General features: G+C 36.6%; 14 protein-coding genes and 1 pseudogene across 14 annotated transcripts; 11 read left to right on the top strand and 4 right to left on the bottom strand.

Annotated features, from left to right (window-relative positions):
- The first annotated feature begins 17694 nt into the window (after positions 1–17694).
- On the top strand, positions 17695–18039 carry LOC130472202 (auxin-responsive protein SAUR68-like). Its single transcript, XM_056842702.1, has one exon. It carries the CDS (start codon positions 17695–17697, stop codon positions 18037–18039), a length of 345 nt encoding a protein of 114 aa, XP_056698680.1.
- A 910-nt stretch (positions 18040–18949) lies between these two features.
- Positions 18950–19675, top strand: LOC110788193 (auxin-responsive protein SAUR66-like). Its single transcript, XM_021992825.2, has one exon. It carries the CDS (start codon positions 19085–19087, stop codon positions 19490–19492), a length of 408 nt encoding a protein of 135 aa, XP_021848517.1. The 5' UTR covers positions 18950–19084; the 3' UTR covers positions 19493–19675.
- Positions 19676–21088: 1413 nt separating this feature from the next.
- LOC110788192 (auxin-responsive protein SAUR64-like) lies at positions 21089–22260 on the bottom strand. The gene has a single exon (XM_021992824.2). It carries the CDS (start codon positions 21804–21806, stop codon positions 21225–21227), a length of 582 nt encoding a protein of 193 aa, XP_021848516.1. The 5' UTR covers positions 21807–22260; the 3' UTR covers positions 21089–21224.
- A 25-nt stretch (positions 22261–22285) lies between these two features.
- On the top strand, positions 22286–23420 carry LOC130472201 (auxin-responsive protein SAUR66). Its single transcript, XM_056842701.1, has 2 exons — positions 22286–22651; positions 23286–23420. Exons 1-2 carry the CDS (start codon positions 22286–22288, stop codon positions 23418–23420), a joined length of 501 nt encoding a protein of 166 aa, XP_056698679.1.
- A 376-nt stretch (positions 23421–23796) lies between these two features.
- On the top strand, positions 23797–24517 carry LOC130472346 (auxin-responsive protein SAUR64-like). The gene has a single exon (XM_056843043.1). It carries the CDS (start codon positions 24002–24004, stop codon positions 24407–24409), a length of 408 nt encoding a protein of 135 aa, XP_056699021.1. The 5' UTR covers positions 23797–24001; the 3' UTR covers positions 24410–24517.
- A 1042-nt stretch (positions 24518–25559) lies between these two features.
- Positions 25560–30356, bottom strand: LOC110788195 (auxin-responsive protein SAUR66-like; annotated as a pseudogene).
- Positions 28293–29047, top strand: LOC130472348 (auxin-responsive protein SAUR66-like). Its single transcript, XM_056843045.1, has one exon. It carries the CDS (start codon positions 28517–28519, stop codon positions 28922–28924), a length of 408 nt encoding a protein of 135 aa, XP_056699023.1. The 5' UTR covers positions 28293–28516; the 3' UTR covers positions 28925–29047.
- Positions 30357–30431: 75 nt separating the features above from the next.
- On the top strand, positions 30432–31344 carry LOC110788194 (auxin-responsive protein SAUR66-like). The gene has a single exon (XM_021992826.2). It carries the CDS (start codon positions 30432–30434, stop codon positions 30840–30842), a length of 411 nt encoding a protein of 136 aa, XP_021848518.1. The 3' UTR covers positions 30843–31344.
- A 1406-nt stretch (positions 31345–32750) lies between these two features.
- On the top strand, positions 32751–33523 carry LOC110788173 (auxin-responsive protein SAUR64-like). The gene has a single exon (XM_021992808.2). The coding sequence runs from the start codon at positions 33027–33029 to the stop codon at positions 33432–33434; it is 408 nt and encodes a 135-aa protein (XP_021848500.2). The 5' UTR covers positions 32751–33026; the 3' UTR covers positions 33435–33523.
- A 4115-nt stretch (positions 33524–37638) lies between these two features.
- LOC110788172 (auxin-responsive protein SAUR64-like) lies at positions 37639–38046 on the bottom strand. Its single transcript, XM_021992807.1, has one exon. It carries the CDS (start codon positions 38044–38046, stop codon positions 37639–37641), a length of 408 nt encoding a protein of 135 aa, XP_021848499.1.
- LOC110788188 (auxin-responsive protein SAUR64-like) lies at positions 38042–41185 on the bottom strand. Its single transcript, XM_056843042.1, has one exon. It carries the CDS (start codon positions 40683–40685, stop codon positions 40278–40280), a length of 408 nt encoding a protein of 135 aa, XP_056699020.1. The 5' UTR covers positions 40686–41185; the 3' UTR covers positions 38042–40277.
- On the top strand, positions 38822–39202 carry LOC110788171 (auxin-responsive protein SAUR64). Its single transcript, XM_021992806.2, has one exon. The coding sequence runs from the start codon at positions 38822–38824 to the stop codon at positions 39200–39202; it is 381 nt and encodes a 126-aa protein (XP_021848498.1).
- A 302-nt stretch (positions 41186–41487) lies between the features above and the next one.
- LOC110788170 (auxin-responsive protein SAUR64-like) lies at positions 41488–42007 on the top strand. Its single transcript, XM_021992804.2, has one exon. The coding sequence runs from the start codon at positions 41504–41506 to the stop codon at positions 41909–41911; it is 408 nt and encodes a 135-aa protein (XP_021848496.2). The 5' UTR covers positions 41488–41503; the 3' UTR covers positions 41912–42007.
- A 1055-nt stretch (positions 42008–43062) lies between these two features.
- On the top strand, positions 43063–43703 carry LOC130472347 (auxin-responsive protein SAUR64-like). The gene has a single exon (XM_056843044.1). The coding sequence runs from the start codon at positions 43176–43178 to the stop codon at positions 43581–43583; it is 408 nt and encodes a 135-aa protein (XP_056699022.1). The 5' UTR covers positions 43063–43175; the 3' UTR covers positions 43584–43703.
- Positions 43704–63914: 20211 nt separating this feature from the next.
- LOC110788186 (lysine histidine transporter-like 8) lies at positions 63915–68131 on the top strand. The gene is made up of 5 exons (XM_021992819.2): positions 63915–64476; positions 65202–65338; positions 65481–65908; positions 67152–67283; positions 67407–68131. The coding sequence occupies exons 1-5, from the start codon at positions 63971–63973 to the stop codon at positions 67893–67895; spliced, it is 1692 nt and encodes a 563-aa protein (XP_021848511.1). The 5' UTR covers positions 63915–63970; the 3' UTR covers positions 67896–68131.
- The last annotated feature ends 1910 nt before the right edge of the window (positions 68132–70041 follow it).

Genomic DNA, 70041 nt, shown 5'->3' with positions numbered 1-70041 from the left:
ATTATGGAAATCTTGTTACTGAGGTTGTTATAGGAATATTTATTTATATTTATTTTTTTTTGGGGAAAATTGTATTATTTAAAGGAATGTTATTAAGGATTATTTATTTGTGGGCCCATATCCACGGGTCCCATGATTAATTAAGACTAATTTCGCTGCCAATGATGAGCTAAGTACGGTTTATTACCGATAATTAAGGTACCGAAAAGTCGGAGCGTTACACCACCTTACCTTTTGCGTTTGGAGGATTGGGTGTGTATTCCACAGGTGATGTTCGCCATGATTGTAATACCTTGTATTTTTTCTGAATTTATAAATATATTTAATGTATTTATAAAGTAATTTTTTACGAATTTTAGAATTTAAATTGCATTTAATATGCATTTAAGTGTGGTTTTTAATTAAATAAAATATTTATTATTTTTAATCAATTCCGAAATAATATTAAATGAATTTTATTATTTTATTATTCAAGTCGAGAATTTTATTAATTGGGTCGTATTTCAAAACTATTTAAATTAAATTCCGAGCCCAATCCAATTCAGTTGGTGAACCCAACAAAGCTTTTAAGTATTTAATTCTAACTTAAACCCAATTGCAAATCCCAATGCAAAACCCTGACCTAAGCCCACTAGGGACTAGAAACCTATAAACAAGACCCCTCTCATTAATGATCCCCTCACAATTTCATAACCCTCTCTCTCTCCTCTTTGCTCTCTCCTTCGGCCGACTCTCCTTGCCGCAGCCCTTGCCCGCACAACACGAGCTCGCTGCTCATTGTGCGCTGCTCACCCTCGTCCTCGTGTCGTGCCTTCGAGCACCGCACCTCACATCCCCTCTCTTCGTGCACACAGCTGCCCCGCAGCCCCACACACTCGCCCTCACTCTTTCTTTTTCTCTCACCTCTCGCACACTCCTTTCGGCTCTCTCTTTGCTCGCGCACAGCACGCGAGTGTTGTTGTTGCGTGTTGTTGTTGTTGTCGAGTGTTGCGCCCAGCCCTTACCCGCACACTCACATCTCTTTCTCTCTTCCTCGTGCCTGCTACGTCGAGCCGAAGCCCGCCCCTGCTGTTGCTTCCCTTGCTGTTGCGCACAACACACGCACTCATGTGTTATGTGTGTTGTTGTTGTGTTCCAAATGATTCTTTTGCGCCCAATCACATCAAATCTGTGATTGTACCGTGCTATAGGCCGATTTGGTATAATTCTCTTCTTCCTTGCCTATTCTAATTCAATTCCATATTTTAAAATTATATTATTTTTATTGGTTAGGAGGATAGAAGGGTGGCAAAGTGATAGAACTGCATGGGGTAGGGGAAGACCTAAGAAAACTTGGATGAAGGTGATTGAGCACGATATGAGCTTTCTTGGGATTGAGGAAAATATGGCGTTGGATAGGACAGTGTGGAGGGAGAGAATATACATTGATGACTTCAGTTGATTTATACAGCTTTCATGTTTTTGTTTCTTTCTATTTTTTTTTATTTTTTTTTTAAATTTTTATTCTTATTCTTATTTTATTTTTATTTATTTTTAGAATTCTTTTAATTTTTTTTAATTTACATGCTATTTTGAAATATACTTATTTTACTTATTCATTTATTTTAAACTTTACTTATTTTTTATTATCTCTTACATTATTTCTTCTATAATATATATACATTTTTTCCCTTTCTTACTTTCATTAAATCCACTTTCTCTTCCTTGTTTTTCTTATTACTTCTTGCTCCTTTTTTGTTTGATTGGTGACAATGACGATATTCTACCACGATTCATGTTAGCCGACCCCAAATCATTTTGGGACTAAGTCTTTGTTGTTGTTGTTGTTGTATTATTTTTATTGGTTTTGATTAATTAAACTGCTGGGAACGGTTATGAACATCGTATTGTGATGTTTTATGTGTTAGGATTCATGAGGATGATTTTAATTAAAAGAGTTATTATTTTCAGATTTAATAAATTAATAAAGTGTTGATTTTTTATGTCCTAAAGTGATTTTTATGATTATTCAATACTAGGGTTTTAATCCTACTTTAATAAATGACTGATTTACGTAATTTAATGGTGATTTAAATTAAAGGAATCAAACTTAATTTTCAGATTTAATCCAAAGCTTTAAAGTGTTGATTTTAATGATTTTAAAAGCCAAAAATAATGTTTTTATAGTAGGACCTTAATCGGCCAATTGAGACTATTATTTTAATTATGAGCAACTAATTTCTAATTAATTCAAAGGTTTTAAAACTCTTAAAAGTTGCTGGAAATTTAGTAAGCATGGATAATAACTAAGTTTTATTATTTTAATTATAGGAGGAGATTTCTTGCCTTGATTGTGATTCACAAAGTGGCCCCCGTACTTAGATATTCGAGGTACGTACATGTCTAGGGTGACCACCAATTACATGAGAACTATGTGATGATTATTACATGTGAATCATGTGACTTGAAGTATTATTTAATTCATGTTTGATGTTGTGAACAAGCATGTTATGGTTAATTTATTGATGAATTATGAAGCCTATGTGAACAGTCATGTTGTGACTATTTATAATCGCTGAATTATGTCAAGCATGTTGTTCCAATTTATATGCATGTATGAGTGTTTCACATGCAAGGATTATGTTTATGCTATTGTACGGGTTGTCTAGCATACTTTAAGCCAAGTAGTTGTGCCGCAGTGCATTATTTATTCTACCGCCGTGTAGAATATGTTTGAGAAGTTTATGTGAATTGAACTAAGGACTATTCGTGCCTTGTGCACACCCCGCTTGTTAACTGGCAATGTCAGGTTATCTCAATAGCATATTGAGAAGGAACAATAGGAGTAATATCACTTGACTCTTGAGTCCTATGTTTGATCATAGTCCTAAAGGATTAAAATGAAGTGTCATTGTTTGGTTGCTTATATTTTATGTCTTGTTGTTGTGTCTTGAGTTCACCTTGTGCATAAAATATTAATTAACGTAAAGTGCAACCCGAATGAGCTTCAAAACTCTTGGAACGTATATACCTTGAGTATGAACAATGGGGGGAGTCATGCCGGAAAACTTGTACTCCTTGAATGATACAAGTTGACATTGTTTCATTCTTTCTTTTATGCACGGGAATTCTGTCGGTATGGCCCGACTGTCGGTAGGAGCCCGACCTATACTTATTTTGGTGTGTGGTTGGCTTCCACCACCTTTTCTTTCCTTTTGGATATTTTCTTTTACCCGTTCGAAGCTAATTCTTATTAACCTGTGAGTCAAGAGTCGTGTCAAGTGTCGAGTCTTGTCTCCATGATTACTTGTTATTAAATGGCTTTTGCATGTGGATTGTTATATTGTTGAGCAAAGCATGTTAGACTAGGATTTCATTCTAGCTTGTTCTTACTCAGCTTTCGCTGACTTCGTGCTTCATGTCTTTCGGTCATGGCCTTTGCCTTAATGACCCTATGATGGTCCATCATTGCATTTGCGTTGTTGGGGAGTAGATTTTTAATAAACAGGTTTGTAGAGATAACTTGCGGGAGAAGTTATCATGGGGTTGTGTTTGAGAGATTGTTTTTTCTTCCGTATTTATAAACTCTACATTTATTTTCTAGTTATGACTATAGTGTTTATTTAAACTTTAGTTAATGGATTTCTTAACTATTTAATGTTTGGTTTTGGGCCTTAATGGTTCCAAGTTGTAAAGCGACCATTAACTATTTATTACATTTGAAAGTTAGTTAAATTCCGCTGCGTAATTCTGGTAAATAGCCTTAGCCGTTATCACGGTGGCAGTAATATGTTGGTAATTCCTGTATTTTAAGTTGGAAAATGGTTTTATAAAATAAGGAATTATTAGGGTGTTACCATGATGATTTTCTTGCTTCTCGGTTACAGTCTACTGGTTTGCAGACAAAGCTTCTACGACATGCTGGCATTGTTGTCTTGGTCGAGCCTTTGAGAATGCATTAAGTCTATTTAATAGAGTTGTGGAGACTGTCATTTTGAGTAATTCTAGTGAGGTCATTGCCCCTAAACTTATGAAGAAATTGGCAGATATATATTTCACAAAGGTTGTGGAAGAAATTGGCATAATCTACCTTCTCTTTATTTACTCGACAATCGGCATTGTGGAAGTCGCAGTAGGGAGATCACACATCTGCTTGGCTTCGGATGGTTCCCATTTTGGGTTTGGGACATACGATTAATTCTAAGACTTACCGATGTGTTAGGTTATGATACATATGACATTTACATAAATCATGCGGAAACAACCATTAACCCAGGAAACATATTATTTACACATAATCATATAGCATAATTAGATGCATACTCTTTGTTGCGTGCCTTCCCTAGCTGCGCCCGAACCGAACAAGAACAAGTCTTTAGGACTCCAAGTGTCGTCCCTCCGTAGATAGTCCACAGCACGTCCGGATCCGCCTTAAGATTGACCAACTAGAATCGCCCTTAAGGTACTCAGAAAATTCGGCACTTTTGGGGCAAGATGGGTGTTTGAATTTTCTCTCAAAAAACTCACTTTTGAATACTTTGAAACTTGTGTATAAATTATGACCCCTAGGCCTTTATTTATAGAGTTATGGAAAAGGAATCGTAATCCTAGTAGGATGCGAATTAATTGGAATTAGAATTCTACATGAATTCTACTTAATCAATTTATCCAATAGGAATAGACATTTAATCATACACTGACTCTTGCAGATTCAGGAATCTCGCATGAGCTCAAACTCACACACACACGGCAGCCACAAGGGCTGCCCACGCATGCGAGCAGCAGCCCACGCAGCGCGGCCCACGCATGCGTGGCCTTGTGCGCGCTGGGCTGTGGCGTGCGTGCTTGCTGGGCGATGGCCTGGCTTCGTGCTGGGCCTTCGTCCGGCAGGCCTCGTCCGATGCTAATTCGTAAGATACGCTTCCGATTAAAATTCCATTTCCGGAATCTATTTCCGATACGAACAATATTCAATATTTCCGATTCCGGAATTAATTTCCGTTTCGAACAAATATTTAATATTTCCGTTTCCGGAATTATTTTCCGATTCCGGTAATATTTCCGATTCTGACAATATTTCCGTTTCCGGCAATATTTCCGATTCTGGTAATATTTCCATTTCCAACAATATTTTCCGATACGTACCATGTTTCCGTTTCCGGCAACATCTACGACTTGGATAATATTCATATTTCCGATACGATCCATATTTCCGTTTCCGGCAATATCATCGTTTCCGGAGTATTCATTTCTTGCCTGTGACGATCTTAGCTCCCACTGAAACCAAGATCCGTCGGTTCCGAATATTCATAGATGGAGTATTTAATGCCATTAAATACTTGATCCGTTTACGTACTATTTGTGTGACCCTACGGGTTCAGTCAAGAGTAAGCTGTGGATTAATATCATTAATTCCACTTGAACTGAAGCGGCCTCTAGCTAGGCATTCAGCTCACTTGATCTCACTGAATTATTAACTTGTTAATTAATACTGAACCGCATTTATTAGACTTAACATAGAATGCATACTTGGACCAAGGGCATTATTTCCTTCAGTCTCCCACTTGTCCTTAGGGACAAGTGTGCATTTCCTAATTCCTTTGTCGCTCGATGCTTGCTCTTGAACATAAGGTAAGAGTTGTCATCCTTATTATGTCCAGAGGTGTTCCTCGGTTTCAGAGTTCAACTGATCAAATAAACAGATAATCATAGCCTATGATTCATCCGAGCACGGCCATGCATTTCACAGTTTCTAGCTCTCCGAGTGGCCTTGTACAACTTTTAAGCATCTCATCCCGATTTATGGGAGGACAATCCCAATCTTGCGATCTTGAGATTAGACTTCGTTTGATAGGTGATTACCTGAGCGTTGCCTTTATAGCCTCCTTTTACGGTGCGACGGTTGGTCAACGTCAAAGCAACCAGTTCTCAAACAAGTAATCTCAAATCACTCAGGTATTGAGGATTTAGTGTCTAATAATTTAATGAAATTTACTTATGACAGACTTTCATCTCTTACAGTAAAGTTTCATAGGTCTTGTCCGATACTAGTCTTCCCAAAGTAAGTATCTATGCAAATGATTATGACATTGCCATGTCCACATAGTTCAAGAAACAGAACTACTAGTCATCTTGCATTCTAATCGTCTAACGTTTTCTATGCGTCCAATTTTATAGAAAACTCCGACTAGGGACCATTTTCAACCTTTGACATTCAAGTTCACTTGATAGACATTTCTTAGTCACAGGACTGGTCCTGACAGTCTATCTTGAATATATCGTCAAGTTGAAGGGACTCATCATTTAATAAACCACAAATTAAATGGAAAAATGAATTCCTTTCATTTATTGTGAATGATTAACCAATAATGTTTTACAAAGATTTAAACTCTAAAACTTTAAAACATTAAACAGAGACATCAAAGCCATTCTCCAATATGCTTGATTCCCATAGCTGCAGTGTGCGAGTTGTGCTTCGCTTGCGGCAGAGGTTTAGTTAATGGATCTGATATGTTGTCATCAGTTCCAATTTTGCTTATCTCGACTTCTTTTCTTTCAACGAACTCTCGTAGAAGGTGAAATCTACGAAGTACATGCTTGACTCTCTGGTGGTGTCTAGGCTCTTTTGCCTGTGCAATAGCTCCGTTATTATCACAATACAGGGCTATTGGTCCTTTAATGGAGGGGACTACACCAAGTTCTCCTATGAACTTCCTTAGCCATATAGCTTCCTTTGCTGCTTCATGTGCAGCAATGTACTCCGCTTCAGTTGTAGAATCCGCAATGGTGCTTTGCTTAGCACTTTTCCAGCTTACTGCTCCTCCGTTGAGGCAGAAGACAAACCCAGACTGTGATCTGAAATCATCTTTGTCGGTTTGGAAACTTGCGTCCGTATAGCCTTTAACAATTAATTCATCATCTCCACCATAGACCAGGAAGTCATCTTTGTGCCTTTTCAGGTACTTCAGAATATTCTTGGCAGCAGTCCAATGCGCCTCTCCTGGGTCTGACTGGTATCTGCTCGTAGCACTGAGTGCGTACGCAACATCCGGGCGTGTACATATCATAGCATACATTATTGAACCAATCAATGATGCATATGGAATCCCATTCATTCGTCTACGCTCATCAAGTGTTTTTGGGCACTGAGTCTTGCTTAGAGTCATTCCATGAGACATGGGTAGGTAGCCTCGCTTGGAGTCCGCCATCTTGAACCTATCAAGCACTTTATTGATATAAGTGCTTTGACTAAGTCCAATCATCCTTTTAGATCTATCTCTGTAAATCTTGATGCCCAATATGTACTGTGCTTCTCCTAGATCCTTCATCGAAAAACATTTCCCAAGCCAAATCTTGACAGAGTTCAACATAGGAATGTCATTTCCGATAAGCAATATGTCGTCGACATATAATACTAGGAAAGCAATTTTGCTCCCACTGACCTTCTTGTATACACAAGATTCGTCCGCGTTCTTGATGAAACCAAAGTCACTGACTGCTTCATCAAAACGTATATTCCAGCTCCTGGATGCCTGCTTCAATCCGTAGATTGACTTCTTTAGCTTGCATACCTTTTTAGCATTCTTTGGATCCTCAAAACCTTCAGGCTGTGTCATAAACACAGTTTCTGTTAAAACGCCGTTTAAGAAAGCAGTTTTGACATCCATCTGCCATATTTCGTAATCGTAATATGCAGCGATTGCTAACATTATTCGAATAGACTTTAGCATTGCAACTGGTGAAAAGGTTTCATCGTAATCCACACCGTGGACTTGCCTGTAACCTTTCGCAACCAATCTAGCTTTGAAAACTTCAAGTTTCCCATCCTTGTCCTTTTTCAGTTTGAAAACCCATTTGCTTCCAATGGCTTGGTAGCCATCTGGCAAATCGACCAAATCCCATACTTGGTTTTCAGACATGGAGTCTAATTCAGATTGCATGGCTTCTTGCCATTGCTTGGAGCTAGGGCTCGTCATAGCTTGCTTGTAAGTCGCAGGTTCATCACTTTCAAGTAATAGAACGTCATAGCTCTCGTTCGTCAAAATACCTAAGTACCTTTCCGGTTGAGATCTATATCTTTGCGATCTACGCGGGGTAACATTTCTAGATTGACCATGATTCTCACCAGATTCTTCTAAAGGTCTCTGAGTTTCATCCTGAATGTCATCTTGAGCATTCTCTAGAGTTTGTTGTTCGACTCGAATTTCTTCGAGGTCTACTTTTCTCCCACTTGTCATTTTGGAAATATGATCCTTCTCCAAAAAGACACCATCTCGAGCAACAAACACTTTGTTCTCAGATGTATTGTAGAAGTAATACCCCTTTGTTTCCTTTGGATAGCCCACAAGGATACATTTGTCAGATTTTGGATGAAGTTTGTCTGAAATTAATCGTTTGACGTATACTTCACATCCCCAAATCTTAAGAAAAGACACATTTGGAGGCTTTCCAAACCATAATTCGTATGGAGTCTTTTCGACAGCTTTAGACGGAGCTCTATTTATAGTGAGTGTAGCTGTATTTAGTGCATGTCCCCAAAATTCTAATGGAAGTTCGGCCTGACCCATCATTGACCTGACCATGTCTAGCAAGGTTCTGTTCCTCCGTTCTGACACACCGTTCCATTGTGGTGTTCCAGGAGGAGTCAATTCTGATAGAATTCCACATTCTTTCAGATGGTCATCAAATTCATAGCTCAGATATTCACCGCCTCTATCAGACCGCAGTGCCTTGATCTTCTTGCCTAATTGATTCTCTACTTCACTCTGAAATTCCTTGAATTTGTCAAAGGATTCAGACTTATGCTTCATTAGGTAGACATAACCATACCTACTGAAGTCATCAGTGAAAGTGATAAAGTAGCTGAAACCACCTCTAGCATTTGTACTCATTGGTCCACATACATCTGCATGGATTAAACCCAATAGTTCATTTGCTCTTTCTCCAACTTTAGAGAAAGGTTGCTTTGTCATTTTGCCAAGTAAACATGATTCGCATTTACCATAATCCTCTAAGTCAAATGGTTCTAGAATTCCTTCCCTTTGAAGTCTTTCTAAGCGTTTCAAGTTTATATGGCCTAATCGACAATGCCACAGATAGGTGAGATCTGAATCATCCTTTTTGGCCTTTTTGGTATTTATGTTATATACTTGTTTGTCGTGATCTAATAAATAAAGTCCATTGACTAATCTAGCAGATCCATAAAACATCTCTTTAAAATAAAACGAACAACTATTGTCTTTTATTATAAAGGAAAATCCCTTAGCATCTAAGCAAGAAACTGAAATGATGTTTTTAGTAAGACTTGGAACATGGAAACATTCTTCCAGTTCCAAAACTAGCCCGGAGGGCAACGACAAATAGTAAGTTCCTACAGCTAATGCAGCAATCCGTGCTCCATTTCCCACTCGTAGGTCGACTTCACCCTTGCTTAACTTTCTACTTCTTCTTAGTCCCTGTGGATTGGAACATAAGTGTGAGCCACAACCTGTATCTAATACCCAAGAAGTTGAATTAGCAAGTATACAGTCTATAACGAAAATACCTGAAGATGGAACGACTGTTCCGTTCTTCTGATCTTCCTTTAGCTTCAAGCAATCTCTCTTCCAATGCCCCTTCTTCTTGCAGTAGAAGCATTCGGATTCAGAAGTGGGTTGACTGACCTTCCTCTTTGCAGATTTGGCGCCAGTTTGCTTAGTTGGGCTGGCCTTGTTGCCACCTTTCTTAGCATTCCTCTTCTTTCCAGATTTCTTGAACTTGCCCCCACGCACCATAAGCACATCCTGCTTATCACTTTTGAGCGTCTTTTCAGCGGTCTTCAGCATACCGTGAAGCTCAGTGAGCGTTTTGTCCAGACTATTCATACTGTAGTTCAGTTTGAACTGATCATACCCGCTATGAAGAGAATGGAGGATGGTGTCTATAGCCATTTCCTGAGAAAATTGCTGATCCAGCCGACTCATATTCTCAATGAGTCCAATCATTTTGAGAACATGTGGACTTACGGGCTCGCCTTTCTTAAGCTTGGTCTCAAGAATTTGCCTATGAGTCTCGAATCTTTCGACTCGAGCCAGATCTTGGAACATGTTCTTCAACTCACTGATGATTGTGAAAGCATCTGAGTTGATGAACGTTTTCTGCAGATCCGCACTCATGGTGGCGAGCATTAGACATTTCACATCCTTGTTGGCATCAATCCAACGATTGAGGGCTGCCTGAGTGATCCCGTCGCCTGGAGCTTCGGGCATCGCCTCATCTAGGACATACTCCTTTTCTTCCTGCATAAGAACTATTTGCAAGTTCCTTTGCCAGTCAAGGAAGTTTTTCCCGTTCAACTTCTCCTTTTCGAGAATTGATCGAATGTTGAATGAATTGTTGTTTGCCATATTAAAACTACAATTGAAAAGAATAAACAAATAAATAACCATTCACAGTTTCTCTTAATAAACTTAAATTCTAGCATTCATGCATAATTCAATGTTTATTAAGCATTTTATTCAAGTTATGTGTTCCGGCAGGTGTGAATAAAATGATTCCAAGATCCTAAAATCATTGAAGAACTAAGCACAGTTTGTCGACTTAATCCTAGAACATCTTAGGTAAGCAAAAGCCTTTTGCTAATAGTCTAGAAACTATTCTTGGTTGATAGGTACGTCTAAGAACTTATTAGGTAAACCTATCGAATTTGCCACGACATAAAAGGACTCCTTACTTATATCGTTGAGTTTCACCAAAACTAACATGTACTCACAATTATTTGTGTACCTTGCCCCTTTAGGACCAATAAGTAACACCTCGCTGAGCGAAAACTATTACTAGATTGATGTAAAGGATATCCAAGCAAGTGTATATTTTGGCATGGCACCTTTTAACTCAATTTTTAAGTTTGGAACTTAAGGCTCTTACTATGTTGGTTAGATTTTAAGTGAACTAAAATCCTTAATCATGCAACATAATCAAGCTTTTGATCTCATGCATTTTAAGACATATTTAAAGCAATAAATAACTTAAAACATGCATAAGATATTTGTGATCTAGTATGGCCCGACTTCATCTTGAAGCTTTGACTTCAAAGTCCGTCTTGAAAATCTCCGTGGGAGGCACCATTTTCTTCAAATAGGATAAGTTATAACTAATTACAACTATTTGATGGTACGCAGACCATATTTGAATTGAAAAACAACTTTGGTACTTTAGACCAATTACATTCAAATTAATGGTACGCAGACCATATTTTCTATCCTATTTGGGCCATACTAGTCACTTCATAACCTGCAAAACAGTACATATACAATATATACCATTCACCCATTCATTATCATGAATGGCCCACATAGCTGGTTAGTTAAACACATTATGCATCACGTAAACATTTGCAGCAATTAATCAAGGGCACCAATAATCTACCAATTATTCAGTCCTTATTAATTCTAATCGAGTTGTTTTAACCTTAAGGATTTGTAGACCTAATCAAGAGTTTATGACTAAAAGCACTCCCACTCAAACCAATAAATTCATACGCTTTACTAATTTTAAACATAAAATTGTATTTCTAGTCTAACCGGAAACATACAAATTTAATTAAAATTTAAAGCTCATATAAATTTATAATTCAATCCAAAAATTTAATTTTAATTTCAGTCACATTTAAATTAATTTATGATTTTAATTTTAGTAAAATAATTAGAATAAATGCCATTTATTATAATTATAATATTCAAAATTAAAATCCAAGAAATTAATTCAAATTATTAATTTTAAAATCAATTAAAAATTACGTGAACTGAAATTTTCAAATTAAACATTCAAAACGATCTAATCGTAACGCAAACACCCCACGCGTTGCACGCCCATGGGCTGTACGCACACAGCCATTGCTGGCCATGTGCGCGCAGCCCATGCGCTCGTTGCATAGCTGCTGCTGTCCCATACGCAAGCCTCCGCACAGCGCCCACCGCACGCGAGCTATCGCTCGCAGCGCGCGCGCGTTACCGCGCTCGCTGGTGCGCGAGATCGCTCGCTGGTGTGCGCGAGCCATCGCTCGCTGGGGCGCTGCATCGCTCGCTGGGGCGCTGCATCGCTCGCTGGCGCGCGAGATCGCGCGCTGGTGCGCGAGATCGCTCGCTGGTGCGCGCGAGCCATCGCTCGCTGGGGCGCTGCATCGCTCGCTGGCGCGCGAGATCGCGCGCTGGCGCGCGAGATCGCTCGCTGGTGCGCGCGAGTGATGCTGGGCGCAGCGCTCGTGGCACGCGAGCTTGCGCTCGCTGCGCACGAGGCTGCGCGCTCTTGTGCGAGGCAGCGCGCGCTGTGGCGCAGCTCGCTTGCTGCCCACACGCGACTGCCTTGGCTCGCCCCTCGCCCATGCCCATCCGTTCATTGCTCGTGGCACACGACACAAGGCAGGGCTGCTGCCTTGCGCTCGTGCACTACGCCCTTGCTCATTGCATTCGTGCCGCACGGGCGACGAGCTCCCTTGCTCGTCGTCGCATGCCCGCATTATACAACACCCCTTAAGGGTAACACGAAGCGTCCATTGCTTCGTGCGTGCAAGTTATTTGAACGAATCGCATAAAAATTTAAAATTTATATTTAAAATTAATGACAAATTAATAAATATTATTAATTTCATAATTTTAGGGCGAAAAATCGAAAATTTATTATCCAATTGATTTCCGATTGTTATGGATTCAAGTCTAGGTCATAAAAATTTAAAATTTATCATAAATTTACAATTTTTATGGTGGTTTTTAATCATAGGTTTCTAATTAAATTACAATTAATTATGAAAATCAAATTAATTCTAAATTATTCTAATTTTCAACAAATTAATCATAATTACAAATTAGATTGCATAATTAACAAGACTAGGCATTCAAACTTGTTAAACATATGCAGTAGGTCAATCAAAAATTCAAGATTTATCAACAGGAATCGCAAATATTTAATTTAACATCTTAAATTTACGAAATTTTGCATCCGAAAAACTAAAACCTTCGAAAAGTCATAGTTAGGCTTCGAATTTGAGAATTCTGGGTTCGGCAGAAAAATACTATTTTTGTCAAAATTTTAGAATGCCTTTTACATGCGGAATTGACACAAAAATCACTCAATTCGGATGAGTAATGAAGAAACTGCCGAAAAACTGCGTACATATAATTAAATAAACGCAATTTGCAATTAATTAACAATTACGAAAATTAATCACCCCTTTTAATTCTTGCAAATTTGTAATATTTAACCATGTTCATGCAATTTAGATTATGAAAATAATAAGGGGCTCGTGATACCACTGTTAGGTTATGATACATATGACATTTACATAAATCATGCGGAAACAACCATTAACCCAGGAAACATATTATTTACACATAATCATATAGCATAATTAGATGCATACTCTTTGTTGCGTGCCTTCCCTAGCTGCGCCCGAACCGAACAAGAACAAGTCTTTAGGACTCCAAGTGTCGTCCCTCCGTAGATAGTCCACAGCACGTCCGGATCCGCCTTAAGATTGACCAACTAGAATCGCCCTTAAGGTACTCAGAAAATTCGGCACTTTTGGGGCAAGATGGGTGTTTGAATTTTCTCTCAAAAAACTCACTTTTGAATACTTTGAAACTTGTGTATAAATTATGACCCCTAGGCCTTTATTTATAGAGTTATGGAAAAGGAATCGTAATCCTAGTAGGATGCGAATTAATTGGAATTAGAATTCTACATGAATTCTACTTAATCAATTTATCCAATAGGAATAGACATTTAATCATACACTGACTCTTGCAGATTCAGGAATCTCGCATGAGCTCAAACTCACACACACACGGCAGCCACAAGGGCTGCCCACGCATGCGAGCAGCAGCCCACGCAGCGCGGCCCACGCATGCGTGGCCTTGTGCGCGCTGGGCTGTGGCGTGCGTGCTTGCTGGGCGATGGCCTGGCTTCGTGCTGGGCCTTCGTCCGGCAGGCCTCGTCCGATGCTAATTCGTACGATACGCTTCCGATTAAAATTCCATTTCCGGAATCTATTTCCGATACGAACAATATTCAATATTTCCGATTCCGGAATTAATTTCCGTTTCGAACAAATATTTAATATTTCCGTTTCCGGAATTATTTTCCGATTCCGGTAATATTTCCGATTCTGACAATATTTCCGTTTCCGGCAATATTTCCGATTCTGGTAATATTTCCATTTCCAACAATATTTTCCGATACGTACCATGTTTCCGTTTCCGGCAACATCTACGACTTGGATAATATTCATATTTCCGATACGATCCATATTTCCGTTTCCGGCAATATCATCGTTTCCGGAGTATTCATTTCTTGCCTGTGACGATCTTAGCTCCCACTGAAACCAAGATCCGTCGGTTCCGAATATTCATAGATGGAGTATTTAATGCCATTAAATACTTGATCCGTTTACGTACTATTTGTGTGACCCTACGGGTTCAGTCAAGAGTAAGCTGTGGATTAATATCATTAATTCCACTTGAACTGAAGCGGCCTCTAGCTAGGCATTCAGCTCACTTGATCTCACTGAATTATTAACTTGTTAATTAATACTGAACCGCATTTATTAGACTTAACATAGAATGCATACTTGGACCAAGGGCATTATTTCCTTCACGATGTGTGTTGTGTTACCGGTTGGTTGTTCCTTTGTTCTCTGTTTCGGCACCATGTTCATCTTGCTCCAGGGTTTTTGCGAGGGATATCTTCGGTGATCATGCAGTGTCGTGTTCTTGCATTGTGGGTATTAAACATCGTCATAATGTTGTTCGGGATACCCTTATTGATGTTTGTTATCGCTCTGGGATTTCGGCACAGAAAGAGGTTGATATTGGTCTGTCTGGAGGGAATGACAGAACTCTCCGACATGCGGACGTGTTACTCTACTCTTGGGATCGGGGTCGTGATGTGTGTGTTGACTTGACATGATCTTCTCCTTTGACACAATCTGAGTTGTCCGGCTTTGTTCCGGGACGGGTTGTGACTGATGCGGCTAATCGAAAGCGAGTCAAGTACGAAGCGAGCTGTCAAGAAATTAGGTACGATTTTCTTCCTTTCTCCTTTTCTTCTCTAGGGAAACTAGATAAGGATGTTGTTTCACTGCTGAAGCGAGTTCAGAAATTCTCTAAGACTCAAGACATTGGGGCTCGTGCTGCTGCTTATATCTTCAGCAGGATAGGCTTTGCTATAGCTAGAGGAGTAGGGCCTCAGATTGTATCTCGACTTCCCACTAACATTTTGTACTTTGATTGACTTTATTAGCTTGTAACGTTTTGGTGTTTTCCCATAATAATAATAATAATAATAATAATAATAATAATAATAATAATAATAATAATAATAATAATCCTAATCCTAACATTTCCTTAAGAATAGTGAAATGACAACCAAAGTTTAAAAACTTGTGTATTTAGTTTGAACTATTGATAAATTTGAGTTGTTCTTTGGTTAGGATTGGTTTCGGATCTTCGGTTCGGATCGGTTGCGGGTTGATTCAAATTTTATAGTTATTTTCGGTTCGGGTTACTTCAGTTTCGAATGAAGATGGGATCGGGTCGGTTTGGATATAAGGTCATTTCAGATTAGTTTCGGTTTCTGTCAGGGTAAATTTGGGTTCCAGGTTCATTTTGGGTCGTCATTTCGGATAAAATTCGGGTAAAGGATCGAATCATTTATATCGGCTCCATTTACCAGGCCTATGCCTATCTCATCCCCAAGTTACCCCCTACCCTTTGTTGGATGTTCTAGTTGAGAAAAGGCAAAGAAAATGGTGAAAAGGAATAGTGGAAATTGCCCCACATCGATAAATATCTTTTTCCCTTATAGCTTGTTTATACTTCATTGGAATGTTAGTGTATTACTTGTTTGAGAAAGTGCAAGAGATGTCTTGGTGTTCACACATGCACACAGACCGAGTAATTAAGGCTCGAGATCTTGGGAAATGCGATGCACGGGCGAAGGTGGGTTGTTGGCCTACCTATTCTTTTTAGTACCTAGCTGTTTTGGTCAAATTATTTTTACGAAAATCTCTTGATTACGTAATCGTTTGATTGATTAGCGTTAATGGTGCGTAACCGTTACTCCCTTAATAAACCAAACACAATGCGCTCTCTCTCTCTCAAATTCCCAAAGGTTTTTGGGCAAGTATTCAGACCCCATTCGTGTTTGTGAATGCACACAAATTCGGAGTTGTGTTAATCCTGAAGAGCGTCCGCTTTTGATCTACTGCACCGAAAAATACCGCGGGATCGTCTTTTAGGACAACGGTATTCCACGATGCAACAATTGTTTGTTCGATTCATCCACCATCGAGATAAGTTTTTTCTAAATTTTTGTATTATCGTGACACTCCTTTGGGGTTGATATTGAACCTCTATAACTCCAGCCTCATCGGAATTTGATAGGAAAGTCAAATGTTGTTGAAAATAGAAGGTACGATATATACCACTAGGTCAAATTTAACTTGGTCCTTCATTGAAATCTTACAATCCACACCACTAGGCCAAACAAAGTTGTCATTTTGTTATTGACATAGGAAGGATTTGAATAAAATAAAATAGAAAATCATACCCTTAATTATGGAATATTCGCGGGAAAGATAGATTTGGTGACTCTTATTTCACGGTGGAGGAAACTTATAATTTCTATGCCTAAAGTAGCCTTGCACTGTGTATCATGTACTCCGTATGCAGTTTATCCAAGAGTGTGGATAGTCATTAGAACCGCTATTTGCCTATTTATATGGTGTACAAGAGTGCACAGTAATTATGACGCACCCATTCAAGTACTACGTGTCTACGTCCTTCAGTACTACAATCTGATATTACAGAAGTACGGATTATATCGCGGTTCCTAATTTGAGGATAATTCACAAAAGGGGAGTTAATCATAATCTAAAAACAAAAAGTCTTGCACGCATAAGGTGTATAATAAATTTATTGTACACCAAGATAAAATTTATGCAGTTTTTTGTAACTTTTATATTATAAAAATAAAAAGTTGATAGATAAACATTTTAAAGGGTTAAATGATTAATTTAACATTATTAGTGATTTTGAAGAAATAATTTTTATTCAAATGAAAAAATTTATCATTAAAAAATAGATATATAAATGTAACTTTTAAGCATTTTGAGTCAACTTTACTCGGGTTTATAATACGGAGTATTTATTGTACACCACTTATAAATAAGAATTTGTTATCTAAAAAAGGTAGGAGTAGTAATCCATTCCATTGGAGACAAGAAAAGGACCGTTTGGTTTCACACAAATAACATGAACACAAATAACATGAATACAGAAATAAAGAGCACATTTCTTTCTTCCAATTCTAATCTATTCCTTTGCGATGAACCACAAATTGTTCGTGCAGCCGCGGTATTGTTAGGACATAGGAGACACATTGGCCGAAACTTGCACGAAACAAATGCATTATCAAAGCATTATTGATAGTTTTGGTCCAAACACAAACTTTGACATTACTACAATATTCACATGTTATTACTCCAAAAAATCAGCTTCTAAGAAGTCAAGTACAATATGAGTGTCCTTTGGCTAATCTAAATCACCTAAACACTTAAGTGTAGTAGTATATAACTTAAACTATTTGGCGTTGTTATTCTCGTGTCCTTTGTGTATTTTGTTTTCCTCTCTTTCTGCCTCAATTCTCAATAACCATTAGCCAAATTAATTACTAATTAAAAACATGGTAATTAGTACTGAGAAACTGATCAAGTTAACAAGAAAGTGGCAAAAGGAGGCGGAACCTAAGAGAAGAAGAGTCGCATATTCAGTGGCCGAGAAAGGTCATTTTGTGGTGTATACTAGTGATGGAAAACGGTTTATGGTTCCCTTATCATATCTGAAAAGCCAAGTGTTTAGAGAGCTGTTTCGTATGGCAGAAGAAGAGTTCGGAGTGCCTACTGATGGACCGATCACACTGCCTTGTGATTCCATTTTCATGGAGTATTCATTGTTTATTGTCAGGAAACATGCATTTCTTCATCTCTCCTTATCAAACTTCTGCTGCTCATCTTTGGGATTGGATTAAATCAACATCAAAACAATCAAAACTTGTAAATAATGTAATTTCAATTCTCACTATGTAATGATGCTTGTTTTTTTAATTTTATTTGGTATAGTTCATATATTAACAAATCAAATACGGAGTATTTATTTCATGGGCGTTATATCCTGCAGACCTGCAGTTACAGTTAAAATACAAAAGCGTAAACTTTTCACGATTCTGAAAACTAACAGAAAATCAAAACTACTTTTTTTTTTTTTTGATCCACCAAAAGAACTGAAGACAATCACCGTACATCTTCGTACTAGAAAACAAGTGCACATAAAATAGTACAATTGCGGTACGCCCAACATGGTACAGAAAAGTAGTCCTGCAGGCAAGATGAGATATACATGCATCAGGGCTATATATGTAATATGTTAGTTCCTGTTATTTAGGTAATGTTCACACAATTTTAACCATCCTGATATCATATGAAACACAGGCTGAGTTTAAGGCGTTTCGCTACATTTGTCAGCCTAGATGTATATAAATATATAATGAACAAAACACTACTCGATGTTAGTTTCTAACTATGTCGGACAGTAGGAGAATTTTGTGGGCAGCTTGCTAATTGCTACTAAAACTACCCATCTGATAAATTAGTGCGAAGCACGTACAAACGAATTAAATGCAGATGTCTGGTTGCCATCTGCATCAGAGAACAGCACAGTTATACAGATCAGATATTACATGAAAGAAAAAAGCACAACCATTCAACTTATGATTCAATAATCTGATTGAGTGGCTAAAAAGAGGTTTATATTAATTATCAACAGACATATTTGGGATACATGTTTTGGAATCATTTAAAGTAACATAATCTTGATCACATGGTTTTGTTTCCAAATCATGTGAACAAGTTAGTCACCAATGAAGTGATATGTCTTCTTGTTGAAGCTATAAGACTTGCCTGTTCTCTCAACACTTTCCAACCAAGTAAACATACTGCTAATTCCTCAAACTCATCTATTATCTTATCTTTCGAAAAATTCTCTCCTTACACTCTTAAAAGTAAAAGAAGCTCAATATGATCAGCACAAAGAAGCTCCTCAAGATGGCAAGAAAGTGGCAAAAGATAGCTGCCGCTAGCAGGAAGAGGATCTCTTGGCCTCGACCAGTGGCTGATAAAGGTCACTTTGTCGTCTATACAACTGATGGAAGACGGTTTATCATCCCTTTGGCTTATCTCAAGAGCGAGATTTTTATAGAGCTCTTCAGAATAGCAGAGGAAGAGTTCGGGTTAACAAGTTCAGGGCCAATCACACTTCCCTGTGATTCGAGTTTCATGGAATATGCAATCTCTATGATCCAAAGACGTGTAGCTGAGGACTTGGAAAAAGCATTGATCATGTCATTGGCCAGCTGCAGATATTTCTCTGTGTCACATGAACATCAAGATCAAACAAATTCACACTTGTTGATTTCTAGTTTCTAGAACATAATTTTGTTTCTCCTTTTGTATAGAATTGAACCAACATAGAGTATATAGTTAGTTATAGTCAGAAATTTAATGAGAACAGAATTCAGATTCAAATCAAACATTTTCTCCATTGTGTGAATATACCCTTCAAATTTAATTCGTCTTGCCGCACGCATGGTATAAACTGCAAAAGGATTACATAAATATATACAGCATACAATTTCACAAAGTTTTACTGTATTTCTTTTGATCTGTTTTGAAAGGTCTAAGAGTAAAATTTCACATCCTATTGTTGGTTAAAGTAACTTGCACCGAAGTGAAGAGTTTGAGTAACAACGGTGAATATCTATGGTATACCGACAGGGTTGATGGATAACTATGAACTATTCATAATTCACCTGCCATATGCTTTTGTTTTATATTGAACCCTACATACAACCAGGCAACCCATAAATAATACTTCTATTTGGATTCTGGCCATACAAATATGAAATATGATTCCTTTCTGCCAGTTATAGTATAGAACTATAGGTCAATACTATGTGTCCCATATTACTTTGCACACTTGTTTTTTCATTTAATTTTTTTTTTTATCTTTACTGTTTTCTTAGCCGATGAAATCTTATTTTATGTTTATGTCCAATTTAATTTTGCCTTGGTGCCGGAGATGCCATTGCAGTTCGAAATGCAACAGATTAGATGAAAAGAAAATATAATGTTAAGAACAAATGGTTTTTCATTCTGCTTTTTAGCTTGAGTTTTTCCAAAATACTACCTTGAGGACATGCTTGGATTGAGGGTAATGTACTAAAGGGGTAATAAAAGTCAAACTAAGGTAATTGAAGGTGATGATGAGGGGATGAAGTGGTGGCAAAGGGAACAAGCTAGTGTTGGCAAGAAGAAAATAAAAGGGAAGGGGAACAAATACCCTCATCATGGGAGGAATAGTTACCCACCATCTCACTAGGGTGATTATTACCCTCATTTGGGGGTAATTACTTCCCCCTTTCCTACCTTCTCCTCACAACACCACCACTACCACAACTTCTCATCATAATACCACCACACCACCCTCCTTGCAACCACCTCAATTCACCTTCATTGTCCTTTTATTATGGTGGTTGACTTTTATTACCCCATAATCCATTATACCCAATCCAAGCGTGCCCTGAGAAGGAAAGTTTTTCCCACTCTTGGACATACAAAAGGTAATTCCTCGGGATATTGTATATTTACATGACACAGTTATATTGTTATCTGAATTGAGACCATTAGATCTCAGTCAATAGGTTTGCAATACATCTAACAGAGATAGGGTGTGTTCTCTTTAACTTACAAAAAAGTATCAGATTTAGTAAGTTCATACAAGTTTCAATTAGGTCTTTTAAGTTCAATAAGTTCAAATAGGTTCCTATAAGTTTACTCTCTCCGGTTTACTCTCTAGTAATCAAGTCTGATTAGGCAATTAAGCTTAATCAGTTCCAATAATTCAAGATAAGTTCAGGTTGTATCCGGTGAAGAGAATGCCCCCTTACAGGGTAAGTTCCTTTTTTTATGATTTTTTTATTCATATGTCTAAAATTGTTGAATATATGAAATTTAAAGCATGCATCATGAAAAGATAACGTGTGTATTGCTGCTAAAGTGACAAGGCTATCTGATTTGAACTTCCGCAGGAAATTTCATTAATTTCCTCTTTGTAAATTTGTACACGTATATGTTTCCTACTTAAAAATAGAAAACATTTCTAAAAGCTACAGATAAATAATTGTTGATTGGGTTGTTCTTGAAGGCCATTTGACAATGATGAGTATCTGCAGGTGGCTAAAGACATGATCAATGCCTTCTCCATATCTTCAGTGACATGTCTTTGAATCATGGAGATTACGTACTCCATGAAGCTCGAATCACAAGGCAGCATAATTGGCCCTGAACTTTCTACTCCAAACTCTTCCTCGGCCATTCTAAAGAGCTCTGTGAAAATCTCGCTCTTGAGGTATATCAAAGGAATCATGAATCGTCTTTTATCACTTGTGTAAACAACAAAGTGACCCTTATCAGCCACTGATCTTGACCAAGAAATTCTTCTTCTGCTAGCAGCTGCTAATCTTTGCCATTTCCTTGCCATTTTGATAAGCTTCTTTGTACTTATCATTTTGTGGGTTTCAGAATTCAGATAAGGAACCAAAGGAGATAAGTTTTTTGAAGATGAGAGGAATGCAATGAGTGATTTAGGAGTGGTTGATTGAGAAAGCTTTGGTGAATGATCAAGTTTTATAGCTCCAACCCGAAGACATATCATTTCGACGTGGGACTGCTTTGTTTTCATTCTCTGGAAACAAATTCATGTGGATATTCAGGTGGCCTGTCTGATTCAATTTTTGGCCATCTGACAACCATTTTGACAGATTTCAAATCATAATTTGATTATTGTGTAAACTTCCTGTTTTACACACACCAACTAATTAAATGCAGATGTTTCGATTGCCAAAGAACACCCCATTTACACAGGCTTATATTAATCATCAAGAGACAACTATGGACTACATGTTTTGAGATCATCCACAGCATCAACTTAATCGCGTGGTTTTGCTTTCAGATAATGCGAACAAGGCAATCACCAATGAAGTGACATGTCTTCAGCTTGAAGCTATAAAACTTGCCCATTTCTTCCAGTACTTCTAACCAAGTAAACTGCTAATCCCTCATCAAATTCAAAAACTTTATCAACTTCGGGAAAAAAAAACTCTCCTTTCACTCTTATAACATAAACTTCGCAACATGATCAGCACAAGGAAGCTTATCAAGATGGCAAGAAAGTGGCAAAAGATAGCAGCTGCGAGCAGGAAGAGAATCTCTTGGCCACGACCAGTGGCTAACGAGGGTCACTTTGTCGTCTACACAGCAGATGGAAAAAGATTTATGATTCCTTTGACATATCTAAAGAGCGCGATTTTCATAGAGCTTTTCAGAATAGCCGAGGAGGAGTTTGGAGTGACAAGTTCAGGGCCAATAACGCTTCCATGTGATTCAAATTTCATGGAGTACATAGTCTCTATGATCCAAAGACGTGTAGCTGAAGACTTGGAAATGGCATTAATTATGTCTTTAGCTACCTGCAGATACTCATCATTGTCACATGAACATCAAGAACACACTAATCCACAAATGTTTGTATGTAGTTTCTAGAATAAATAGTTATGTTCATCCTCTTGTACAAACCATATACTTCAAAGTAGTACAATTTTTACCTAGAAGGTTAATGACAGTTGTGAAAACAGTTCTTTTAATTTTTTTTTGCCACTATAATTATTTTCCCTTTCCTTTAGTTCTTCCTTTTTGCTGTTTGATATGAATTGGAAAAAGAAAAAGAAAAATTAAAGGAATTGCGAACAATATTTGGGATTCTCATACTTGCTTTGCACCTAAATAATACGCCACATTTCTATTATCCATAAATAACAGTAGCCTTTTCTTAGTTTAGTAGGATAAACATAGAACAAATCCCATAGTATAGTATTTACTCTTATTTATTTAACAAAATAGCCTAGTTGGAAACTTTGATACATACTTGAATAATTTTGTCCGACATGAGTACCCAAGTCCGAGTAAAAGCTTTAATAAGCTGAAAGTACCTTTAGTCTATAGTAAATTTCACCAGTCATCAGTCATCACATGCTTATGTTTCATATTGAACCCTACTCACAACAAAACAACCATAAATGTTATGCCTAATCCATCTGGAAATGTGTTATTTTGAATTCCATCATTTGCCAGTTGGTTAAATACAAATGTATGTCTTTATCAGTTTGATTTGCCTCGGCCCTTCAGAATCTCATTGCAGCTGGAATTGCCGAAAGATGTCCATCACTTTACTCAATTTTTAAAATTTCATCTTCATTTACCAACTAATGAAGAGCAACCTTGTGGCGGGACTAAATAAGTTTTTTTTTCGGCAGGGACCAAACAGAAAATTCTTAATACATACTTATGAAGGAGAACAAATTAAACATATAACCATTTATAAACAATTTTTTCAACAGTTGATTTTTCTTGGTTTGCTTGATGGATTATGATTAAGCTACATGTTTTTAATGGCTGCCATTAATGTTTTTAATTATCAGGTAAAATTCTTCAACTTATACAAAAAAACAAAGGAATGTCCACTCTAGATTATACTATAATCTACGTTAGCAGCTGCCAAGAAGCAGCTTGCATCAATTATGAGGTGACATCTTTGGCCTACCAAGATATATACTGTATATAAAATGTATCAAAATAATTGCCAGATGAAAAGTATATAAATCAGACATACCCACCTGAATATCCACATGAACATGCTCCCAAACTATTAAAACAAGGCAGTCCCATGTCGAAGAGGATATGTCTTTAGCTTGGAGCTATAAAACTTGATCATTCTCCAAAGCCTTCTCAACCAAGCACTCATACATTCCTTTATTACATCCCAAAAGCCTTTCTCATCTTCAAAAAGCTCTCTACTTTCTCTGTTTGAAAACCAACAAAATGATTAGTACAAAGAAACTTATCAAAATGGCAAAGAAATGGCAAAGATTAGCAGTTGCCAGTAGAAGGAGAATTTCTTGGTCAAGATCAGTGGCTGATAAGGGTCACTTTGTTGTTTACACAAGCGATAAAACAAGGTTTATGATTCCATTGGCATACCTTGACAGCGAGATTTTCAGAGAGCTCTTCAGAATAGCCGAAGAAGAGTTTGGAGTGTCGAGATTGGGGCCAATCATGCTGCCTTGTGATTCAAATTTCATGGAGTACGCGATCTCTATGATCCAAAGACATGTAGACGAGGACTTGGAAAAGGCATTGATCATGTCCTTAGCTAACTGCAGATACTCATCCTTGTTACATGAAAATCAACAACAAACTAGTCAGCAATTACTTATCTGTAGTTTCTAGAAATTATTTTTATAATATTTTTTTGGTAACAAACATGTACAATTTTAGCTAGATAGCTAATGAGAATTCCTAAGGAAATTCAAATCAACTATTTTACTATTGTGACAATGAACCCTTCTCCTTTACTTCACGGCAAATGGTTTAAATTGTGAATTATCAACAAAATAATAACCTGCAATCTTAGGGGGTTTCATTTGGTTAAGTTACTTCTAACTTTTTAAGGGTCTGGTAGTCATTAACATATCCGGCCTGGTGGTTGCAGAGTAACTTAGATCAGAAAGATTTCAGAATAAGAAGTTCAAGTTATATAGATGAACGCAAGACGGGATTGGGCACTACCCTTTTAAGACTTACCAATTATTAACCTTGTTTTGCACTTGTACCAAACTACCAATAGGATAGGATGTCCAAATCTTTATAACAGGACATGAATTTTTCGTAATCGGAAGCACTTCTAATTGATAATATTCTGAGAACCCTTTAATGTATCACCACTTTCCCCTATCCAACATGAGCTAGGAGAGTAGTATGTATACAATACAACCTTTACTTCCCAGATAATTCAGATATAAACAGACGGCCTTTTCCAATATTGTACAGAGGCTGTTCTTTTCTTCAGAAATTGGTGAATGATTCTGAATTTAAAAGTATCTAATCTTATAATTTTCTGGTCATATGTTGTCCTTTCCGGTTGCAATGAGATCCACCGGCAAACAATTTTTACACTACAGTTTTGAATACCAACTGAAAAACTTAGAAATAAAACTAGAAGAAGGAATCATACTTGTATGAAGATTCAGATTGAATAAACATACAATTTGTGGTTGACTGGTTGTATCGGGGTTCAAAGTTAGAGCAACAGAACATGATAAACAAATGTTATAAACTAAATGATATTTGATTATGCAAAATACACATCTACCCATCATCCCTGTCATGGACTATATATACAAACCTATGTTATTCAAACTCTATCTTCTAGTCGAAGTTACTTTATCCAACACCAAGATCAGATCAGTATCACATCAAGCTCTCTGAAGTCTAAATTTCAGGCTATTCCTTTGTGACATTTTGATTATTTTGGAGTATATACCATGTGCAAAGACATAAAACAGAAGGGCACATGAATGCAATTATGCAATAGCAAAACTTTTGATTTGAATCACTTCTTTCTGAACTTTCATTAGCTTTCCAAGTAAAATTATACTATGGTTATGTTCAATATATACAAAGGAGGAAACAAATTTTCTTCTAGAAACTACAGACAAACATTTGCAGATTAGATTGTTCTTGATGTTCATACGACAATGAGTATCTGCAGGTAGCTAAGGACATGATCAATGCCTTCTCCAACTCCTTAGTTACACATCTTTGGATCATAGAGATGGCGTACTCCAAAAATTTCGAATCACAAGGCAGCCTAATTGGCCCTGAACTTGTTATTCCAAGCTCTTCCTCGGCTATTCTGAGGAGCTCTGTGAAAACCTCACTCTTGAGATAGGTCAAAGGTATCATAAACCGTCTTCCATCTTCTGTGTAAACGACAAAGTGACCGTCATTAGCCATTGGTTGCGGCCAAGAAATTCTCTTCCTGCTGGAAGCTGCAATCTTTCGCCATTTTCTTGCCATCTTGACAAGTCTCTTTGTGCTGATCATGTTGTGGGTTTTAACTTTTAAGAGTAAATTTTTCCAAAGATGGGAAAGTATTTGAATTAAAGAGGAATTTAGCTGTTTACTTGGTTTGAATGAGTTGAGGAAATGGTCAAGTTTTATAGCTTCAAACTAAAGACATATCACTTCATTGGTGACTGCATTGTTCTCAATATTTGGAAGCAAAACCACGCGGTCAAGTTTCTGTTGCATTCGGTGATCCAAAAACATGTAGCCCAAAGATGTCTCTACCACTCAATTAGATTATTGTATCATAGTTGGATAAGTATGCTGTTTTTTTCATCTAATCTACATAATTAGTTGTTCTATGATGCATATGGATACCCAAACATCTGCATTTAATTAGTTGGTAAGTACTTGGAACTTGGAAGTATTGAAGCAGGAAGTTTACAGAATAGTATAGTTTAGTGGTTGCTAAGATGCTTATTTCAATCATCAAGCAACATGTTTGGCCTATATGTTCTTATCATAATGGTTGCCTGATGGAAAAGAATACCAGACAAGGCCACCTGAATATCCACATGATTTGCTTCGAAAGATTGAAAACAAGGCTATTAACGTCGAAGTGATATGTCTTTGGGTTGGAGCTATAAAACTGAATCATTTCCGACGAAGTCTTCTCAACCAAGTATTTGCTAAAATCCTCATTACACTCCAATCTAATTTCTCATCTTTGAAAAGTTTTCTACTGTACTTAAAAACCCCAAAGTATGATCAGTAATAAAAAGCTCATTAAAATGGCAAAGAAGTGGCAAAAATTAGCAGCCGCAAGCAGGAGAAGGATTTCCTGGTCAAGAGCAGTGGCTGAAAAGGGTCGCTTTGTTATTTATACATGCGATAAAAGACGGTTCATGATTCCTTTGACATACCTCAAGAGCGCAATTTTCACAGAGCTCTTTCAAATGGCAGAGGAAGAGTTTGGAGTAGCAAGTTCAGGGCCGATTATGCTGCCTTGTGATTCAAATTTCATGGAGTACGTCATCTCCATAATGCAAAGACATGTCGCTGAGGAGTTGGAGAAGGCACTAATCATGTCCTGTAGATATTCATCATTGTCAAATAACCATCAAGAACAAACTAATCAACCACTTTTAATCTCTAGTTTTTAGAAAGATTTACTAGCTGTAGATAGCTTTTTTACAGAAAGCATATACTTGTACAATTTTACCGAAAGAAACTACTTAATGAAATTTCTTACAGAAGTTCAAATCAAACGGTCTTGTCATTTTAGCAATACTCCCTTCTTTATCCTTTTATGGTGCATGGTTTAAACTGCAATTTATCAACAAAACCTGAGACAATTAAAGAAAAGTCTTGCAGGAAAGCAAACTTAATTATGAAGATTTTACAGAAGCAATGAGAACTCATTTCGTTTAATTGTATATCCTCTACTTAGTACATATTACAACAAAATACAAGCAGGTAAAAACGTCATGTCCAATTAACAATTCACCAACAGACATCAAACATATATGAAGAAAAAAATATTAATTAAAAAACCACACAATCAACCTACATTCTTCTCGCGAAAAAAGCTAACTGGATCACACTATTGAATAACTCCAAAAATATGGCATTCATCTCTCCGTATTATAAATTTCATGCCTTCATAACTTTCTTTCACAAAAACCTACATTGCAGACCAACTGACCAAGAACTAATTAACTTGAAAAATTAGAATACCTTGAAGAAAATATTTACTGTTAAGTAGGAAGCTGCTGGTTGTTGTTACTTTCCCCACCACCCTTTGAGTCTATAAATCATGACCTCGATTACATCTTTCGCAGCCACTGTCGAGTAATGATGTGACACTTTTAGAGTCCAAAATTAAATCTGTTTTACATTTTGCACAATATCAGAAGGCAGGCAGCCTCATTCCTTAGTCAGCTTCATTCCTTAGTCAGAGATATCAGGTGCGCAGAGCGAACTAATAACAGAAGGCAGCATCGTAATATGATACTTTACATATGTTACATCAGTAAATCTCACTTAGTAGGTTTGCAGTATATCTTACACAGTATAAAAATATCAAGTCCTAGTACACTATATATAACCGTGCAAGTTAGTTATGAAATGAATTGAAGCATCTAAAACCACTAGGAAAAACAGGGGTACAAGTTTTAAAACCACTTCATTTAAACACAATAATAATCCAATTGAGCGACTGACAGGTTTACATTAATCACCAGGAGACATCTTAGGACTACATGTTTTGAGATAACTGAAAAACAACAAGGCCTTAACCACATGGTTTTGCTACCAAAAAATGTGAACAAGGCAGTCACCAATTCAATGATATGTCTGCAACTTGAAGCTATAAAACTTGATCAGTCTTTCAACTCTTTCCAATCAAGTAAACTGCTTACTCCTCATCAAATTCAAATATTTTATCAACTTTTTTAAAGTTATCTCCTTTGATTCTTAAAACACCACAACATGATCAGCACAAAGAAGCTTATCAAGATGGCAAGAAAGTGGCAAAAGATAGCAGCTGCCAGCAGGAAGAGGATCTCTTGGCCACGACCAGCGGCTAAAGAGGGTCACTTTGTCGTCTACACAGCAGATGGAAGACGATTTATGATTCCTTTGACATATCTAAAGAGCGCGATTTTCATAGAGCTCTTCAGAATTGCCGAGGAAGAGTTTGGGGTGACAAGTTCAGGGCCAATAACACTACCTTGTGATTCAAATTTCATGGAGTATGCGGTCAATATGATCCAAAGATGTGTAGCTGAGGACTTGGAAAAGGCATTAGTTATGTCTTTAGCTAGTTGCAGATACTCATCATTGTCACATGAACATCAAAAACATACTAATCCACAATTGTTTTTATGTAGTTTCTAGGGGGGAGAAATTTTGATTCCTTTTTGTACAGAAGATGTATATGATACAATTTTGCTTAGAAAAGTAACAATTATCCAGAAATTTTGTTCAAATCAAACAGTTTTGCTGTTGTAGTAAATATCCCTTTTCTTTCCTTTTGTTATGGCGCTTGATACAGACTAGAAATTACAAACAGAGTAGCTAGAAAATTCTCTGTGTTTTTAACCTTATTTGAAAGGGTCAAAGAGTCGTATAGCATATCCTCATGGTGGACACGGTTACTTGGATAAAATGAAGATTTCGATTAACATAGATGAATATTACGATTTACCACAGGAGTGATGGGCCAGCATATAAAAAACACTTCCATTTTCTATTTGTAACGTTCACATGATTGTGCTTCATATTGAACCCTACACACCACAAAACAACTACATATGTTGTGCCTAATCTATCTGGCCACACAGTGTGAGGGTATAGAAATTACATGTCTTTATTAGTTTGATCTGCCTTGGCCCTCAGAATCTCATTGCAGCTGTAATTGTCGAAAGACGACTATTACTCAACTTTAAATTATCAAATTGATCATATCTATCTAACTTCAAAATCATTTACCAACCAATAAGACGGGAGCTACCTTTTTACAATTACAGGTAATATTGAACATTTGAGTTCTTTACCACATATTCACGTAGCAGCCTCACACCAGGTTTTACTCCAACATCACAGGAAAAATAATTCTAAGTGCCGCTACATTGTAACATTGCTTCAAACAAAGACAAGTTTCAGTAAATAGACATAAATTTCATACCATCTACCTCCCCGCTCTGTAGCTAGTGGATAAAGTCCATGCTAGCTTGATTTTTCTTAGTAAGCTCAACAATATTCTTCATTGATTATCTCAGCTAGAAATATATACATATTCCGCTTTTAGATTTAAACTTTAACTAATACAATAGCAGATGTTTGGGTCGCTGTAACTAAAAACACCCCCCATTTGCTATATGGGTAAATAAACAAATTCCCACTGCTATTTAAGGTTAAATGCTTCGGATGTCAAACCCATTTTCTCACCGAAATACTTTTTTGGAGGATTAGGTTCCACAAATTTGGTTTCTTTTTTTGGTTGTTTTTAGCGTTCAAGAACATTACATGGGTTAGTAACCATATATTATAACTCTTCAACTTATCCAAAACAAATGAAAATCCACCCTAAATTATCAAGGATCATTTATCAAGTGGTTGACATCTTTGGCCTACATGTTCTAAGAACTGTCAAAATGAAAGCATGATGAGAAAATAAACCAGACATACCCAACTGAAGATCCATGTGAAATTGCTTCCAGAGAACGAAAGCAAGGCAGTCCCACGTTTAAGTGATGTGTCTTTAGCTTGGATCTATAAAACTTGATCATTTCCTCAGGAACTTCTCAAACCAATCACTAAAGTTTTTCATCAAAATCCTCCAAATACATTTCTCATCTCATCTGCAGAAAAATCTTCTTCCTACATCTGTGAAACCACAAACATGATCAGTACTAAGAAGCTTATTAAAATGGCAAGAAAATGGCAAAAAATAGCAGCTGCCAGCAGGAAAAGGATCTCTTGGTCAAGACCAGTAGCTGATAAGGGTCACTTTGTTGTATACACAAGTGATGAAAGACGGTTTATGATTCCTTTGGGGTACCTGGAGAGTGAGATATTCAGAGAGTTATTCAGAATAGCTGAAGAAGAGTTCGGAGTAGCAAGTTCAGGACGAATTATGCTTCCATGTGATTCAAATTTCATGGAGTATGCGATCTCCATGATCCAAAGACATGTACCTGAAGACTTGGAGAAGGCATTGATTATGTCCTTGGCTAACTGCAAATACTCATCATTGTTGTTACACGAACATCAACACCAAACTAACCAACAACTATTCATTTGTAGTTTCTAAAGACAAAATCTATGTTCTTTTTTCGTAACAAACTTGTACAATTTTACCTAGATATATAATGAGAATTCTCACAAAACTTGTTCACATTAGCTGTTTTACCATTCACAATGTGCCCTTCTCCTTTACCGGTCTTAAATGACATAAAAAGAACAACCTACAGTCTTAGGGAGTTATGCAGACAAGATTCAATATAAGGACACGATAAGGAAAGTTATGCAGACAGATTCGGTTATAAGTCATGAGTACATATATTAGTTGGCATCCGACTATCAGAGCCTGCAGGATCAACAGGAAAATATAACAACATATCTGAATGGAAAGCGCTTTTAAATGTAAATACTTCAGCTTCCAGGGATGTACCAACACTTCTCCTTACCCAATATTGTAGAGGTCGTTCTTTCCTTCTTTAAATTAGTTAACAATTTGCTCATAAAACTTTCTGGTCATCTATTAGGATTTCCAGCAACAATGAAAATTACCAATACTTAGTTGAGAATTTATGACAAAATCATGCAGTTTTCGGTAATTCTACTTGAGGGGATTTATATTTAACACTTTTACGCAGCTGTACGGGGGTACATTTGACATTTTCCTAATTTTATTTACCAACTGATGAACTTTGAACTGAAACAGCTAGATATATTGATCATGGTCTTGTGGCCAATTTAACAATTATAGTTGCTTGGTTGTATGTAGGGTTCAAAATGTTTTAGAATTATATCCAACATGCAAATGTCCTGCTGTATTTGCCCCTCAACCCAGACAGTGGACCATGCATATTTACCTGAACTTGAACTCAGTTTCAGTGAAAGTTACTTTTATGAAACAACAGGATCCGAAGTGACCCCTTAAAATTAGATCAACGTACATGAAATTCTTTAAATTTTAGGCTATTCCTTTGTCATGATTCTGTAACAAAACTGTTAGATTTGAATGATTTCATTCTGAACTTTCATTAAATTTCTAAGTAGACTTATGCTATGTTAAGTATATAATCTACGGTGTATAATCTATACAAAAGAGGAAACGATCTTTTTTCTAGAAACTACAGATATACATGTGTGGCTTAGTTTGTTCTTGATGCTCATGTGACGATGATGAGTATCTGCAGCTAGCTAAGGACGTGATTAATGCCATTTCCAAGTCCTTCGCAGCACATCTTTGGATCATAGATATCACGTACTCCATAAAATTTGAATCACAAGGCATCTTAATTGGCCCTGTACTTGTCACCCCAAATTCCTCCTCGGCTATTCTAAGGAGCTCTATGAATATCTTGTTATTCAGAAATGTCAAAGGAATCATAAAGCGTCTTCCATCTTCTGTGTAAACAACAAAGTGACCCTCATTAGCCATTGGTCGAGGCCATGAGATTCTCTTCCTGCTGGAGGCTGCTAACTTTTGCCACTTTCTTGCCATCTTGATAAGTTTCTTTGTGCTGATCATATTGTATTGTTTTAAGAATCAAAGGAGAGAATTTTTTCAAAGTTGATAAGATATTTGAATTTGATGCGGGTTTAGAAGTTTACTTGGTTGGAAATACTTGAAGGAATGGTCAAGTTTTATAGCTTCAAGCTGCAGACATATCACTTCATTCATGACTGCCCTGTTCACATTATTTGGAAGCAGAACCACGCGATTGAGTTTATGTTGCTTTGAATGATCCAAAAACATGAGCCCAAAATTGTCTCTTGATAATTAATATAAGCCTGTTTTCAGCCACTCAACTAGATTATAATACAAGTGTAATGGTTCTTCCCTTGATTTATGATTTATCTAATATCTAATCTGTGTAAATGTGGTGTTCTCTGATGGACATGTCAACCGAAACATCTGCATTTATTAGTTGGTGTGTGCTTGGCAGTATGTTTAGAAGGGATTTTACACAATAATCAAATTAAGTGGCTGTTAAGAGGTTTATATCAATTATCAAGCAACATGTTAAGCCTATATGATCTTAAATCAGACAGGCAACTTGAATATCCACATGAACTTGCTCCCAAAGAACGAAAAAGAGGCAGTCCCACTTCGAAGTGATGTGTCTTCGGATAGGAGCTATATAACTTGATCATTCTCCAGAGCTTTATCAGCCAAACACTCATAAGTTACTCATTACATACATTCCAATCTACTTTCTCATCGTCATAATTTATTTACTTTGTTACTCTATCTGAAACCCACAAAATGATAAGTACAAAGAAGCTTATCAAAATGGCAAGGAAATGGCAAAGATTAGCAGCTGCCAGCAGAAGAAGGATTTCTTGGTCAAAATCATTGTCTGAGAAGGGTCACTTTGTTGTTTACACGAGTGATAAAAGACGATTCATGATTCCTTTGACATACCTCAAGAGCGAGATTTTCACAGAACTCTTTAGAATGGCCGAGGAAGAGTTTGGAGTAGAAAGTTCAGGGCCAATTATGCTGCCTTGTGATTCAAGCTTCATGGAGTACGCAATCTCCATGATTCAAAGACATGTCACTGAGGATATGGAGAAGGCATTGATCATGTCTTTAGCCACCTGCAGATACTCATCATTGTCAAATGGCCTTCAAGAACAACCCAATCAACAATTATTTATCTGTAGCTTTTAGAAATGTTTTCTATTTTTTAGTAGGAAACATATACGTGTACAAATTTACAAAGAGAAAATTAATGAAATTTCCTGCGGAAGTTCAAATCATATAGCCTTGTCACTTTAGCAGCAATACACCCGTTATCTTTTCATGATGCATGCATTAAATTTCATATAATCAACAATTTTAGACATATGAATAAAAAATCATAAAAAAAGGAACTTACCCTGTAGGGGGGCATTCTCTTCACTGGATACAACCTGATCTTATCTTGAATTATTGGAACTGATTAAGCTTGATTACCTAATCAGACTTGATTACTAGAGAGTAAACCGGAGAGTAAACTTATAGGACATGACCGAAACTTATAGGAACCTATTTGAACTTATTGAACTTAAAAGACTAATTGAAACTTATATGTTAACGTAAAACGAAGAAAATATTATTAAATTATATAAAGCATATTACAACTACATTGCAAACCAACAAAGAGCCCCCACTTCGCCGAATAGTACTAAACGAAGTAGCAGGGAACAAAGCCCACCCAAAATAAAACTCTGTTCCATAGCATACCATAGACACACGTACTATCTACCCTATTAGTTTTCATAACAAAAGATAAGATCTCCCCACAGATCAGATTACACATTCCACGTACTTTTAAGAAAGACAACCTTTAGAGACATGCTAAGCATTGGCAGACCCACCCCCAAATCTATCCGCAGCAGCTTTATCCTTTTTGAAATCATTGAAAGCCCTTGGTGGTACCTCAAAATGGGTGACATGACCCACAGCCATCTCCATTGCCATTGCTGCCAAGTGATGTGCAACTACATTTTTGTGCCTTGGTACATGTTTGAAGACAATCACCCAATCTTCTTTAATCTGGTTCCTCACATCCGAAATAACAGCAGCTAGCTCATGGTGCGGATAAGGATTCACACCTGACGTATCTAGCATAAAGATCAAAGATTCAGCATCAGTTTCCACTTCAAGCTTTGGCACCTGAAAAGCTTTCGCCATAGCAAGACCTTCCCTCATTGCTAGGAGTTCAGCAGCCAATGGAGTTTTGGCATTAAATTTGCTTGAGAATCCAAGATACCAATCTCCATTCTCCCTTCTCAGCACGCCTCCTCCTCCAGCCTCATCTATCCCTTTCCAAGCTCCATCAGTATTGAGCTTCATAAAGCCAGGAGCCGGTGGAGTCCACGAAGGACGTGGGGTATAAACCTCTCCCATTTTACCTTTTCCTTTATCCTGAAAAATACCAGAAGTTAAATTCCAATCTACATAAAAGGAATTGTAAATAGAAAATGCAGAAGTCATTTTTTTCTCAAAAACTGCCAAATTTCTGTGCTTCCAAATATGCCAACATGCTGTGATGAACAGAAGATTCCAATCACTAGGGATAGTCAAGTTATATTCAATCCATTCTGCCCATGAGGAGTTGCTGAAAATATTGAAATCAAATTTATCAGGAATTTTTAATCTTTGGAATATATAATTCCAAAGAATAGCTGAAGATGCACAATCCCTGAAAATGTGAATGTGAGTTTCAGTAGATTGAGAACATCTGCTGCACATGGCACTTATGTCAGGAATAAAGAAATTGAGTTTTTCTGCAACAGGAAGAATTTCATTTATGCAATTCCACATTAAAACTTTATATTTAAAGGGGGCTTTGACCTTCCAGAAACTTTTCCAAGGGAAATTATTAATGAAGGGGGAAGGATTATGGACTCTGTAAGCTGATTTTATGGTGAATGACCCTTCTTTGGATGGGGTCCACCTAATGAAATCCTCCATATTTGAGGATTGAGAAAGAGGGGTAGCTAAAATTTGTAATTTAATATTATTAGGTAAGAGATATTCTATATCCTCAAGAAACCAAGCACCATTCCTAATTATATTACACACAAACCAATGAGCCTTATTTTGTGGCACATCAACTGGTAAAAACTTATAAATCGGCCCTTCTCCCACCCAATGATGGTACCAAAGCGAGGTCGATTTACCATTACCGATTCCAATTTGAATCCCCTTTTTTAGAATTTCCCGACCTTTTAGGATATCCTTCCATAACGGAGAATTATAAGCTTTTGGAATAGCATCAAAGAAGGTCGCATTTCGAAGGTATTTTTCTGAAACAATTTTAACCCACAATTTTTGTGGTTGAGTTAAGATCGTCCATCCTAATTTAGCCATGAAAGTTAAATTCCAATCTCTTAAACTCCTAATACCTAGGCCTCCTGCATTCATGGGCTTAGTAACATTATGCCATGCAGTACGAGGAATGTATCTAGATCTATCCACCTTATTCCAAAGAAATTTTCTACAACTTTTCTCCAAGATGTTCAAAACAGTAACAGGTAAGATGCAAGTTTGCATAGAATAAACTGGATAAGAATTAAGGACAGACTTAATCATAGTACATCTACCAGCCATATTAAGAAGTTTAGCTTGCCAACCTCGAATCCTATCCGTTGTTTTTTGAATAAGATCAGCATAATTACTAATTTTTAATCTGTTTGCACTAATCTGCACTCCTAAATATTTTCCAAAGGAGGAACTTGTTTTTAAATTATACCTTGTTGCCAGCTCATCCCTAATAGAGAGGCACATCTTAGAGGGAAAGATAAGGGAAGATTTTTGTGGATTTATACGTAACCCAGAAGCAATTCCAAATTCCTCCAAAGTTTGCATAATACAATCCAAATTGCTAATGCTAGCTGACCCAAAGAGGAAAACATCATCAGCATAAAAAATATGGGAAAGAGATATAGATTTTGAAACCCTTAAAGGACTCCAAGTTTTACTAATAACTCTATTTTCTATCAACAAAGACAATCTTTCCAAACAAAGAACAAAGATGTACGAAGATAAAGGATCCCCTTGACGAATCCCTCTTGACGGTTTGAATTCCCTAGTGATTTCCCCATTCCAGAGAACCGAAATGTTAGCATTAGTGATACAATTCATAATAAGGTCTATCATAGAGTCTGGGAATCTAAAACCAATTAAAGTATCCCTAATAAAACCCCATTCCAGACTATCATAGGCCTTTGTTAAGTCTAACTTTAAAGCCATTACATTCTTTCCTTTCTTAGCCTTATGAAAAAGATGGGCAATCTCCTTAATAATAATCACATTTTCCTCTATACTTCTATTAGGCACAAAGCTGGATTGCATAGGACTAATTAAGTCATCCAAAAGAGGTCTGATTCTCCTAACAAGCATTTTAGTAATTGAAACTTATATGAACTTACTAAATCTGAAACATTTTTTCAAGGTAAAGAGAACGCACCCTATCTCTGTTAGATGTATTGCAAACCTATTGACTGAGATGTGATGGTCTCAATTCAGATGACAATATAACTGTATCCCGAGGAATGACCTTTTGTAAGTCCAAACTTTCCTTCTCAAGGTAGTATTTGGGAAAAACTCAAGCTAAAAAGCAGAATGAAAAACCATTTGCTCTTAACATTTTCTTTTCATCTAATCTGTTGCATTTCGAACTGCAATGGCATCTCCGGCACCAAGGCAAAATTAAATTGGACATAAACATAAAATAAGATTTCATCGGCTAAGAAAACAGTAAAGATAAAAGAAATTACATGAAAAAACAAGTGTGCAAAGTAATATGGGACACATAGTATTGACCTATAGTCCTATACTATAACTGGCAGAAAGGAACCATATTTCATATTTGTATGGCCAGAATCAAAATAGATATCATTTATGGGTTGCCTGGTTGTATGTAGGGTTCAATATGAAACAAAAGCATATGGCAGGTGATTATGAATTAGAATAGAGTCTCTTTCAATTATGCAAAATGCAAATACGTCATGCAATAGTTCATAGTTATCCATCAACCCTGTCGGTAAAACATAGATATTCACCTTTGTTACTCAAACTCTTCATTCCGTTCCAAGTTACTTTAACCAACAATAGGATGTGAAGTTTTACTCTTAGACCTTTCAAAACAGATCAAAAGAAATACAGTAAAACTTTGTGAAATTGTATGCTATATATATTTCTGTGATCCTTTTACAGTTTATACCATGCGTGTGGCAAGACGAATTAAATTTGAAGGGTATATTCACACAATGGAGAAAATGTTTGATTTGAATCTGAATTCTGTTCTCATTAAATTTCTGACTATAACTAACTATATACTCTATGTAGGTTCAATTCTATACAAAAGGAGAAACAAAATTATGTTCTAGAAACTAGAAATCAACAAGTGTGAATTTGTTTGATCTTGATGTTCATGTGACACAGAGGAATATCTGCAGCTGGCTAATGACATGATCAATGCTTTTTCCAAGTCCTCAGCTACACGTCTTTGGATCATAGAGATTGCATATTCCATGAAACTCGAATCACAGGGAAGTGTGATTGGCCCTGAACTTGTTAACCCGAACTCTTCCTCTGCTATTCTGAAGAGCTCTATGAAAATCTCGCTCTTGAGATAAGCCAAAGGGATGATAAACCGTCTGCCATCAGTTGTATAGACGACAAAGTGACCTTTATCAGCCACTGGTCGAGGCCAAGCGATCCTCTTCCTGCTAGCGGCAGCTATCTTTTGCCACTTTCTTGCCATCTTGAGGAGCTTCTTTGTGCTGATCATGTTGAGCTTTTTTTACTTTTAAGAGTGTAAGGAGAGAATTTTTCGAAAGATAAGATAATAGATGAGTTTGAGGAATTTAGGAGTATGTTTACTTGGTTGGAAAGTGTTGAGAGAACAGGCAAGTTTTATAGCTTCAACATGAAGACATATCACTTCATTGGTGACTAACATGTTCACATGATTTGGAAGCAAAACCATGTGATCAAGATTATGTTACTTTAAATGATTCCAAAACATGTATCTCAAATATGTCTGTTGATAATTAATATAAACCTCTTCTCAGCCACTCAATCAGATTATTACACAAGTGTAATGGTTATTCCCTAGGTTCATCTACTATGTAATCTGTGTAAATCAGTAAATGCAGTGTTCTCTGATGGGCATGGCAACTGAAACATCTGTATTTATTAGTTGGTGTGTGCTTGGCAGTATGTTAGCACGGATTCTACACAATAATCAAATTAAGTGGCTGTTAAGAGGTTTGTATCAATTATCAAACGACATGTTAAGTCGATATGATCTTTAAATCAGACAGGCAGCCTGAATATCCACATGAACTTGCTCCCAAAGAGTGAAAAAGAGGCAGTCCCACGTCGAAGTGATATGTCTTTGGATTGGAGCTATAAAACTTGATCATTCACCAAAGATTCCACAACCAAGTACTCCTAAATTACTCATTACCTACATTGGAATCTACTCTCTCATCTTCAAAATTTATTTAATTGGTTCTCTATCTGAAACCCACAAAATGATCAGTACAAAGAAGCTTATCAAAATGGCAAGGAAATGGCAAAGAATAGCAGCTGCCAGCAGAAGAAGAGTTTCTTGGTCAAAATCATTGGCTGAGAAAGGTCACTTTGTTATTTACACGAGTGATAAAAGACGGTTCATGATTCCTTTGACATACCTCAAAAGCGAAATTTTCACAGAGCTCTTTAGAATGGCTGAGGAAGAGTTTGGAGTAGAAAGTTCAGGGCCAATTACACTGCCTTGTGATTCGAGCTTCATGGAATACACAATCTCCGTGATCCAAAGACATGTCGCTAAGGACTTGGAGAAGGCACTGATCATGTCTTTAACCACCTGTAGATACTCATCATTTTCTAATGACCTTCAAGAACAACCCAATCAACAACCATTTATCTGCAGTTTTTAGAAATTCTTTCTGTTTTTTAGTAGGAAACATATAGATGTACAATTTTACAAAGAGAAAGTTAATGAAATTTCTTGCGGAAGTTCAAATCAGATGATCTTGTCATTTAACATTACACCCTTCTTTATCTTTCCATGATTTATGGTATAAACTGCATATAATCAACCTTTCCTGAAAGGGGGAAAAAAAGAGGAACTTATCCCTTAATACGTACTACAAACCTACTGACCGGTATCTAATGGTGTCAATTTGTAGCACAATATATTTGTGGCATGCAGTTTCCTATGCAATGACCTAAATGTCCAAGAACGGGAAAAATTCTCAACTCTCATGGTATTTTGACAAAAACACAAGCAAAAAAGCTGAATGATAACCCGTCTGTTCTTAATATTTTCTTTTCATCTGATCTGTTTGCATTTCAAACTACAATGGAATTTCCGGCGCCTAGGAAATTGAATTGGACAATAACATAGAATAAGATTTTCGTCAGCTATGAAAACAGTGAAGATTTTTTTGAAAAAGTTAGATTGAAAAAAAATGAACTGTGCAACGTAATATGGGACACATAGTAAATTAGTAATGATAGTAACTGGCAGAAAGGAATCATATATGTATGGCCAGAATCCAGATAGAATAACAGCATTTGTGGTTGCTTGGTTGTATGTAGGGTTCAATATGAAACAAACGCATATGGAAGGTTATCCATCACTTTTGCACTAAGCAAATATATCATGCAATAGTTAATAGTTATGTTATCCATCAACCCTGTCGGTAGACCATATATATTCACCTTTATTACTCAAGCTATTCAATCCGGTAAAAGTTAATTTATCCATCAATTATTCGATTGGATATCAAGTATGACTGTTAGACCTTTTAAAATAGATCAAAACAAATAAAAATATATGAAATTGTAGCCTGTATTTCCGTGCTAAGAAGACTTAAGTTTGAACGGCGCATTCATGCAATGGGTAAAATGTTTGATTTGAATCTGAATTTTGATCTCATTAAGTTTCTGAGTTAAACTATATACTCTATGTAAGGTTCAATTCTATACAAAAGGAGAGAACATTATATTCTAGAAACTAGAAATCAAAACTTGTGAATTTGTTTGATCTTGATATTCATGGGTCACAGACGAATATCTGCAGCTGGCTAACGACATGATCAATGCCTTTCCCAAGTCCTCAGCTACACGTCTTTGGATAATAGATATTGTGTATTCCATGAAACTTGAATCACAGGGAAGTGTGATTGGCCCCGTACTTGTTAAACCAAACTCTTCTTCTGCTATTCTGAAGAGCTCTATGAAAATCTCATTCTTGAGATAAGCCAAAGGGATTATGAATCGTCTTCCATCAGTTGTGTAGACGACAAAGTGGCCCTTATCAGCAACTGGTCGTGGCCAAGAGATCCTCTTCCTGCTAGCAGCTGCTATCTTTTGCCATTTTCTTGCCATCTTGAGAAGCTTCTTTGTGCTAATCATATTGAGTTTTGATTTAAGAGTGCAAAGGAGAGAATTTTTCCAAATATGAGATAAAAGATGAGTTTGAGAAATTTAGCAGTATGTTTACTTGGTTTGAAAAAGTGTTGAGAGAACGGGCAAGTTTTATAGCTTCAAGATGAAGACATATCACTTCATTGGTGACTAACTTGTTCACATGATTTGGAAGCAAAACCACGCGATCAAGTTCAGCTTTGGGTTATCTCAAAACATGCAGCCCAAAGATGTCTCCTGATAATAATATAAGCCTCTTCTCAGCCACTCAATTACTGTATTTTATTATACGTTGAATGGTTACGCTTCTATCTTTCATCAAATGTCTAATCTGCATAAATGTGTTTTCTCTGATGCACATGACAACTAAACATCTGCATTTAATTAGTTTCCCTGTACTTGCTAGTATGAATACAGGAAATTCAGCTACCTGATTATCCACTCTGGATTACAATATCATCGATTATCCACTCTGGGTTACCTTAATTTGTGGCCTAGAGACTTGTATCAATTATCAGGTTACATCTTTGGCCTACTTATTCTGAAATCTGTCAAAATAAGTGCCAGATGAAAAAGTAAACCAGACATGACCACATGAATATTCACATGAACTTGCTTCAAAGAAAGAAAACATGGCAGTCCCATGTTGAAGTGATATGTCTTTAGCTGGGAGCTATAAAACTTGATCATTCTCCTAAAGGATTCCTCAACCAAGCACTGCTAAGTTACTCATTGCATTCCAAATTTCCAATCTACTTTCTTATCTTCACAAAATTTCCTCAAACTTATTAACAGGAAACAACAAAATGATCAGTACAAAGAAGCTTATCAAAATGGCAAGGAAATGGCAAAGATTAGCAGCTGCTAGCAGAAGGAGAATTTATTGGTCAAAACCAGTGGCTGAGAAAGGTCATTTCGTTGTATACACAAGCGATAAAAGGCGATTTATGATTCCTTTGGCATACCTTAACAGTGAGATTTTTAGAGAGCTCTTCAGAATAGCTGAGGAAGAGTATGGAGTGTCAAGTTCTGGGCCAATCATGCTGCCATGTGATTCAAATTTCATGGAGTACACGATCTCCATGATCCAAAGACATGTAACTAAGGAATTGGAGAAGGCATTGATTACGTCTTTAGCTAACTGCAGATACTCATCATTGTCAAATGATTATCAAGAACAAACCAGTCAGCAATTATTTATCTGTAGTTTCTAGAAACCTTTCTTCCTTTTGAATTTTTGTAGAAAACATATACACACAGTTGTACAAATTATTAAGAGAAAGTTAAAGAAATTTTCTGCCCAAGTTCAATTCAAACAATCTTGTCATTTTAGCAATGTGCCCTTCTTTATCTTTTTGTGGTATAAAATGCAAATGACAAACAACACCGGAAAAACTGAAAAGGAAAAAGGAACTTACAAGAAAGGAGAACGTTTTAATAGAAACAGTAAAGGGGAACTAAATGAGAAATGATTCTCATTATACGTCCTCCTCTCTGTACAGCTAACTGCAATACAAAAGAAATTACATACATTACTTTGATAAATAAATAATTAGTCGTCCAATATCTACATGAGAAATAATCTTCAATCGAAATCTACGCAATCAACATAAAACCTTCTCTACTTACCAGTTACAAGTATATCAAATATTACTAGGCTTAAAAAATTCATTTACAGTGCAGACAAACCAGTGACCCTGATTCTTGTCATTATAGAAATGAATTTTATTTAGTGGTTCAGCACATCTAAGTGCCTAACAGGCTAACATGGTACAGAAGATCTGTCCTATAAAGCTACATTGTGAACCAATCTCTATATCAGGTCTAATGAAATTAATGTATGTTTGGTAATGCTTACCTACATTTACTTCAGGACTAAGTACTATCATACTGCATAGAGCAAGATAAGCTTGAGTACGTATACAATGCTCATGCTTGCAATAACGATCCCAAGAGCCCATCTTGGTTAGTTCATGACTTCCTATATGTGGTTTATACCCATCCGGGCCACCCCCTAATAGCAATTCTGTATGATTGATCAGGTTAGGCATTGGATAATCTATGTTACCGACTTATCGTTATCCAAAACAGTTAAGTTTAGATCAAAACCTAATCTAATGTCTGCCAAGAAGATTAAAATCATTATATCAATTATCAGTAGACATCTTTGGCCTACATATTATAGTGGTTCACAAGAAGGATTGGCCTTACATGGACTGATTCATATTCCAAATGATAACTAAAAGCCAAACAAAGTAGACAAGCGCACCTGAAGATTCACATGGTTCTGCTTTTAAAGAATTGTTATGTCCTTGGATTGAAGCTATAAAAATCCAACATTGCCTCATTCCTTCATCAAGCAGTACAGCGCCTTTGCAGAATTCCCTTACCTTCAACCAAATATTAGCACTTCCTTACATAGTTTTCTTATTCTTGAAACATCAGCTCTTTCTCTTCCACTCTACCTAGAACAAAAACATGATAAGTACAAATAAGCTTATTCAAATGGCAAGGAAGTGGCAAAAGATGGCAGCTTCCAGTAGAAGAAAGATTTCCTGGCCAAGACCACTGGCTGATAAAGGTCATTTTGTTGTCTACACAACAGACGGAAGGCGGTTTATGATTCCCTTGACGTGTCTCAAGAATGAGATTTTCACAGAGCTCTTCAGAATGGCAGAGGAAGAGTTCGGGATTGCAAGTTCAGGGCCAATTATGCTGCCTTGTGATTCGAGTTTCATGGAGTATGCAATCTCTATGATCCAAAGACATGCAGCTCAAGGATTGGAGAAGGCGCTGATTACATCCTTAGCTAGCTGTAGATACACATCGTTATCAAATGAACATCAAGCACAAACGAAACAACAATTGCTTATTAGTAGTTTCTAAGACAGATTGTTTTCTCTTTTTTTCTTTTTTTGTATAGAACAAATACTGTGAAACTTTACCTGGACAGAGTTAATGGAACTACCTGCGGACGATATTTAAATCAACGCTCTTACAGAAACAGTCATTTCTTAACATTGTCAGAATGTGGTAATTCAGCACATTAATAAACTTAAGCTTGATTCACAAAATTTATATTTCTACATGTTAATGAAGTCTTTAGCATTCAGGCCGACTTCATGGGAGGACACTTGCTATACCTATATTAAAATGAAGAAGCATATACACTCAGAACACTGATTAAACCCATAACTTCATATAGTCATACATACTTTGCATTGTTTGGTGACTATGATGTACTTCCCTGATTTTGTTGCCAGATGTTCCATCAGTGTTCCCCTAGAGTCCTAGACAATAGAACCAATGGCAACTAACACAATTCCTAATAGAAAAATAACTCGTCCAGAATTCAGCACATTTATTGATTGCTCCATGACTTCCATCTGTACATGATGCAAACTGCTGTTTTTTTCCGCGGGGGGGGGGGTGGTGGTCTATCAGAGCTATCATGCGCAGCTGGAATAGAAAAAAGAATACAGGTCACGGTAAATCTAGTAGCGCACAAAATCAACTATAAAAAACATCTTTGGGCTACATGTTCCCATGTCATTCAAAACGGTGGCTACAATTCAGATAAGCCAGAAAAAAACATACCTGTTTACACAAGGGTCTGCCCAAAAGGATTATGTTTGGGATAGATTATCCGAAATCTATCTCATTCACGGTTTTATCTCTTTAGTGATATCAGTTGGAGTGCAACTCTTATCTTTTTTCAAGGATTAATTGTAATGCAATATAATCACTTTGAAAATCTATCTTAGACGACTGCTATTTTAGGTAGCAGTTAATCATAGTAGTTACTACTCCCTCGATCCCAAATTAGTTGTTACACTTACCTTTGCACAAAGTTTTAGGTGATAAGTGGTTGTTTGGTTATCGATTGTTATTTTATTGAAAAAGTAGATGTGATAGGAGTTAGTGGGGTATTTTTTTAATTGATTGTGAGAGAGTGTAGGGACCAAAAAAATTTAGTGGGAAAAGAGAGACAATATAATAATTGTGGGGTCATTCCTAATTTAGAAGTGTAACAACTAATCTGGGACGGACGAAAAAGGAAAGTGTAACAACTAATCTGGGACGGAGGGAGTATAAATGACAGTTACTAAAAATGAAAATGTGGGTTCCGGGGTCATGTCAGTCAGTCACAGGTCGTTCTTTAATTTCATATTTAGAAAAGCGTTGATCAGCAGTGTTTGATTTAATCATTGAACTCACCACTTCGGGCCTAGGGACAAGTGTAGGCGTCTACATGTGCGAACTTATCTGTAGACTTATAAGGAGGATAGGATAAGCAACCAATAATCATGAGATGACTATAATCAGGAGACTTCTTCATCAAAACCTCATAAGGAATTTTTCAATCTAAAACTGAACTCGAGGGCATATTGATGAGGTATTGAAATTTTGCCTTGAACCTAATGGCTCTAGCCGTCTCTAACAAGTGCATGTGAGCTTCTCTAGAGTCATACTCGTATCGGTTATATTACTTTCATTTGCTTATTGCCAAATATCTTTAACTTCGTAATAATAATAAGATTATGTACCTCAGAAAATTAAATAAGATTATGAAAATTACAAATTTGTAAACACTCATACATAAGACATATCTAAATGATCCTCTTGATAATCTTATTTTTGGTCCTCTTTTTTTAGACTTAATTGCAGTTCCATTCAGTTCAGTTCTGCCCAGTTCAACTTCATTTAGCTCCATTCAGTTCCATTTAATTCAGTTCAATAAAACGGCATTGTGTTCATCTTATTCTTTAATGATCTTATTTTATTATAAGTTTATAACAATATTAAATATTACTATTAATTATATTGTAATGTTCATCTTTATTTACTAGGAAAATTTGGTAATATTAATCCAACCTTTTGCCGATTTTCTTTTATTAAGCCCACCTACGACATATTTTTTAATAATCCCACCTTTACCACCCAACGTCTTTTATTGGGCCCAACACGTCATAAACCTATTGTCGTCGGTAATATATCCCTACGTGGAAGTACTCTCTCTAGATGTATTCAGTCATCATCATCAATTCATCACCATCTCGATGATTTTTTCACCAGTTATCGGTCACTTAATGTAACGCCCCGACCTCTAAATCACTCATTAAAGCATAATTAGCAGCGGAATTAACCTAATTTGGTCGGGACATTACCTGCCTTAATTCTCTCTTGGAAATTACAAGGCAACATCATACATAAGCCATAAAAACCTCCAATCTAATATAATAATCCTTTATATTCCCAAAATATAAGTACATAAATTACTAAAAGTCTTTAATTAAACTATTAAAACATTAAGCATAAACTAAGTGAATATTATTGAAGTGAAATCCTCGCCACTACTCGTTCCCATCGTTCCCAGCGGTACCTAAAACAGAAAACAAAATAACGGTGAGCCGAAGACTCAGTAACGAACTATTCTAGCAACGTAAATTCATTTCAATTCATTTTATTTAATAACACAGGGAGAATAGAATAATGTAAAACATTTTATAAAGTCCTTTATTTAATTCATTCATAACTTTTGGGTGCACATGCTAGTCGTGGCAAGTATGACATGGTGGAACGTCTTCCACGATGGACCGCTGTCCATAAACATGGGGCCTTGGCCCGAAAACATGAGAGCCTTGGCTCAATGGGCGGATGCCCCATGGGTACATGCATGACCGAGAATCGTAACCTGTGAACATATACTGCCAAACGGACTAGGAATTTCACTTTCATTTATCATGTTTCGTTTGATTTTACATTTTAGTCTTTTTACTTCAGTTGAAGTAACATAATTCCTTTGGATCATAAGATCAAACATCCTTTCTTTCATGGTTTCTTATAAACAGCATTTTATAAGAAATTCAATCAATCATCATAGCATTTTATAATCAATCATAAAATAAGGAATAATTCAAATCATATTATAATAAATTATTCAATAAAATCATACTTCATTTCCCGCAATTCATAAAACATGTCAAAACATTCATTTAATAAATCAATCATACATTGTAATTTCATAATCACATTTATAAGGGAATTGCGGGTACTAGCAATAGCCGTTACCTAACTCCACGATTTCCTAGGGATTTTCCTTGGTTCGTTCGTCCTGAGCTCCGAGTTCAATTCTTTCAAAATATTAAATCATTGAATTAGTACTAAATCGATAAATAATTTAAAATCAATATTTTATAAATCATAACCTTTATAAATCAAGAATTTTATAAATAACGAATTTTAATATAAATATAATTTCATAACTTAATGAAAATATTATTAATTGAAATTTTAATCGAATATATATTTATTTCATAAATCGGTTTTCATGAAAATCTTATTTAAATTCTGTTTTTGTTAATTCAAGATAATAATTTATTTTAGTAAAATCCATATTTGATAATTAAACCTGAAAAATAATAACGATTTATTAGTAAATAATTATATCATAAAAAAAAACAATATTAAAACATGAAAATTAATAGTTAGAGAATCTGAAATTTAATAGTTAGGAAATCTGAAATAGTAATTCAAAGTTTAACTCACCAAAGGCCCAAGTTAGAATAGCCCAACTCCAGTATGGATTTGATGTGAATAAAATTCAAGGTTTCAAGAAACCTGATTTTCGGTTCTTCTGGGAAAGGGAATAGAAACAGGGGAGGGGGCACGAAGAAGAGCAGGGGAGGAAAGAGAGGAGGAAGGAAGGGAAAGGTGGTCGGCTGGGCGGCTCGGTGTCGGATGCGACGGTGAGGGTGGTGGTTGTGCGGTGGACGAACGACAAGAGAGAAGAGGTAGGGGTACGACAGAGCAGAGCACAGGGAAGAGGGGGGGAAGAAGGTGGCCGACTGGGTGTCTGGCTGGGCGTCGCAGATGGGTTGCGACGGTGATGGCGGTGGTTTGGTGGCAGAGGAACGGCGAGGGAGACAGAAAATGGAGCACGAAGTGAGTGAAAACAGGGGAAATTCGGGTTTGTTTCTGGGTGGTTTTGGGCGGCGGCTCCCCGGAATTGAGGGCGGAGGTGGTTGACGAGATGGCGAGGGTGGCTGGAGGTGGTGGTGTGTGGTGTGGTGTTGGTGCGGGTGGTGCAGCGAAGAGAAAAGGGGAGAGGCAGGGGAGTGCGAAGCGGGGAAGCAGGGGACGGTGGTTGAGTACGGTGGTGTTTCTGGCTGGCCGAGTGGTGCTGGGGTGGTGGTCGAACAGTGGTGGGAATGGTGGTGGTCGGTGGCTGTTGTGGTGGTTAATGGTGGTTGCAGCACGATGGTGCCGTGAAAGGAAGAAGGAGGGAAGCTTTGGTGGGTTGTTGGTTCGAAACAGAGAGGAGAATTAGAATTGAAAATTGGTTTTGATTTTGTGATGTTGAATTCCAATTGGTACTATGACTGATTTGTATAGTCAAGAAGATTGAATGGAAAGGAAAAGTCCTTGGTCTCCAAGGCAGGAATGTAGACAGAATTCAAGGAAAGGAGTGGAAACATACGTGGAGAGGGGGAAGAAGAAGAGAAATGGAATTTTTCTCTTTCAAGGGCATTTTTGTAATTTCACAAGATTAGGCTAAAATTCTGAAAAAAATTGGTTTCTATTTTTAGGAAATTAATTAGAATAGAGATGTTTAATTAAAACTAAGTTTCAAGATAATCTTTTATAAAAATATCGTTAACGAAAAATAAATTTAGTTTTTGAATAGAATAAGAACGTTTATTTAAAAATCTGAAATAATTAACGAAATAACTAAAATAAATAGCTTAAACTCGTAACTTTTTAAATTAAATCATGGAATCTGAAAAATAATAAATCGTGTAATAATATTAAAAATTCAAGTGAAGTAAACTTCGTTAATTAAAATAAAGTTCGAATTTAGGATTTAAAAACGGTTTTAAGCTAAATAAAAATAATTAAGCATAATTAATCGAGTTTTAAAAATTCGGGGTATTACATTTTTACCCCCTTAGAAAAAGTTTCGTCCTCGAAACTTGAAAATTAGATTTATAAAAATGATTGTTGAAAATTGAAAACGGTTGAATAAAGGTACGATGTTTTATTTTAAAACCAAGATCTCAAAATTTTATTTCAATCCCGACAATGTCTAGCCTCCATTCCGCTATCATCCCTTAGGATTCCGCTTCAACTCGAGACCTAGAATCAAAGAGTAAAGAATGCAAAAGGGGCAAAATTTATGTATTGATCCTTAATCGTCATTAAGGTCAATTACATTTCGCCATCGCCTTTCGTATCTCCACTTGATTTCATATAATAGGGTCGAGGAGCAAAGAACATAAAAGGGGCAAACTTGTTAGCATAGACTAGGTTCCCGTTTTACTTTGTGAGATCCTGTTTGAAAATATTTTCCACCAAAAATAGTAGTTTTTAATGCAAAATTGTAATTCTGTAAATATGTGTATATATAATGAAAATAAATTTTTATCTATCAATTGCAATACTCAAATAGTTGTAAAAGTTATTTATTATAATAATAATCTCGTACTCTGAGCTCAGGAGAACTTCCATCGGAGACGACTTCCATGAATAACAATTAGATTACCAGTACAATCATGTTAGCCTAAACATAATCCATATTATAGAGACATAGTTCATAATTGAAAATTTCAAATTCAACATAAGCATAACATTATAACATTCATAACATTCATAATCATTTGATCTAACACACGAGCATGGTCGATTCGTAACACGTTTACATAAAACATCGCGACTTATATCATTCTTAGGCGACTATTGGGAGATATTGCGTTTTCGTTTGCTCTTGAGCTTCTTGCTGCAGGAATCTTGCCGTTGACTTTCTTTATTCGATTTGTTTTGATTCCGATCTCCGATCTTTCTTCTATGTTGAATAACTTCGTTAACTGCGTTCGTTGCAGGGGTTCGGGTCCAATCACGTGACTAGAATTATATCGTTAGACATACGACTTGGTTACTTATCCTTAGGTCGAAAAATCTCGTATTTTGCGGAGAATGCTAAGCCATCACACATGCCTTTATCATAAACAATCTAACTTCTAGAAAACTTAGTTCAGACTACTTGGTTTTACAGACATGTCATTTTGTCAATTTCTATTATCAACTCCATTGCATTCCTTAATCATTCATAATTCTTTTCGAATTTCATTACATTCATTGATATCATCAACCTGATGGACAGAATCCTCGATAACTTATTTCAATGCTTTATATGCAAACTCAATTCCATGTCCTCACTATAAATCATACTTTTCCTCACAACATTTTGCAAAATCCTACATTCTTTAGTTCAACTTTTCTTTTATGGAGATAATCAAGCGTCCTTTCAGATAACTACAATCCCTATAAATGATGCGGAAAGGTAAACCAAGAATACCATCAACCTTATTGAAAGACTAGTTCTTGATAACTTCTTTTATAATTCTCATAACTTCATTTTGTAACCTCAATTTCATCTTTTCACCACAAATCATGTTTGGTTGCGCATAATATTCTTGCATAACTTTTAAAATTCTAGCTTAGCTTCCTTAACATATCCGAAAATACACTTAGGTACTTACAACCATAGAATAATCATTATAAAGGGTGCGGAATAGTAACTCAAAAATCAATTATACTCGCACGCTTTAAACCTTGAATAACCTTGATTTAATCGGTGACTCGCCACTTAAAATACAAACTTATGTACCCTATCGTTAAACCTTATCGACAGACTAATTCTTGATAGCTTATTTTGGTAAAATCCTCAAGATCTTATTCATGGATCAACTCAACTAGATCTCTTATCATAACTCATGTTGGGTTCATAACTTTTCTGTATAACTTCTTAGCTTCCTTACTCAATCATCTTCTAGATAATAGACTTTAGTACTTATAAACATCAAAATATTCATCGGAAAGGTAACCCAAGAATCACTTTTGTTCATAACTTTAACACTTTAAAATTCGAATAATCTTAACATAATTAGTGATCAACCACAACCTTATGCTTGTTTCGTACTCCTAACTTTTATACTATTCTTAAAGATTTCGCAACCATCAAAATTCCTCAAAACCATTCATATCAACAAAATCCTTGAGTTCGCACCGTGCTAAACTTAACTTCTTCAAAAATATAATGCTTAACTTTGACTAGTCTATCTAGGGTAGAAAACTCATAACATGACATGTGACGGTAAACATAAAATCAAGGGAAGTTCGATTCTAAAGCGAGAGAGAGAAAATCAAGATAATATCAGCGTTGGCGTCATCTTTGTCCTTTATCATGTAATCCCTTACGTATATTGACGGGCGTGATAGTTTTAGCATTGTTGTTGTTGTTTCGTTCATGATTGGTCGAGGTTGTTGTTCCGGTATTCGTTGGAGGTGGTTTAGGACAATCTTTATCAAAATGATCTTTTCCTTGACATCGATAAGAAGTATTCGTTTTTCGTACGATATTCGCTTCCATTCGTTCGAGCATGTCGAAAGTCTCGAGTAGTTGATCCATATGATTGATCTAGTCTTTTAAATTCCATCGAATTGGCTTGCGATCATAGATTGGTGGATTCAAAGGTGAAAACTTCTTAAATAGTGACGCTTTTCCGTTCGCATTAGTGACTTTCTTTTTCCGAGAATCTTTGACCACTTTAGTTGACAACGTACTTGCAGTTCCTAACCGTTCCATCATCTCTTTTGGATCTTCCATAGATTAGTCGTCATAGAAATCATCATAGGAAACATCATTCTGGGAGACGTCATCGTGAATGTTGCGCTTTGATGTGAGCTTCGTTCGTGGTATCGTTGGTAAGTTCAATAATCGATATTTCGCATAACATATTTAATCAAGAAAACAACAATAACATAAGAAATGAATCCCTTTTATCCCGTGCGTTCCTACGCTCACACTCATTTCATTTTAACTTGACTTGATTTTAACATATTCTTTTTAACTTATTCCTTAAAACTCTTTGCTTAAAGCCTATTGAATTCTACTATGCGCAAAACCCGTAAGGTTTAGCACTTATGATCCAGAACCTTGGCTCTGAATACCAAACTGTAACGCCCCGACCTCTAAATCACTCATTAAAGCATAATTAGCAGCGGAATTAACCTAATTTGGTCGGGACATTACCTGCCTTAATTCTCTCTTGGAAATTACAAGGCAACATCATACATAAGCCATAAAAACCTCCAATCTAATATAATAATCCTTTATATTCCCAAAATATAAGTACATAAATTACTAAAAGTCTTTAATTAAACTATTAAAACATTAAGCATAAACTAAGTGAATATTATTGAAGTGAAATCCTCGCCACTACTCGTTCCCATCGTTCCCAGCGGTACCTAAAACAGAAAACAAAATAACGGTGAGCCGAAGACTCAGTAACGAACTATTCTAGCAACGTAAATTCATTTCAATTCATTTTATTTAATAACACAGGGAGAATAGAATAATGTAAAACATTTTATAAAGTCCTTTATTTAATTCATTCATAACTTTTGGGTGCACATGCTAGTCGTGGCAAGTATGACATGGTGGAACGTCTTCCACGATGGACCGCTGTCCATAAACATGGGGCCTTGGCCCGAAAACATGAGAGCCTTGGCTCAATGGGCGGATGCCCCATGGGTACATGCATGACCGAGAATCGTAACCTGTGAACATATACTGCCAAACGGACTAGGAATTTCACTTTCATTTATCATGTTTCGTTTGATTTTACATTTTAGTCTTTTTACTTCAGTTGAAGTAACATAATTCCTTTGGATCATAAGATCAAACATCCTTTCTTTCATGGTTTCTTATAAACAGCATTTTATAAGAAATTCAATCAATCATCATAGCATTTTATAATCAATCATAAAATAAGGAATAATTCAAATCATATTATAATAAATTATTCAATAAAATCATACTTCATTTCCCGCAATTCATAAAACATGTCAAAACATTCATTTAATAAATCAATCATACATTGTAATTTCATAATCACATTTATAAGGGAATTGCGGGTACTAGCAATAGCCGTTACCTAACTCCACGATTTCCTAGGGATTTTCCTTGGTTCGTTCGTCCTGAGCTCCGAGTTCAATTCTTTCAAAATATTAAATCATTGAATTAGTACTAAATCGATAAATAATTTAAAATCAATATTTTATAAATCATAACCTTTATAAATCAAGAATTTTATAAATAACGAATTTTAATATAAATATAATTTCATAACTTAATGAAAATATTATTAATTGAAATTTTAATCGAATATATATTTATTTCATAAATCGGTTTTCATGAAAATCTTATTTAAATTCTGTTTTTGTTAATTCAAGATAATAATTTATTTTAGTAAAATCCATATTTGATAATTAAACCTGAAAAATAATAACGATTTATTAGTAAATAATTATATCATAAAAAAAAACAATATTAAAACATGAAAATTAATAGTTAGAGAATCTGAAATTTAATAGTTAGGAAATCTGAAATAGTAATTCAAAGTTTAACTCACCAAAGGCCCAAGTTAGAATAGCCCAACTCCAGTATGGATTTGATGTGAATAAAATTCAAGGTTTCAAGAAACCTGATTTTCGGTTCTTCTGGGAAAGGGAATAGAAACAGGGGAGGGGGCACGAAGAAGAGCAGGGGAGGAAAGAGAGGAGGAAGGAAGGGAAAGGTGGTCGGCTGGGCGGCTCGGTGTCGGATGCGACGGTGAGGGTGGTGGTTGTGCGGTGGACGAACGACAAGAGAGAAGAGGTAGGGGTACGACAGAGCAGAGCACAGGGAAGAGGGGGGGAAGAAGGTGGCCGACTGGGTGTCTGGCTGGGCGTCGCAGATGGGTTGCGACGGTGATGGCGGTGGTTTGGTGGCAGAGGAACGGCGAGGGAGACAGAAAATGGAGCACGAAGTGAGTGAAAACAGGGGAAATTCGGGTTTGTTTCTGGGTGGTTTTGGGCGGCGGCTCGCCGGAATTGAGGGCGGAGGTGGTTGACGAGATGGCGAGGGTGGCTGGAGGTGGTGGTGTGTGGTGTGGTGTTGTTGCGGGTGGTGCAGCGAAGAGAAAAGGGGAGAGGCAGGGGAGTGCGAAGCGGGGAAGCAGGGGACGGTGGTTGAGTACGGTGGTGTTTCTGGCTGGCCGAGTGGTGCTGGGGTGGTGGTCGAACAGTGGTGGGAATGGTGGTGGTCGGTGGCTGTTGTGGTGGTTAATGGTGGTTGCAGCACGATGGTGCCGTGAAAGGAAGAAGGAGGGAAGCTTTGGTGGGTTGTTGGTTCGAAACAGAGAGGAGAATTAGAATTGAAAATTGGTTTTGATTTTGTGATGTTGAATTCCAATTGGTACTATGACTGATTTGTATAGTCAAGAAGATTGAATGGAAAGGAAAAGTCCTTGGTCTCCAAGGCAGGAATGTAGACAGAATTCAAGGAAAGGAGTGGAAACATACGTGGAGAGGGGGAAGAAGAAGAGAAATGGAATTTTTCTCTTTCAAGGGCATTTTTGTAATTTCACAAGATTAGGCTAAAATTCTGAAAAAAATTGGTTTCTATTTTTAGGAAATTAATTAGAATAGAGATGTTTAATTAAAACTAAGTTTCAAGATAATCTTTTATAAAAATATCGTTAACGAAAAATAAATTTAGTTTTTGAATAGAATAAGAACGTTTATTTAAAAATCTGAAATAATTAACGAAATAACTAAAATAAATAGCTTAAACTCGTAACTTTTTAAATTAAATCATGGAATCTGAAAAATAATAAATCGTGTAATAATATTAAAAATTCAAGTGAAGTAAACTTCGTTAATTAAAATAAAGTTCGAATTTAGGATTTAAAAACGGTTTTAAGCTAAATAAAAATAATTAAGCATAATTAATCGAGTTTTAAAAATTCGGGGTATTACACTTAAGCCCAATAAAAGTCGTTGGGTAGTAAAGGTGGGATTATTAAAAAATATGTCGTAGGTGGGATTAATAAAAGAAAACCGGCCAAAGGTTGGATTAATATTACCAAATTTTCCTATTTACTATTATTATTATTATTATTATTATTATTATTATGGGAAACCACCAAAACGTTACAAGCTTAACAAGCTACAAAGATCAAGTAAACTACAAGAAGTTGGTGGGGAGCCGAGATACAATCTGGGCCCCCACTCCTCTAGCTATGGCGAACCCGATCCTGCTGAAAATGTGGGCAGCTGCCCGTGCCCCTATGTCTTGAGCCCTGAAGTACGTCTGGACCCGCTTCAGCAACGAAACAGCCCCTTCATTATTATTATTATTATTATTATTATTATTTTAACTATACATGGTTTTACTTCATTTGTTCTACATGCAGTTGAAACTTGAAAGTATGAAAACTTGGTAAATTTAGATAACAAATATACAATTGTTCAATAGATAACACAAATGATTCAGATAAGTTTTGATCCGAGTCATATGAATTTCACTCATGTCATACTCCAAATTTAACAACTTGGTTAACAAATGCTCCATCGTATTATAAATAATGAAGTAGACATGATCGGGCACCATTTGGTAGGGGCTTATGGCTGGCAAGAAAAGTCTATCAGGTTGATCGATTCGGTCCGGGAAAATAGAGACCTGGTCCTATATTTTAACATTTTAATATTTCAGATTGGGAATATCCGATGTTTTAATTATATAAATACTACGGAGTACCTTTGTTTCGAAATGATAGAGACACTTTGACTTTTGACACTATTTACAAATTTTAATTTGACTATCATTTGTGATTTATGGGTAAAAAAATATAGTCGTGTAGGGTCTTGTTTGATTGGTCTCGATATGTACTTTCGGGATATCAACTTTTGATAATTTTTACAATACAAAATTTAGAGATATTAATGTCCAAACATTTACATCGGCAAACGTGTAAAGGTAAATTGTCCCCATTATTTCAAAACGGAAGGAGTATTAAAAATAACATTAGAATCACCTTTAATATTTACTGTACAAACCTAAAGTCCTAAACATTGCATTAGATGGCTCTTATAGCCATTATCGATACTATCCAAACTGATTAGGTCGGCCCAAAACCAATATGTATACCCAACTTGACAATTCTACTGGGTCAGTAGACAGTAATTAGACTAAATAGGCCTCGCAAAGTCATAAGACCATATCCAGACTGCCACGCCTAACCTAGGGGTCAACTGGTAAGACGGTCAGTCCCAGACCATTGGTCCGTCGATGGAACCCAGGGTGAACCGTATCAGACAACAAATCATTTGTACAATTGTACGACTTGTACAAATAAACGCTAACAATCAAGGATTTAGCTAAGGATTTAGCTTTCGGCTTGCAATTCTCCAAGGCCCCAACCCAAAAAATAAATAGAGCTAAAATAAGGAAAAAGTTAAGTGACAAAGGAAAGTGGCTTCTAACTTTCGCAAAGTTCCCTTTAATTATGGATTTATGGATTTACCAACTTAAAACTTAAAAGGGAACCTCAATTTTTATTTTATTAATTTAATTAATATTAAACAAATAAAAAGATAAAAATACTTAGCAGCCAATTCTGTAGTCCTTTCTTTAATTTGACTACCGCCATGGAAATACAGGTCAACCCATAGGCCATAGCTCACCAACTTGCTTGGACACTTGGACTTCCTGGCCCTCCACCAGTCTCCCTTCTATATTGTTCATTTTTTCATAACAGATTTGTTGTTGTTAAGCACGTCACTTGTTAGTAATGTGACGTTTTGGTTTTTTTTTGTTAAGCATGTTAATTACTCCCTCCGTTGTTGAATAATAGCCCCTTTTTCGTATTGAGTGTTCTTTTTTATTAGTCTTTTTTAAATTCTTTCCTTATTTATCCAATATTTATTCACATTATATCCTTATAAATATCTAAATGACACACTTGTTTACTCCAAATAAAGTATTTTCCCCAATAAACCCCTAATTATTTCTCTCTCTTACTTACATGGGTTAAATTTTATTGAGATTCATGTGACATGTGCATGTACTTATTTTGGATTGTCTTAAAAAGGGACTACCATTCAAGAATGGAGATAGTATACATTTTGGTGCTTTTAAAAAGAGATTACATATGAGGTATATATGAGTTTTTTTTTTTTTTTGATAATTCGAGGGGGATTTTATTAATCAATCGGCTGAAGTACCGATATAATGCAAGACTTATAGCCCAAGCTCATACAAACTCTAGTATACTTAAGGTTACAGAGAGATTATGGGGGGACATTGAGTTACATCCATGCAATAAATTCATCCCATCTTTGTAAACCCTGCTTAGCAAGGGCATCTGCAACCCCGTTGGACCCTCTTCCTTTATATGATATTTTGATCCCATTTTCCACCCCTCTTTGGTCCCGTATGTAGTTGATGAGAAAGTTGAGATTCCAAGGGCCGCCGCAGTCATCATTGCACCACTTTACAGTGTTTGAAGAGTCTGACTCAAAGAGGAGTCTGGTTCCTTGTAGGCGGTCACAACGTTCGCTGATCTTAAGGGCACGGTGAATGGCTAAGACTTCATCATGATTTATCTCCATTAAGGGGATTGGGCTTGAGAACATGCAGACAAATTCCCCCTTTGAGTTTCTCAGAACACCACCGATCGAAGCCCTCGAGTTGTCGAGGTTAACAGAGGCATCCACGTTCCATTTTTGCCAGCCAATGGGGGGAGGAATCCAGATTCCACCAGTTTCCAAATTTGCCAGTTTCGGTTTTTTGGGGGAACAGTTCCATAGTAGGCATGATGGGTTTCTTAGTATCTCGTCTTGACTGTACGGGAACGGGTCGCCCCACCCTTTAATCCACCAAGAGATTCTTGCAAGTATAAGGCTTTGGATTGTGTCTAGTGTGGCTGCTTTGCTTTCGAATATTCTGAGATTTCTTTCTTTCCATATTGTCCAGCAGATTACAAAGAAAGAAGCAGCCCATACTTTTTTAAAGAAGCCACCCCCTTTCGGGAAACTCCACTGGTCATAAAGATCTCTAATGGTGTGTGGTAGAGCCCATTTTACGCCCCATAAGTCTAACCACCAGTTCCAGATTTGCCTTGAGTAGGTGCATTGGAGGAAAAGGTGTTGGGTACATTCAGTTTCAGTGGAGCATAACAAGCAACTGGTGTCAGTAGCCTCAATAATTCCCATGTGGGTGAGTTTTGCCTTGGTGTTGAGTTTACCGAGCAGCGCAAACCAAGTGAAGAGTTCAATCCTATGAGGGACCAGGCCCTTCCATAAACCCCCTATGACATCGACCTGTTCCTGGGTGGAAGTTTTTGCTAGTTCTGAACTGAACGATTTGACTGAAAACTCACCTTTCTTGTTGGGGGTCCAGATGAGTTGATCAGTTCCAGAAGGTGAGAGAATGGCACAGTTGAGGATCAACTGTAGGCATTCTCTTTCGATGATGTCTTGTGGTCTTAATGATCTTTTCCATTGGAGGCTCCACCTCCATGTTTGGCCATCCCAGAAGTCGTGAGATGAGATGGAGGAGTCAGGGGCAGCGGAGAGCCGAAACAAGCGAGGACATGTGAGTTTTAGGGGTGTTTCCCCAATCCAATTGTCGTGCCAAAATAGGGTATTTGACCCATCTCCAACTTTTTTCCTTACGTTCGACCTGATCAGGTCAAGAGCTGGCTTGTTTTTCATCAAGGCTGAAATAATTGCCCTCCATGGGCCTCCATGGTGGGGAGTATGGACATCAACCATCGTGGTACAAGGTCCGTATCCATATTTGAGGGAGATTGTCTACCGCCATAAAGCATTTGGTTCACAAAAGAACCGCCACAACCATTTAAACAGAAGAGCCATATTTTTGTTATGGAGATTTCCCAAGCCCAGCCCGCCAAGGAATTTGGGGCGTTCAATCAGGCTCCGCTTTACAAGAGGCAGGGGTTTTTTTTTCCCATGTTGCCGCTCCACATGAACTGACGTTGGAGTTTTGAGAGGCTTTCAAGGACTCCTTTCGGGATTGGGAACAAGGACATATAGTAGAGTGGTAGACTTGAGATGCATGATTTTATCAGAGTTTCACAACCATCAATTGATAATAGGTTTCCCTTCCAGGAAGCTAACTTTTTTCTAACTCTGTCAATGATGGGGTTCCATAGAGCGATCCTTGAGGAGTTGCCTCCAATTGGGAGACCCGGGTATTGGAAGGGGAGTGATCCACACTTGCATAGTAGGGATGTTGCCGCCCTTTCAAGCCATTGCTCGCCAGTGTTTAAGCCCATGATTGAGCTTTTGTGGAAGTTGACTTGGAGCCCCGAAGATAGGTGGAATAATATAAGTGTCATCTTGATGTTAGGAGGTGATCCAGATTCGGCCGGCAAAAGATTACCGTGTCATCTGCATATTGTAAATGGGTGACTTTTGGGCCACCCGGACTGATCTCAATTCCTTCCCATAGGTTTAAGGTTGTGGCCTTTACGATGAGGAGATTTAAGCATTCAACAACTATGTCAAAAAGAAAAGGTGAGAGTGGGTCACCTTGTCGGAGACCGCGGTGCAGAGAAGGTGAGCCGTTGACTAATATTGAAGCTGAGGCAGTCATTATACACTCCCGTATCCACTATCTCCATTGTATAGGGAAGTGCATTTGTCCCAAGGCCCAGTCTAGGAAATCCCATGAGACATTATCAAAGGCTTTGTGGAAGTCCAGTTTGAGGATTGCAGCACTGGTTTTGCGGCGCTTGCATGAGTCTATCAGTTCACCCGCAATCAAGGCACCATCTAGGATTTGGCGGCCTTTAATGAATGAGGTTTGGTGTGGGCTGATGAGTGAGTGAATTACCCGCTGCAGTCGGCGAGCAAGGAGTTTTGATATGATTCTGTAGATACAACCCACCATGCTTATGGGCCTAAAGTCTTTAAACTCATTCGGGTTTTCTATTTTTGGAATCAAGGCAATGAAGGTATTGTTGCATCCTTTGGGTAGCTTTGGGGAGGCCCAAAATTCATGAACAATCTCGTATATGTCTACCTTTATCACTTCCCAGACACTTTTAATGAATTTGAAATTAAAGCCATCAGGCTCGGGCGCCTTTGAGCTGTCGCACGATGTTACTGCCTCATCAATCTCTTCGTGGGAAAAAGGCTCTGTGAGTTTTGCTGCTTGATCCAGACTTAATTTCTTGAAGTTAAGCCCATTGAATTGGGGTCGGGTTTTGTATTCTTCACTGAAGATGTGTTTGAAAAATTTTGAGGCTTCTTTTTTGATATCATCAGGGTTTTCTAAGGTGGCTTCGCCCACTTTTATGTGCTCTAAATTCTTTTTCCGTTGCCTTATTGTTGCAACAGTGTGGAAGAATTTTGTGTTTTTGTCGCCCTCTTTCAGCCATTTTATTCTTGAGTTTTGAGCCCAGTAGGACTCTTTTCTTTTCATCCACTGCCAGAGGTCAAGTTGGGCCAGTCTTCGATCATCAAGCTCCTCTTGACACAACATTCTTCTGTTTGCAATATTATCAAACAACTGAATTTTTTCTTCCAGAGAGGTGATATTTGCATCAATTTGCCCAAAGACATCAGAGTTCCATTTTTTAAGTCGGGATTTGACGACCTTGAATTTTTCTGCTATAGGCAGGGGGCTTGCCTCTCGCCAAGATTCTTTGATGAGTTTTAGACATTCCGGGTGGGTCAGCCAACAATTGAGGAACCTGAAAGGTTTTGGGCCCCAATTTTTGAAGTTGGTGTGGGCTAGGAGAGGACAGTGGTTTGACAGGGTTCGTTTTAAGAGTGAGGTTTTTAGTGACGGGAAGACGGCCAAGATTTCAGGGTTGACGAACATACGGTCAAGGTTACTTTTAGATTGTCCAAGAAACCAGGTGAACTTACCATGGGGGGGAGAGATTTCTATCAATTGCACTGCCTACAAGAAATTTTGGAAGTCGGTTGCGCCAGCTGTGATAAGGTTGCTGCCTCTGTCAGTGGGAGAGAGGACCTCATTGAACTCCCCTATTATTATACAGGGAATTTTTGCTTCATTCCAGAATTGAGAGATGGATGCCCAGGTTTGCCTTCTACCCTTCATCGAGCAAGGGTTATACACATTTACTATTGCACAGTGTAGGTTGGTTGCGGGGATAAAGCCCATGAGAGCGATCCAATGTCTATTCGAGATTGATGAGGATAGAGTGAAGAAGTCTTTACTCCATAATGTGATGATACCACCTGAGTTTCCATGAGAGGGGCTGACCATGTACTCAACATTGGTTTCTTTCCAGAAGGAATGAATGGTCCTGGGTTGAAAAGATTCCATTTTTGTCTCCTGTCTGCAGACAAAGTGTGGGTTGTGGAGGTTGATGAGTTTTCGGAGGGCACTCCTTTTTATTCTTGCCCCCAGTCCTCTTATGTTCCATGATAGAATGATCATAACCAGGATAATGAGGTGGGAAAGGCTAGAGACGGCTTACTTGTTTGCCTCCCAGTCTGAGTTTGTCTCACACTAAAGAATGAAAGAGGTTTTGACTAATGAAGAGTGTAGTTTGGTGGAGCACTGGAGCGGCTGGACTACTCCAACTATTACCAATACATTTTAAGATCAAATTAATTTTATAAAGTTGTATGTATGTGATTAGATTCCCTGCTAAATGTTCATAATTAATAAAATTAGGTTTACCTACAATATTCATAATTAAACAATCTTGTTTGCCCAAAATGAAAGAAAAGAAGACTACTCCGTATATAAAATTTCTAATAAGCCAGAAAAGACAAGCTTGTACGGAATATAATAATAAGGAAAATTTGTTAAAAATGACCTTTTAAAACACAAAAATTGTGAGAAATGACCTTTTAAAAAAAAAGTTGTAAAGAAGACCCATTTGAGTTTTTTTATTGTGAATCAGGACCAAATGTGATTTCCGGTAGTCAACGACTTCTTTCCGGCGTTGACCGCCACGTGACACGCACGTGTTTCATTTTTTAACATTTTTTTAAAAAGAAATCCCTCCAATTTTTCCCCACCCCAACTAACTTATTAAAGTTAAAAAAAAATCGACTTTCTCTCTCCTGCTCTGCTGCTCTTCCCCCCATTTTCTTCTTCCTTCCAACCACGAATTGCTTCTCCTCAGTTGAAATCAATCCAATTCGCACAACTCAATCCCTTTTCGGTCCTTTTTCGTACGAGGTAATACTAAAAGCCCCAATGTTTTTGCTCTCATTTCTCCAATTTTTGGAATCTTGAAATTAGGGTTCTTTAGCTTAATTTTTTTGCTGACTCTATTATTCAGGATGAATGTGACTGAGAAAAAGGTTAGGATGAATGTGACTAAAATTGGAGGGAAGTCTTTTAAAAAAACAATGGTTAAAAAATTAAACACGTGCGTGTCACGTGGCGGTCACCGCCGGAAAGAAGTCGTTGACTATCGGAAAATCACATTTGGTCCTGATTCACAACGAAAATCCTAATTGGGCCTTCTTTTGCATTTTTTTTAAAAGATCATTTCTCACAATTTTTGTGTTTTAAAAGGTTCTATCTGACAAATATTCCTAATAATGATTCGCAGCATGCATAAAATAGTGTACAAACTTTTACCAATGTATGTTTGTGTTTGTTATCGTCCTACAATCTTCTGCAACATTGTTTACACCTACGTTTATACTCCCTCCGTCCCTTAATACTCGCACCGCTTTCCTTTTCTAGCCGTCCCTTAATACTTGCACCGCTTCTATAAATAGAAATATTTATTATATTATTTCTCAAACTTACCTATTACCCCACATACACCCCTACTCCCTATAAATAATCATTTAAAAATTCACACCCCCCACTCACCACTCGGGTTCGTTTTTTCGCATATCTGATATGTGTGGAAACACACATATCAACTAAAAGACAAATAGCTAAAAGACAAAAAAGGAAGTACCATTCATGTAAAAAAAGTACCATTTGTGTTTAGAAAAGTACCATTTAATTTATTTTTTTGTCCTTTTTTCTATTTTGTCTTTTGTTCTAATATGTATTTCCCCATACATATCTGATATGTATTTGTACTTCCTTCTCACCACTTCCCAATCCTTACACATTTCCTACTAACTATATTAAAAAATACCCCACTATCAACTAACACCTATTAAATTAATAAGTCAATTCAAATGTCTTAAACTCCACACCGGTCAAACCGGTGCGAGTATTAAGGGATGGAGGGAGTAACTTTATACGGAGGAAGTTACACACTTGCATCCGAAGTCATTGGGTTCTTGTGATTAAAAACGTTATGGAAACATGCATGTGTACGTAATTGCGTTTTCTTGCATTGGTTCTCCATTTGTCGAATGTTGGTTTGTCTTCATCAAAGATTAATGATATTTGGATGTTGGTTGCACTGATGAGCCGAGGTGACACCAAATTCAATACTTCTAATTAGATGGACACTTCTTGCTACGGAGGGGTAGTTATTTTCTATGGATGTTTGACTTTTTGTGGTAATCCTCGATCTTGCTGGTCAAAACATCTTCTACGTACATATTAGTGTACTAACAAATTGCCAAAAGAAAACTTTACTTGCTCCACTCAGCTAGACAAAATCCATATGCCAAACACCCCCCTTAGCTAGCTAGACACTGTCATTTCTTTGATCACGTTTGTCGATTCATAATATTAACCATTAATATCTTTAATTATCAATAATCAAAAACCATTAAAAAAATGTTGATACTTTAAAAATATAAATTAAATTGACATTATTAGGTGTAATAAGTGTGAGTATTGTGTATCCCTCATAGAAAGATAAAGCAAAAAGTTTTCATTTTACTTATTCAAGTGAGCTACATTTTCTATTGTCAATTGATTTTAGAGTAGAACCTTACTTTGAACTCTGTTGGTGAACTTCTCTCCCTCGTCTGTTTTTAATAAACTTGTATTTTTTTGAAAAAACTCTTGATGCAACAAATACTACCTTTGTAGCAGCCTATAATTTCAGTTTAGGTAAAATATTACATAATTAAAATGCTTGATTTTACAAATGGGTTTCAATTTCAACAACCAAAGAATAATCAACATAGATAGTCAACATGGTCATACATGGTGTGGTCCATAAATTAAACAGGCTAGCTGTTCCCATTAACGTAAACCGAATCATCCCAGAAACACCAAAAAACTAATAAAATAACATCAACTTGATAATATAATTACAAAATAATCTCAACTTTATCCTCACACCAAACCCCATTTAGAAAGAACGGGGGAATGTTGAGTAACTTAACTATTACACCTACTCATCCACTCGATCTCTTAATTGAATTACTTGTATGTATGTGTATATATATACTCGTGCACACACTCCTCAACTCTAAACATTTAACAACCCAACCAAAAATTAAAAAAAATGGGTGAAGCAAAAGAGATATATTCAGCCCCTATAACACCTAGATCAGGTACAGCCACCCCGAGATCCGGCACGGTCACACCAATGACACCACCAATAACCGCCCCGCCATCACAATTTCATTCCCCGTCTCTCTCGCGGTCACCCCTCCTCTCGTTTAACGAGAACGTCGAGCCTATAAATGGGCTTAGTGGGCCTAATAAAACCCCTAAAGGGTCGAGGCCTAGGACACCGGTCCAGTTCATAAGTCCATTGGCTAGTCCACTTAGGAGGGCTATAACACCTTTGGCTAGCCCAATTAGGAGGGTTATTACACCTTTTATAACACCTTTGGCTAGCCCAATTAGGAAAGCGATTAGCATGACTAAGCTTGACCCTCAAGATGCATGGCTTCCTATTACAGAGTCTAGGAATGGGAATGCGTTTTATGCTGCCTTTCATACTCTTTGTTCTGGGATTGGTATTCAGGCTCTTGTTCTTCCTGTTGCTTTCACCGTCTTGGGTTGGTAAGTTTCAATTATTCCTTATCCTTACACATTTTTAGTTTTATGGTTATTTCATCGTGCTAATTGTATACGTAAATAGATGCACCAATCAACCTAGCTAGCTAGTTGATGATGGATGTTAAAGTAACCTATTTTCTCAATCTAACCACTAGGATAACACTTTATTCATTTTTTTTAGTGTACTATCCGGTTCAACCTTAGGGTTAATTCGGATTCGGGGCGAGTTCTGAGTGGATAGATTCCAGTCCCCTCCCAATAAGACTTTATTCATTGGGTATATGACCAGTGACTATACATAAAATGTGTATAACCAATGATGTCTTGGCCCAGTGGTTAAGACTGAGAGCCTGTGACCTGTGCACAATAGGTCTCAGGTTCGAATCCCTCCACCCCATTTGTAATTTATATTGTCATTTGTGTATTGGAAACATTCCATGATAGAATGAATTAGGTACGTTACTTTGCTTTTTGGATCGTTAGGCAGAATACTTTGACTTTTCCTTTTCAAATGAATGCAATTTATGGTAGGTTGACAACTTAACTTTATACGTTACGTGATTGATATATAAAGAAATTTTAACGGTAATTAAGTACCAATCATATCATTGTATGTATGAACGTTTACTACCTCTATTCGGAGTTAATTACAATTGAACATACTGAATTACTGATATATATTTTGATTGAGCTAGTCTAATTAAGATTAAACTTGGTGTACGTTGCAGGACATGGGGAATCATCTGTTTAACGTTAGCCTTCGTATGGCAGCTCTACACCCTCTATCTATTAGTTCAACTCCATGAATCAACCGAAAACGGTGTCCGTTATAGCCGTTACTTTACTCTATGTATTGCAGCTTTTGGTACGTACGCTGATCAATGATCATCATTCATCAACAACAACCTCAACTAATTGAACTCAACTTTACGTGATTAAACGTTTTTATGATAATAATGTCATTAGTTGATATCTAATTAATTAACTCGGATATTATTGGTTGGCAGGTGAAAAAGCGGGGAAGCTAATGGCAATGTTCCCATACATGTACTTATCAGCCGGCACGTGCGTACTTCTGATTAGTATAGCGGGATCCACGTGCAAAATATTCTTCCAAATTGTATGTGGAGAAAATTGCACTGCCAAGCCATTAACCTTAACGGAGTGGTACTTGGTTTTTACTTGTGCTGCTGTGGTGTTATCTCAACTACCAAACATGAACTCAATTGCCGGTGTCTCTTTGATCGGCGCCATCACTGCCGTCGCATATATCACCATAATATGGGCCGTTTCCGTTGCTAAGCATACTCTGCCCGGCGTTTCCTATGAGCCGGTCCGATCTTCATCCGTCATTAAGAATATATTTAGTGTCCTTAACGCGCTTGGAATTATTGCATTTGCTTTTAGAGGCCACAATCTCATACTCGAAATTCAGGTACGTACTATTTCTTTTTATGATATCATCAATAATGTACATATTGTTTATATATTATTCTCTAATTAAATTAACTTTAATCATTTAGAAATGTTAGTGGACAAAATCATTAGAATTACCTTATACTTTAACCTAGTTGGTATCTACCATTTCCTTTCGTTATGCCGATACAAGTAGTTAGGTTGCTAGTGAAATTAATATCTACTCAGTTATTTTTTCCAAGTTGAAGATATTGTTGTGTGTAAGTTGCCAACTATATCCAAAAATGAACCGTCCTCTTTATTGACTTTGACATATTTGGAAATTTAATTTAAAATCATAATCATTTTATAAGGTATTAAATGCCCATTAGAAATATAGGAAAAATCTTAGTAGGTCTGTAGGTGGTTGGTACAAAGGTACGTGGTGGTAGGTACCCTCCCTTGTTGGCTGCTTTAGATTTCTTATCTTAGAGTATTAAAAATGACTTAAAATTTGACTTTTAGTGTATTATACTAAGTTGGTGAGCGTATGAAATGAAGAAATACAGTCTCCAAAAGAGTCCGTTTTTTTCAATTATGTCATTTTTCAACGCTATTTAATTTACAGCAACCATTGTTTTAATCTTCGTGGGCTAAGTCAAATGATTCTATCACATAAACACATATACATCAAGTTGTTAGTTAGTGTATCACCATCAAATATTCAGTTGCACACCTTATGTCACACTATGGTACTTAGGCTCCTTTTGGTATGGCGTAAAACGTTTTCATGGAAAACGATTTTTCCCTTTTCAATCATTTTACGTTGTTTGGTTAGGTAAGGGATGTAAAACAATTTTACATGACTCCCTCAAATGTGGAAAACCCTTTTCCATTTGAAAGGGAGGGAAACCACTTTTCCTTCTTAATTTCCTCCCTACCCCCTCTTCTTTCTTCCCCTCAATCTTCACAATTTTCTCTCATTTTCCTTTAAGTTACCAAACAAAGGAAAATTAGTCTGAAATTGTGTTTTCCCTTGAAAATTATTTTCCATGGAAAATCATTTTACGTTGAAAACGTTTTACGCCCTACCAAACGGAGCCTTAATTGAATTCATGCAGAGTCGTATACTCAATATACTTCCCATTTCCAAAATCATTTCTCGGCAATAGTCAGAAAAGAAATATGCAGACAACTTTAATGTGAAGTAACAGATAACCAATTCTTATCATATTATCTTGTTTAATTATAATAATATAAATCTATTATTATTATTATTGCAGGCAACAATGCCTTCAAGCGAGAAAAATCCGTCAAGGGTACCTATGTGGAAGGGTGTACAATCCTCCTATGTTCTTATTGCAATGTGCTTGTACCCTCTTGCAATTGGGGGCTTTTGGGCTTATGGAAACAAGGTGATTATTTATCTTTAATGATTATTTTTAACAAATATTCATATGTTTTCATGTTATAAATAAAATGTACGTTGTACTAATTTTTTTTTTTTTTTATATTATATTTTTGTTGAATTTACGTAGATACCACAAGATGGGGGCATGCTAACAGCCTTGTACCAATTCCATGGGCGTGACACATCCCAGTTCATCCTAGGGCTAACAGCCTTATTCGTGATTGTTAACGCCCTAACCGCATTCCAAATCTATGGCATGCCGATGTTTGATGACATTGAATCAAAGTACACAATGAGGAAGAAGAAGCCATGCCCGTGGTGGTTACGAGCAATATTCAGAGCACTATGTGGGTTCCTATGCTTCTTTTTCGCGGTTGCATTCCCCTTCGTTGCAAGCTTTGCCGGTCTAATTGGGGGGATTGCTTTGCCCTTAACCTTAGCCTATCCTTGTTTTATTTGGATAGTTTTGAAGAAGCCTAAAACTTATGGTCCAATGTGGTTCCTTAATTGGGGATTAGGGGTCCTAGGGATGGTCCTTAGTGTGTTGATGATTGCTGCTGGCATCTATGTTGTTATTGCTAATGGGGTTGAGTTTCACTTTTTCAAGCCTCACTAATATTACAAAATACATATGCATCAATAAGTTTGTGTATGTATAATATTTTTGTAGGTTTGGTAGTTAGGTGAGGGAGAAAAAACAAAGGTACGAAATGGTCAAATGATGTTGGGTTTGCAAGAATTGCAACGTAACTATGTGAATTAGTTTGTTGTTGAATATTGATAATTAGAGTTTGTATCCAAAGCATATGTACGTAATTTCAAGGTTGAAACAGTAAGTTCGTTTTAATTTTATTGATTATTTTAAATAAACTACTCGTGTCATGTTACCATCTAAGGTATTATTTTTCTATTTGTCACATTCTACCCATGTTAATTTTCATTAGTTTGTTATTCAGAATCGACACAAGTTTTATTGTTTTACCTTTTTAGGTAAAAATGAAAAGCATTGAGTAATTTCAAGATTGAAACAACTTGATCTGTTTTGATAAAAGTTTGCAACTGCGTAGTACTAATTAGGGTTTTATCAAGATTATGAAAGAGAAAATAATTGAATATGACAACAACTCCAAGAACTGTTTACATGCTTTTCTGCCTAAGAAACATTGATTGCAAAAACACCAAACTATTATAAACTCTTTTTTGATTGACGTACTCTTTGAAATTTTCTTTTATACTAATATCTTTTCCAATAAAACTCTTAGGGACCGTATTTTTAAAATTTAACACTCTAAATAGAAAATAGGAATCGCCGTAACAACTTCTCACATCACTCGCACAAAAAACGTGTTCACAATAAAATTTAGAATTAGATAAAATGGTCGGTCAATTACTCATTTCCAAAATTTATTTCTCTTTTTTTTTTTATTAATCATCAATAACTATATATTAAAAGAAACACCAGAAATGACACGTGTCATTTCCTGATGAGTCTTTAGGTTTTTTTTTTTTATTTGTTAACTTAAAAAGTGTATATTAAAAGGAGAAAAAATAATTCGAGCTATCAATCTTTATTGTTGAAAGTTCATTGTAGCTCATATCTCTCATATCTTTGTATTATATTAATTTAATAATGACATAAAATCCTTTTGTCTTACGAAAAATGAATGTGTGGTATCTTCAACAAAATTACGTAATGAAATTAATAATTTAAGTAAGAAATAAGCTGGAATAGGGGTGAAAAAGGGAAAAAAAAAAGTTGCGAATAGAGTAAATATGAGAAACTTTTAATAAAGAATTGAAAGAAAAAATATATTGGTAAATTGTTACGTTATATTGAAAATAAATATGAGTACACCTATTTAAAGGAATATAAGTTTAGATAAATTTAGTTAACTTAAGGTTCTGTTTTATTCGACTTATTTTGTCTGGACTTATATTATTTGAATTTATTTTATCTGGAAAAAAAAAACTTATTTTCACTTAAATAAACTTATTTGTGGGTTAAAATGTCTGAACAAAACATAAATTTTTTAAAATTTATTTATTTAGGGAAAATTAAATCAATTGGTGTTGATAAACTCATTTACGAAATATATTTTATTTTATAAACTTCTCTGTAAATAATTATTAAATTATTAAAAGTATTACATAAAAATATTTACGGACTAGTAATAATCGTGCGTTGCACGGGTATTAAACTAGTTATAACTAGTTTTCTGACCCGTGCGAGACACGGGCTGATGATATGGTACATATTGTATTTAATCAGATAAATTTTTTTATTTTTATTTTTGTGTAACATAAATAAATTTTTCTAATCCTAACACTTAAAAAAGAGAGGGGTTTCATTTACTATTTACATAGTAGTGTAATTACGGTTCAGCCCTCAATTTCATGCTCATTATTTTTTGTCGGGTACTTTACAGACAGTGTAAGTGCTGTTTTGCCCCTGCACCTTCTCCCTTTTCCCAGGCTCCCTTCTTCATTTCCCCTCGCATTTGGTTTTTATTGTCTTGGTATCTTCTCTGCTTTTCTATGGCAGGCTCTTTTTGCCTTGCATTTTCCGTCTTCCCTTTCAGTGAGTTACGTTCATTCTCTACTACTTCTATTTTTCTTTCCATTATCTTCTTCTATGTCATTTGTGGCTTTTCTGATCGCCATTGTAATGTTGTTGCTCTCTTTTGCCCGATCGTGAAGCTGCCCATAATAAAGTCTTCCAATAATACAGAGGATTTCATAGCAAAACCAATTGACGGCAATCG

This window comes from Spinacia oleracea, chromosome 4 (assembly GCF_020520425.1).
Source record: "Spinacia oleracea cultivar Varoflay chromosome 4, BTI_SOV_V1, whole genome shotgun sequence".
Taxonomy (NCBI): Eukaryota; Viridiplantae; Streptophyta; class Magnoliopsida; order Caryophyllales; family Amaranthaceae; genus Spinacia; species Spinacia oleracea.
This window is presented reverse-complemented; position numbering and strand designations above follow the sequence as displayed.

Coding starts and splice junctions, on each gene's coding strand:
- LOC110788170 (XM_021992804.2), top strand. CDS start 41,504: ATGATCAGTACAAAGAAGCTTATCAAAATGGCAAGGAAATGGCAAAGA.
- LOC110788173 (XM_021992808.2), top strand. CDS start 33,027: ATGATAAGTACAAAGAAGCTTATCAAAATGGCAAGGAAATGGCAAAGA.
- LOC130472201 (XM_056842701.1), top strand. CDS start 22,286: ATGGCAAGAAAGTGGCAAAAGATAGCAGCTGCGAGCAGGAAGAGAATC. Junction 22,652..23,285: donor ACACTAATCCACAAATGTTT/GTATGTAGTTTC, acceptor TGTCTTTATCAG/TTTGATTTGCCTCGGCCCTT.
- LOC110788171 (XM_021992806.2), top strand. CDS start 38,822: ATGGCAAGGAAATGGCAAAGAATAGCAGCTGCCAGCAGAAGAAGAGTT.
- LOC130472348 (XM_056843045.1), top strand. CDS start 28,517: ATGATCAGCACAAAGAAGCTTATCAAGATGGCAAGAAAGTGGCAAAAG.
- LOC110788188 (XM_056843042.1), bottom strand. CDS start 40,685: ATGATTAGCACAAAGAAGCTTCTCAAGATGGCAAGAAAATGGCAAAAG.
- LOC110788193 (XM_021992825.2), top strand. CDS start 19,085: ATGATCAGCACAAAGAAGCTCCTCAAGATGGCAAGAAAGTGGCAAAAG.
- LOC130472347 (XM_056843044.1), top strand. CDS start 43,176: ATGATAAGTACAAATAAGCTTATTCAAATGGCAAGGAAGTGGCAAAAG.
- LOC110788172 (XM_021992807.1), bottom strand. CDS start 38,046: ATGATCAGCACAAAGAAGCTCCTCAAGATGGCAAGAAAGTGGCAAAAG.
- LOC110788186 (XM_021992819.2), top strand. CDS start 63,971: ATGGGTGAAGCAAAAGAGATATATTCAGCCCCTATAACACCTAGATCA. Junction 65,339..65,480: donor TCTATGTATTGCAGCTTTTG/GTACGTACGCTG, acceptor ATTGGTTGGCAG/GTGAAAAAGCGGGGAAGCTA. Junction 65,909..67,151: donor ATCTCATACTCGAAATTCAG/GTACGTACTATT, acceptor TTATTATTGCAG/GCAACAATGCCTTCAAGCGA.
- LOC130472202 (XM_056842702.1), top strand. CDS start 17,695: ATGGTAATTAGTACTGAGAAACTGATCAAGTTAACAAGAAAGTGGCAA.
- LOC110788194 (XM_021992826.2), top strand. CDS start 30,432: ATGATCAGTACTAAGAAGCTTATTAAAATGGCAAGAAAATGGCAAAAA.
- LOC130472346 (XM_056843043.1), top strand. CDS start 24,002: ATGATTAGTACAAAGAAACTTATCAAAATGGCAAAGAAATGGCAAAGA.
- LOC110788192 (XM_021992824.2), bottom strand. CDS start 21,806: ATGAAAACAAAGCAGTCCCACGTCGAAATGATATGTCTTCGGGTTGGA.